The sequence below is a fragment of the Amblyomma americanum genome, chromosome 6 (assembly GCF_052857255.1).
Source record: "Amblyomma americanum isolate KBUSLIRL-KWMA chromosome 6, ASM5285725v1, whole genome shotgun sequence".
NCBI lineage: Eukaryota > Metazoa > Arthropoda > Arachnida > Ixodida > Ixodidae > Amblyomma > Amblyomma americanum.
Genome location: NC_135502.1, coordinates 23086332 through 23158420, shown reverse-complemented (window position 1 = coordinate 23158420; position 72089 = coordinate 23086332). Strand labels below are relative to the sequence as shown.

The window sequence follows — 72089 nt, the reverse complement described above, 5'->3', positions numbered from 1 at the left end:
TTATTTAGAGGCCGTAAGTGTGAATCCGATTTCATAAACTTGACAATAATTTTGTAGTCTTACTGGGGCAAACACGGCGAGATCAGGACGCGAGGAAAATGAACTGTATAATATACCTACGAACATTGCGCCGGCTGCCAAAAATCTTTTCATGTCCGCACTAGAGAGTGCCAGGGCAGGCTATTTATGTTCCAACACACTAAGTCCGAGAAATGTTATAACGACGCGGACCTGTCAACGCCTCGATACGTTTAAAATGGTTTCTTTAGCTAGCTCTGCACAAGGCCTTGCCCAAGCGTACAGAAAAGATCACGCACATTAACAGAGTCATTTAAGCCTAAGGAAGTCCCTAATTTTAACTGTTATTGTAAATTAAGGGTTCTACGCATACATGTTTCGCTTTGTTTCTCCTAAACCTACTGAGCGGCGTCATTTATCCACGGTTATGCCAACTTACTCTGAGCGAATTTCGTCTATTGAATGCTGAGAAGAAATTTTTGTGTTTCATACCGAATAGGCTGCGATCTTAAGACGCATGCTGACCCAACGGAAGAAATCGGATCAGCTCGTTATCTAATGCGCCATGTTATATAGGGCACCGCAGTAGGTGAATTTAGTAGGCGGATCATATGGCGCGTGAATTGACCAATAGAGGCTTCAGCTTTGAAATGCCGTTGTTTGATTGGTGCGAGAGGGTATACACTCGATCGCGGTGGTTCAGATTTTGTGTAGAAAGAAGCTTTAAATAACTTTTTTTTTCATTTAGCAACTCTAGCAAGCCGGCACTGTTTTTTCAGAAACACTCTGAAGATAATAGCGGAAACATAGCATGACATTGTTGGCTTCTAGAAGGAGCGTCTTCCCCACGGTGTTATCAAACCTAGCATCAAGTCAGGAGGCGTGTATCGTCCTGGGGACATGTTATTCATTAGAAGACAAGAGCCATTAGTGGAGTATGACTTGAACTTCCCTTGAAAATTCTTTATTCGGGGCTACGGATAGGCTGCTTATTATTTTATGGATTTTCTCCTGTAGTCTCTTGCTCCCTGTCCAGTAGGCTATAAGTTACCATCAAGGTTTTGTGATATCATAGGCCACTGGTTTGGGTCGCAAACAAGAAGTCGGCATTGAAAGTTTTAGCACCTGTATTTTCCATAATCTGTCATAGCCTTATCGACAATTATTTTTTTTAATTGGGAAAAATATAAACATATGTCGGATGTGGCATTTCTTTACCTTGTTCCCAGGTGCCAAAAGTAAACATATAAAATTTTTTTCGCAAAACCAAGTTCTACTTTTTTGCACTTGAAGTTGAACAATAAATTTAATAACTGCTCATAAGGAACAATTCTCATTAACGAGTGCAATATGACATATCAGCAATCTGTAAATAAATCCCCTGCATAACACATGTTTTTTTTCTCTTTTCAATACGGCGACAAATTGAAAGGCTTCCCCTGGTATTTGCAGCATAGTCTTCTATTTACTTCTGGGTGATTGTTCGTTGTCCAAAGGTCAGTATTCTGATGTTTCGGCTGTATTGTGCAGGATGATTTCAGTGATTCTGTCTTGGATTAATATACATAGCGGTCTAACAACAATGAAAAAAAAATCATGAAGACCTTCGTGAGGAACATTTGTAGGCACACAGTTTGAAACACTCGTCAAAATTTTTGTTTCAAATAGCACCGAATCGGGTAGATCTTTTAGATCGCACAAATTTTTTGTTTGTTCGCCAGACGAGATCAGTGATAGTAGCCGTTAATGTGATTCCTTTCCCTTCTCAGTGAATGAACGTAGCCGGCTTTTCAGGAAAGCGCACTAAACAGGCACCAGCGGGCAACGCAGCACACGATCGAATGCCGACCTCATTGAACGTACGTCACGTTCACGTGAGATGTTGCCGTCTCACAAAGAGGGCACCTGCGTTTAACCTGCAGGCTGAGAAAACATTTAGGAGCTATTTGTCATCTTGGGATGACTTAGTGTCTCATTCCGCTTCCACAAAATAGGGCCACGAAAGTGACAATTAAAAAACAACGCAGAGGAGTCGATTCGTAATCGGCAGTTTTCTGTCTACAGCGCGACAGCGCGTGCATCAGGAGAAGAAATATAGGTAGCTCTGAGAACATTGCAGAGGTTTAAGAAAAAAATAATTAGTCCTTCCAAACTTTTTAAACACGTTTCTGCGATAAGATTGTGTGCTATTCACATTTATTTCGTCGTATCTTTAAAGGTTATTAGAGCTTTCTTGGCAGTGATATAAGCACACTCGCCACTCAACCAATATTATTTGTGACCCCACTTACCGACCTTTAAGAAAACTTTGTTTTATATAATAATGCGCAGAAACCATTCAGTCTTATTAATGCGAAAGCCTTGAATGGCTCATACTCGCGGTGTCCGTCCTTCCGTCGGTGACACTCCTCAACTCGATAAGAAAGAAAAATCTTTGTGTACGATGGGATCCGAACCACCATCCTTCCGTTCCGCAGCTGAGCGTGCTAACGACTACGCAACTTCCCGCCAACGGGTATGTAGTTCTCCTTGTCTAGGACGCTGGAGAGTGTTTGCAGAAAGGCGTCGAATCAGATGGATGCCTCTCAAATGCCCTCCAGTGTCTCCAGCATTTAAGATTCACAAACAATTGTGTATTTAATTAACATCTGAACCACACACCAGTGACACAAACAGCAACACTGCGGTAAAGGCTTCCGGCTCACCGCACTTTAGGTAAACAGAGTGCCCCCCGAATTTTTTTTGTGTGTGTGTGTGTGGGGGGGGGGGGAGGCATAAGAGTTTAATGTCGTAAAAAGATATTAACAAAAATATTAATTTGTATTGAGCAGGTCAGGAATTGCTTGCGTGTGTTTTGTTTGTTTAAACTTAGAATAAAAGGGGAATTGTGTTCAGATCTTTTCATCAATGCCAAGTTCATAAGTGCGGCTGTTCTGTAAGAACACACACTATAAAATGCTATATGTGGTTTGGAGTGTACTTAAGAGAGAGAAAAAAGAGGGAGAGAAAGAAAGAGCTTATTATTCACTGGGACACTATTGAATTACATTTGCCCTACTCTAGGGAGCGGCAGGGCACAGAAAAAAGCAGCAAGGGCAGCAAGCGCACATTACAAGTTTCTTTACTGCAGCGTCTGCCTATGTAAGCGCCTCGTGTTATTGAAATATTGTTTATAAATAACGTGCCACCACTCCTTGCTTGTTTTTCATGTGCCACCATTATTTATGGCTCGTTATTTGTTTTCTCTGGTGCCTAATTTTCGCCTAAAAGGTTACCGCGGCAAGGTCGCAGCGACGGCGTAGAGGTAGAACATCCGCCTCGCGTGCAAGAGGACCGGGGTTCAAATCCTGGTGCCGCGCAATTCTCCACCGGGTTTAAAATAAAATAAAAAAATCCGCGTGTCGATGGAACTGCATAACCAGGCCTGGAGTGCGGCCTGATCTCGGTAACCAGAACCGACAACGCACTCTCTCACCAGAGCAGGATTTGGCCACCCTGGTGTAGTACTTGGCCACAACCTTCTATGATCAAACCAAATAGGGTTAATTGGAGAGACATGGGAGAGGCCTTTGCCCTGCAGTGGGTGTAGTAAGGCTGATGATGATGATGGTTACAGTGTATTACCTGCTTATGGACCACTTACAGCATGACCAATAAGAGAAAGTCAGATATACCTGGAGCTACCGCGCCTTGTCTTCTCTTAGCGGCTCGATTAATTTACATTCAAAAAACACTTGAAAGCCGCGCCGCAAGCGTATATCTCAACGATGCTCCTGTGTAGCGGCTTAAGAGCGAACAAAACTTGCGTTTTCTATTTGTTATGGCTCGGAAAGGAAAAGGTGCCCCAATAACAACCACAGCAACCACGTAATTGAAAATAATTCCGTTCGCAAATGCCATTTTCTTTTGTTTTAAAAATTAAGAAACACAAGAAGCCCCTTGTGAGCAGTAAACCTTGATTTCATGTTATAGCAGTGCAACCAATTGCAGTCCTCTTACCACCTCCTTTTCCTTTTTTTTCCTAGTTCCTAGAGGGACATCCGCAGTTCTACCGTCCTACATGGTTCCCGTAGGCGGACGACTGCACCCTCCCCTATGACTCTCTGACACTCACTCACGCGCCTTCATCCTCGCCTAAATTGGCGGCCAGGCATGCTAATTGAAGACCACGGTTCGAGGTTCCTATTAGGATCACGAACATGAGTGACCACAGACATGCATGCCTAGGAGAAGAGAGCGACAAGATAACGTTAGCACAAAAATACAAACAAGAGGTCATTATTAGCGACCAGAAAGTATTGCTCGCTATTTAAATGTCGGGACTGCAAAATAAACTAACGAACACACACTCACACACACAGGCAGAAATTCACTCGCATGCACACAAACTACTTTCCCTATGGCTGCCCCTCGCAGGAAATAGTTGAATGAGCAGAGTGTCTGTTGGGGACCTTAGTCGCTCGCCCAGAAGGTAAAGTTCGGTCGTTCTTTCTTCGCGTACACGTTTACGAACGTTATAGGGGGTATTCACGTGACGTCAGAGGCGACAATTTGGAATCCATCGCGTCCTTCTGAGGTGCAGGTCGGAGGAGGGGAAAATAAACCGATTAGACACGCGCCGTAGCCTTTCGCTCTGCCGCATGGGCGCCAGAATAGCGGCCACTGTCGCTTGAGTGAATACCCCTCATATTACGACGATTTCCCGGCGATATCAACAGCTGAACCAGATCAAACGGGACGCGTGTACTGCACTTGGTTGTCGGTGATTACATGAAGGCGACTATGAGAAACTAGTAGACAAGAGTTGCTACTATAGGCCTTAGCATTCTGTGCATCAGATATAGTAGATAAACCATGTGCTCTTTGGATTTTTTTCACACAGGGCAGATCACTGCTAGGAACACTTTCTCCGTTCAAGTCGCAAGCGCACATAACAATAACAGTCCCAGAAATAATTAGACATTCAAGGAGCCTTTATTGCAAAGGTCTGCGAAAGCAAACATCTGTAGCTCTGATAGTGAATGCGTCTTCAGGTTGCCCAACGTGTATTTTGCTATGAAGATAATTGTAGATAAGAGTGGGTGGAAATAATATCAATACCAGTTTCTATAAAGGCAGACTCTCTTTAAAGCTATACGAGAACTAGAGGCATGAAATTCAGGCGCTAACGACCATTTGAGGTTTCAGAAGAGAACGGCTCTAACGCACTTGGTTCTGGCGAAAGCAACGGCGAAATCGGGTTCAAATGCACTAATATTTTCAACGCATTCCTCAAAAAGTCGTGTGAACCATCAATCTATGGTAAAGCAGTCGCAGTCAAGGTTAAAATTCGAGGCAGTCAGATAAAAAAAAAAGTGATGAAAGTGAGATGTCACGAGCGAGTATACATTTAGCGGGTTGCGTCTAGTCAACAGCGCAAAATTTCGCACAGTAGCCTAACGCAAAATAAACTCCTAGGTCAAAGCGTTTCCTCCGCCACGGCCGCTCAATGGGCGCATTGGGCATGGCTCCACCATCACTTTAGGGCAGTAAAAAGGCCTGTCTTTTCATCAGGACTGCATGAAAGCCGGCGACTAAGCTACAGGAACATGTGTGCAGTTTCAGTCAGCAGAAAAACCGAACGCTTCGAAGCTGTTCCTTTTTATTTAAGTCGTTTCGTCTTGAGGGCTACAAAAGCATGCGTACAGTCCTCGGTTTTGTTGATCAGTGGCTTTTTCTTTTGCATATATTGCTTTCATCTTGCGGCAGTGCCACCCCAGGCGAGTTTTTGGAGCCACGCATTTCATTTACTTCCTTTCCTAGAGTGGCAGGTCTGAGAGGGAAACGCGGAGATATGCTTGTAGCCTGACAGTGTCGGATTGTACCTAAACCCTCAATGCCGTAGCTCTCAATTCCGCGCTTTTGCGCTGGCACCGGTAAATTGCCGCCTTGTTTATCGTGGCCCAATCGTAGTCCCACAAAGGGACGCGAGCACAAGCGACAGCAGGCTTTTTGACCTAAGCAATGGCGGTGACGAGATGCCCAGAAGCTTGCACAACAGGCTTTAACGACTTTGCTTCCTTTCGTCATCACTCGGACAGTGATCAGTATATTGCCACGATCACCGGGCGATACCCATAGCCGTTACGGGATGAGTACCAGGTGTCTTTTGAATTAGTGCTTCACACAGTCGCCCTCAAACATGCAACAGCTATGGTTATCGTGGACAGTAGCCTCTGTGATTATACATTTCGTTTACTAGACTTCTATTCAAGGTGAAGACTGTGCTAGATACCCATAGCTGCTGGAAATTGGCTTTGTACGACATTCTCTCTTCGAACCTGCTGTCGCTAGGCACCTGGCTGGAGTAAAGAAAATTAAAGACAAACGTTGCTTTCATAGACCTTTGCATGTGTATAGAGAAGTTTTAACTACACACTGTTTACAACGTTTTACTGGCTGGAGATAAGAGCAAATCACACCCGCTAGCACTTATTCCGTGCTTGCCGCACGTACACACAACAGCCAAGCAAGCTACATGGCGACGGCCAGAAAGCCCTTCTTGGAAACGCTTACAGAAGGGTAGATTTTTCACTTTAATGTGCTTTTTGCTACCATTTCTCTCCCCTGTCTCTCTCAATAGATTTGTATTCAGAAATATTTATCCTTGACCTTGGCCAAATATTATCAACTCATATTTTCTGATTTGTTTCGACGCAGTTTATTTTAAAACGCATCATACATTGAAACATTTAATCCCGGCAGTGATGATTGTCGAAGATATGAGAAGAGGACATTTCTAACCCACTTGATGCCGGCGAGGTCAACGGCGATGTCGGGTTCAAATGCACGGATCCTCTCAACACATTTCTCAAAAAAATTAAAGTTGACTATCCGTTCCAGGCGACTGGAATATTCCTTTAAATCAAGAATAAGGCATCTAATTATGTCACTTATACCTTTGTCTTTGTTTTCGTTATTAGCGCATTAACGGTTTATTCAGTCACAAGCATCTAATCAAGAAACGGTTCTTCAATCACGTCCTTCTTTTTTGAAATGTGCTTCTGGCTGTTTGTGAACGTATGCATCCTTATGGTTTCTGTCAATTTCAAGCGAAACAAGCTAGCTCCGCTCAATGCTGCTGTCAAATCTGTAGCGCATACACTACCATAGGAGCACTCGCACGCAGCGTGAAATCCGTTTCCCTCGCGTTCTGGCAGGCCGGCTGGACGACTTGCGGATCACGTGGCAGGCAAGCGCGCCACCAAGCAGACACATTAATGACAGCATTGATCATCACACTTCGCGGCCTTGGGAAGGAAGAAGCCGCCTACAGATATCGTAGGCACTGGCCCCCCAAAACGCTTTAAAGCTGAGGGAGAACTACTGCAACAGGGAACTCTTAGAATTCTAAAAACACCAGGAGGTGAGCGCATGATATGGTGGTGCGGCTCGCGTTCGCATGTTCCCTGTAACACTTGTTCCGATTGTATACCGATGTTCCGGGGCGTGGAAAAAACACAGAAAGATTAGCGGATATAATACCAACATCTACGTTCTGCCCGAATGTACTACCTGTTGGAATCGTACCCACGACCAGCCTTATCTGCGTCCTTCCATTGAGCGAACGACTGAAACAAGAAAAACAAGATGCTGATGGCACTGCAGCGGTAATTTCGTTATTTTCTGTCGAAAAGTGAAGTACATATCCTCACGCACAGGAAATTCATGAAAAAAAATGCGAAAAAATTGTAGTCTCACTCGTCTTAAAAAGTAGGAGTAATCATGAAATAGCCTGCAGGAAAGGTGCAGCATGTTCTAGGACGGCTTATAGAAGGTGCTATCCGCACTGGGGTATTGCCTAAATTTTTGGCCTGCTGAACGTGCCCGCGCCTTTGCCCGCTTCTGTCGCCAAGCAAGGTAGGGGGCATAGCCTCTTATGGTGCTTTTGCTGCTTCCGGAGCCGCAACCATCATCCGCTTCTTTTCTAGCTAAATGCACGCTCGCTACCCCGCGTCATAGTAAATTGCAGAAAAGAAAGTAACGCACAATGAACACGTAGCTACCATAGCTGAAGAAACTCGCATCTCTTTCATCACAGCTTCATGTACTCCGTAAGCAAAAGCCTGGGTAGGCCTACTTCGCCGCACAGAATCCGACCATAAACCGAAGTAGGGACGTGCCATATTCGCGTTTTCAGGCGATGGCAAATTTCAAGAACCATCTGGAAGTCTTGCGTCGCTAATGTTATTGATAGAGGAACTGCCGCCGCCACAGCAAGCGTACAGCTACGTCCCCCTACTGGTGTTCTTCCGTATTCAAGAGAACAGAATCTCGTTGATAGCAGAGGAGGCCCGACCAAGGGCCTCTGCAGCAGCAAGCACGCGTTACGCTTCGAGAGTATTGAAAATTAACTACTCATTCTCTTCCCCTGGCGGGTTAACCGATAACGCTCCACGTTGACTTGAGCGCCCTAAAGGCTCACTCACATTTGCGAGTCGCGAATGGCATGCGACCGGCTGGCGCCTGTGACCAGGGAACGCCTGGACAGTACCTACGTTGAAAACTGCGAGGGCGAAGCACGGCTTGCCTTTCGGTAAAGTCTCGTCCGGAACGCGAGTTTTCCGTTTTAACTGTTACCAGCAAAGAGAAGATGGATGTAGAATATGGTTCCGCTAGCTTCCAATGTTAATTTGCGACTCGGAGTCCGAAAGCTTGAAAATCAAGCCCCGTGCGACAGGCCTGCGACTTTCGGTTTTCGACCAAAACAGTCACACATTTTGACTCACAAGTGAAAATTAGCACACAAAAATGCCTATTAAAAATTTGCCGTCGCCCTGCCTACCCCTCTCTTCGCAAAGAGCAAAAACACTAAGGGCTGCCCAAGGCTCACAGAAGAAATGGTAAACAATTCTCCAGGGCTGAGTTCTGTGACACACCCAGCGAAGGTAAGATGAGAACTCAACGAGAACTGACCTTAGTTTGGTCTACTGAACAATGACCACCCATCTTGTACCACCGAGGAACCAAAACTGGCTGCGCAATAATTTAAGAGCGGCACCTCAGGTCTAAGCCTTTTGGTCAGGGGACGCAGACATGACAGTGACATGTGTGGTTAGCGTTTCTATATATCTATAAACATTAGAGCTCTCACTGGAGTCTTCAAAAATCTGCCGTAAAACACAAGGGCGCCTGTGTGCAAAAACGATTCCTCGTTTCTTTCGGCATGCTTGACTTAACATTTTTCGCTACAAGATTTTTCAGGCTTCAGAACATTTTTTGCTTCCACATTTGCAGGTATGGCGCCTTATATACAGGGTCTGATAGAGTTAAAGTCGCATCCACAAATGTTTACGCCGCGTCTGTATTATGGCACAATGATTAGTAGGAAGTAACGCGTTTTGGTGCGTTCTACAAAGCAGAAAAGCTCCGTGAGCTATTGAGCCCTGGAGCCGCCAGTGCAGCTAGCCTTGCTCCCTATCGCAGAATAGGTATGAAGTACCGCAATTTCTGCTATACAGGCCGCAGGCTATATATCTTTAAAATTTAAAGTATCGCGATTTGCGCAACATAGAGAAGTGCGAACTAAACACTGTCTTTGTTTTAGTAATTTCCATTAATTACATGTCATGTACAACATGATTCTAGCTATCATAAAGAAAATTTTTAACGGCTCAACTTGCGTTGCACTTCCGTTGCCATGGCGTCGATGATTGCACTTACGGTTGCTTAGTGGCAGCTTGATTTAGATTAATATTATTCATTTTACTTAGCAAAACGGTCGAGGTGCCTTCGAGAACAAGTCACGCGCAGAAAACACAGAAAGATTTCCAGCCGCCATCATTCTTCATGCAGAGGAAAATGGGAGGTTCAGGCTTTGAATTGATGCATGGAATATAGAAGACGGAGCTAATAAAGGCTATTTGAAATCTTTGTAGTTTTCGAGACGTTACAACTTCAGATTAACGAAAGCATACGTACATTTCTTCCCCATACAGTGTAGCACTTGTAGTAGCACATCCTAAAAACAGTACACAGTTTTGAGCAGGCTTGCGTGAGGAGCGTTAGCAAAGAGATATTTTCTTTTTTTCTGTCGGGCGTACAAAGGCGTTTATGAAGTTTTGGGCACGCTTTGCGAAGCACGGTCACGTGAAGAACAAAATTCGCGCAGTAATTTCGAACTGCCAACAATGACGACAGTCGTCGTTGGAACTGACAGATGCCGTAAAAGCCTTGGCTGAAGAACTCCAGCATGTCTCCAGAACTTGCACTCATTATGTGCTGCAGGTGCCGTCTAAGTGCTCTTGCTTTCTCTCGTCGGCAAACATCGGATGCATCACTGAGCGTAGCCATCGTTGCTTCTATGGTACCATGAGGCATCTGAGGTCCTTCCGGAAACACATCACAGTTGCTCAAAAATGTTAGGTGTTCTTTCCTAGTATCTCCTTTCTTTATAAGAAACGCAGCGGTTCTACACATTTATTTTTCACTAAAGGCGAAGTTCTTTTTGCAAGAATATGATTACTTTGAGAGTACCTTGCTTACTGTACCTTAAATTTTGTGTGCGAAGATTTGCCACAATATTAAGTAACAGCAGTTCACTCTATCCTTTGTTAGTTTTGTCTGCAACCCCAATTTAGGACTTTGAGCATGAACACTTATATTTGCGGTAGTGGAAACTTACCAACTGCATCATTCTAGTCGTGAACGGGTATTTTGAAGCAATTTTCAGAAAGCATTTGTCTACAATTTTGGCTGCCACCCTCGCAGCTTTTGCCTTCTGTACGATACGTAAGGGCAAAAAATAATGTTTAGTTCAAATTAATGTAGAAGCCTTCTAGGTAGCCACAGCACACAAAACTTGTAGAATTTTATATGCCGCTTAGTTACATGACCCTCTTCTTAACGTGGGTGCAGCGCATCGTACTCATGAGCTTGCCGATGCAAAGTCATAATAGCTCTTACGTACCTCATTTACAAAAGAAAGCGAACAGGTTTTCGGATTTTTCTCTTGATGCTTCTAAATGCTACGGCATTTGAACACCCAGAAAATGGGCAAAGCTTTAAAGCCCAGCGCACTTTTGAAAAGTTACTTAAATTGATTTCTGGCGCAGTTATCATGCACGAATGACTTCATCAAAGGTTAGGTGCATCGGTTTCGATTATCATAACATAAATAACGTCGGGCGCAGGCGCAGAATAGCCTACTCCCCTATGCAGTGCTTAACAAAATCCTTAATACGCGACTTCTGTGGCAGAATACAACCAAAAGAAGCTCAAAAGGTGAGTTTCTGTTTGTTAGTGCGTTATTTGACTGTCTGGTGGCATTTTTTGGTAGTTATAAGTGATCTTCTCTCCTGCAGTGGTAGTACTGCCATTCCGGGAGTCGCTGATATACCACTATATGCTTCAATGCTCAAATCAGTGCTAAGTGCACAATAAATTAACAGATTAGGACTTCGAAATTTTTTTCTCGAGAGATACTATTCTGAATAGAGCCACGCGACGCATTTCAGCTACCTAAGCATTTATGCGCTTTCTTTGTGATGCTAGTGTACATGATCGGTACCTGCAACGACGTTTAGAAAAGAACTGAGCGGCAAGCGGAAATCAAATTAGGCACCATAGGATGTTCATAACATATGCCGAGATGGCTTAGTTGCCTCGACATCTAATCCAATCACGGCCGCTGCACTTGGAAAGAGGTCACCTGCAAGAAAACGAAAAAAGAACTGTGCGTGTGTACTTGGCTTGCAGCCGGCGAACATGAAAAGGCACAAAAGGTTACAAGCGACACCGAGCCCGCTAGCATGGGACGGGAAAAATCGGCGCTGTTCAAAACGTACCTGTCTTGTGATTAAGTTCACAAATAAAGTTCAGAAGCTTAACATACCAGCTTTTTCCTCACATACATCGAGAGAGCTTCAAGTCTCGCACAGGCCCCAAGTATTGTCAAAAAGACGAGGATTACAAACACAACGAACCCCGACACTGCGATTCTCATGGTTGTGCGGAGCTCTTCGCTTAAACCAGTAGTCACAGAGGCGTCAGTACGCGAATGACCCCTCTGTTATGAGATGTACAGGCTACTTTTAATCGTTTGAGCACCTGCCTCGATGCCTCCCAGGTTTGTGCATCGCATATTGAAGTGACAAGTCTGCTGTTAATTGATGAGTTCACGACGTCGCCAATTATACGAATGCCCTTGAGCGTCGTGACTCGCTTGCGCCGCTATTGACATTGGGCCGCTGCCTTCATTTTAGCGTACGTCCTGGGTGCACAAGCAGAAACGTGTGTAGCGCTGTAACAGCACACCTATACCCGCAACGCGACTTTCCAGCTTTTTAGGGGGTATTAAATCTGTTGCTAGGATGTAGCAAATTGTGTATAGCGAGCGCTGATGCGCGGCGAGTGGATGACAAAAACGCAAAGCAAAGAAACTCGATATTTTCGCGCGAATTGCAGTACAGCCTTTAGTAAATGTTATATTACTCTTATTTGTTTTCAGGACAAGGCGAAAGTTTCGCGAAGTGCACACTGTGTTTAGTAACGCGGTCAGTAGGTACAAACCGCTCATCCGGTCACTGAGTCCATATAAATTTGTCGAAAAAATACTCGTTTGCCACGACACAAGTGATATGAAGAAAGATGGAGAACCAATCATTTCACATCTACCAGTAATCACTTTGCCAACGCAGAGTTTCAGAATAGGGAAATGCGACAAACTGTCGCTGAATTAAAATCGTGAGTGAGGAGCTATCGTTGGTTAGTGACCCTTTGTATCCTATGTTCAAGATGTTTCCTCACAGTGTTCGAGAATGAAATCCTTTGTCTTCATTTCTTGTTAATATTACTGAAAATGAAGTGTTTTTGTATTGACATTGTGACTGCCCTTGTAATATTACAATTTTTTTTGCTTTGTATAACCTCCCCCACTGTAATTCCAGTGTGGCGCTGTGGCTAAATAAATAAATAAATAAAGTCTGGGCGCCCAGAAGAACCTTAACTATATGGGATCAGCGACGCGGTAAAGAAAAGAAATTGAGACATGATTACGATAGCCGGTAGTGGAGGGGGGGGGGGGTGCGAAATTTGAGCGCAGCTCTTCACGGCTGGTGGGCGGCGTGTGTCGCTGCAATAGTAGGATCCAACTTAAAAAAAAACAGCAGTTGCTAACACTGGGCCACGATCTGCGGCGTACTGTATTACTCCGCTGGCCGATCAAAATAGTAAATAATAATAATAATAATAATAATAATAATAATAATAATAATAATAATAATAATAATAATAATAATAATTGGTTCTTGGGGAAAGGAAATGGCGCAGTATCTGTCTCATATATCTTTGGACACCTGAACCGCGCCGTAAGGGAAGGGATAAAGGAGGGAGTGAAAGAAGAAAGGAAGAATAGGTGCCGTAGTGGAGGGCTCCAGAATAATTTCGACCACCTGGGGATCTTTAACGTGCACTGACGTTAAAGATCCCCAGGTGGTCGAAATTATTCCGGAGCCCTCCACTATAGTAAACAAAATCAAATTTTAATGTTTTACTATATTGAAGAAGCCTGGTATCAAAATTCTAGCACCTATAATTTTTCTCTTGTGATTAGTTTTTTATTTAGGTAACAAGAAAAGTTTTAACAAGTGTCTACTTTTTTAGCGTGGAGGAAATCTGTACGGCGGTTATGAAGGTAGACGAAACTTCACTGCAGACTTAAGTTGTATCCTACTATAGCCGCCTCCGGAATCTTTCCGTGTCAGCCGCCTCCCAGGTGACATTTCGCTCTGCTGCTTGGACAACTGGTTACGCCGACTACGTGGGGTATGAGGACTCCCAGGGAGCTACAGATGTCAAGTAGAGAATTTATAATAAAGCTAATTTCAAACCCAACGTTTCGAAGCCGGCTCGGCTGCTTGATCAGGGGTGATGGTCGGGGGCCAGTAGCTAGCGTCTTGAATATTACCTTCTGTATGTGTGGGAATTAATCCATTACGCTATGGCGTCAGACCCTTAAGGCGGAGTTTAAGTGCCCCCTCTATTTTTTATTTACCACAAGACATACAAGGCCTACATTTAACAAAGTCGAAATAATGTTCATCCACGGCCTATAGGGCTAGCGTGTATTACTCGCATTCTAAAGATCAAAGGTTCGATACTAGTCTAAATACTCCAATTTTCTGTCAAACGAAATTAATTCACTCATCATAATTAAATGTCGCAATGACATTTCAGTCACGTTGCGACCTTATAACCAGTTTATCGTATGCTTCCATCTTTTCCATCCCGCAGCTCCACGTGTCACGTCATGACCCTCTCTACCAATCCGGATTTTCTCGACACGCCAACACAGTATACGATGCCGGGTTCTCCGCTGAATGGGACCCATAACGCCATCGCGTTAAAAAAAAAACGCTCGTTGGATATGTCCAGCTACGTGGGATACAAACCTTTCGAGAGCCATTACACGTTCTTACGATTCACTCCGCACAGCATCTTTAATGATCTGCCAGTGGTGTAGTTGGTGGCCAGTGTGCAATCTAGAAGGCTTTTTGACGCGACAAGCTGTTGTGGAGACTGCTAGAGCCATTCTCTCTGTTACGATTTGATGCTGAACATTCGCCTTTTCAAGCGGGCATGAAAGCTTGAGCCATGTTTCTGTGGTCATACCATATCTCACTACTTTCCTTGTTAACTTTGCTATTATCCTTTGCCCATTTATTGTTAGCCTCCTTAGAAGAAGAAATACAGCCCCATCGTAACTCAAACTAAACTCCCTGCCCACTAACGCGGCAGGGCAGAAGGCTGTGGTTTCTATCTCGTACTCGCGTGTTTCGGCCTTGCTTCCATAAAGGATTCTTAATCACGTGTCGAGCAGTTCGCATAAAGTACCTCGTTCTCTTGCCCCAACCGCACACACGCGTCACGGTGTGCCTGCTGGGTTAGATCTCGACACCGTTGTGAGGTCGCTGCCGCTTACGAGGTGGGTGCACCGGTGCGCCCGGGATATTACACAGAAAAGCAGAAGCAACACCGGAGGCTCAGAAATCGCAGGTTTCCCCAGGTGCCTCTGAGTCTAGACCGAATTACTATTTCCATATCACCTGTGAGGCACCAGTGACGACGCTGAACATATCAGTTTATACGCGAGCATGTTACCTATGTGAGCATGTTTACATAAAATCCGCGCATCCATGATGACCTTTCAATGGGAGACAACATGGTCACAGTGCCGCAGAAGTTATTCATGAGCTTCGAAAGCGCAACACGAAATAAGTTTAATGAACCAGTCTCGATACATTGACGAGCATAATTTAATATTTGCGTTTAAATTCTATTACGGTGGTTTCTTGCGTATGGATTATTTTTGCTCTGTAATACAGAGTTCAAGGCAAAGCTCCACAGACACCCATATCCTCGCGTTGCCGGCCTCTATTACAGGCTTTATCTAACTAGACGACGTTCGGAATCAAACACACGAATTAACCCAGTCAGTGAATAAAATTGGTAGTCTATATCGCGCACAGCCACGATACGGCATACGGTGAGAACAGCCAACATTTGGCCGTGCGCCAAGCGTTGTGTTTGGCGCATAGTGTAGGTGTGCTGTGGTCGCTAAGGTCCCCGCTGGCACGTGTCAAAGGAATTGGGTGAGGTGAAGTTGTGCTTCAAGAAGTCGGCCAACCAGCGCAGGCTTCTCAAGCGAGCGTAGCTTCCTTGGCCACACTCGTTGGCCGTGTCATCGACGTCGATGCCGATGGCGAGCAAGCCATAGCGCACGCTTGTCAGGTTCCTCTTGAGCGTGCAAAACTGCGGCCAAGAAAAAGGAAAGTGAAAAAAGAAGGAAAGGCAGGGAGGTCAACCAGGAACAGTGCCTATATGGTTACTTTGAAATTTGAGGGGAGGAGGAAAGACAGCATAAGAAGAGTGCGAGAACACCTTCGGTTATATCCACAGGAGGACAATTAACGAACAAAAAGACACGAGCCGACCGCAGGCGGCCACTCAAGCATATAGCTTTGGAATCAATAAATAATGCTTTTGTGGCCTTCAAGGCCTGATTATGAGTAAAGCCACCCTTTAAGGCCCCACGTAACTATAGCGTACAGGTGTCACTATTGCAGATGAAGCCAGCCCTTTAGAAGCAACGATTTGGAGTCTACTTTTTCATCGAAATATTTATCACCTCCCCCGCACTCCGCGTTCACTCTCTTTCGTCCTCCACTGTGCTGCTCGTTCGCTCTGCCGGTTACGCTGACGGCGGCGGTGAGGTACGCCGCCCAACTCACGAACGGGAGCTTAAAAAGGCCACGGAAAAGGATGTTCGGGCTTGGCTTCAAAATGCTTGCACTATTAAAGGCCACCCAGCGTTCATGCCGCGTACGGCCTCAAAAGCGAAAGGGAAATCAGCAATACATTTATAAAAATTTACGCTTTCTCACCTCGCGGCAAAGCGCGGTGCCGGATTTCGCGCGAAACCTGGCATACGACGTCGCGTGATACGAGTGACGTCAGCATCCGAGGATTATGATTGGTTTACTGCGCCAAATTCTTGCACACGTCACGCAGCTACCACGGCCGCAGCCACTCCGTGCGCGTCGACAGCCGGCGGAGATTGACGAGAGGAGAAGGAAAGGCGCGAAAACACCTTCAAAAATTCGACTGCATATTGTTTTTCACAAAATGCAATAAAACAATTCTTGCTGGAGGATATTTGTGAAGCAGAGTCTCTTAACATCCCAGACATACTGCAACTGTATTGAGAACCCCTATCTGCTGCCCTTTGAGAGCAGTGCTCTAAAATGACAATGATTAAGAATAAAATGACTACAAACAGCAGGCCCACGTGCAAAAAAGAACTATAAGCACAAAAATGAGCCAAGTGGAACCGATTCATCCTCGCATTTCTAAGGAAGAGCAACTTGGTCTCATAAGCCCCGTGGATGGTTGTATGAAACACCGTTCTGCCGTTGTATTGGCGCATCGCTTAACCGCTGCGCCACAATGCCGGTAGTGTTATAAGGACTCGACGCGATCTATCAATGGGTCACAGTTTGCGTAGGTGAGTAATCAGAATTAGAACATAACAAGGATTCGAAATTATAGGGCTGTGAATGGCAATAGATTCAGATCTGTAATAGAATACTGTAATAGATTCGGGAGGGAAATAAAAATGCCAACGCATTTCTCGTGCCTCAATCAAATTGATCGCCATTATTTTTTTTTTAATATGGTGTGCTTGTCTGAACCCTCATTGTGAACAAATATCACTCCCAGTATACACAGAAGACCTTGCATCTTTAGGAGGGTGATAGCAACATCACAGAAGAGTGTCACTTGGAAAAAAAATTGAAAAAAAGGCTCAGGGAATATTCCGCATGTCTCAATTCTGGTGCATAGTTTCTGCTCTGACATTTAGGCGCATGCAGATTTTGGCATCGTCCGGTTTTTCTCGCCAAAGAAATTAACTGCAGCTTACAAAGTGCCCGTCAGCCACCACCTGTCCCTCGTTCTCGAGTACAAGCTTATGGCGCAAGGTTTTGAAAGGAACTTAGGTTCAGTGAACCGTTTTGAAGAAAACAACCAGACCAAGGGCTCTGCAAAGATATTTGTATTTGCAAAGATATTTGTAAGATATTTGCAAAGATATTTGAGAATGCTATCCGGAATTCCTTTGACCGCTGCAGCAGTTCTCGCTTGTTTTTTTTTTTATAGCTGACAATTCATATTCAGCAAAACAGCATGTTCGTGCCAACGAAACACTGTTCATCCACACCAGACGGAATGTATACGGCGGCTAGTATATTACAGCGACCCGCGCGGCTGGCAGTGCGCGTGATGCCGCGAAGGCCGAAGCGTCCCCAGCACGCGCTGAGGAGAACGCCCGGAACCTTGGCAAGGGTCGCACGCTGCCGCCGCCGCTCCGCTGCTGTCTCCTCTTCGGCAGCCCTCAATAAATGTGGCCGCGGTCGTCTCCCTGGGCTACCTCCAAATTGTGGTCATCCGTCGAGTCGCATCTTCCCAGCCTTCGACCCGCCGTTTCCGGCGTTCCGGCCTCAAGGCGTCGGCGGGCGGTTCGCTCAGTTCCAGGCTGCGGTGTATCTGAACGCCATCACCATTCAGCCGTTAAACACGCAGTCCTCTGCGATATCCTCCCGCCCGACCTGCTGCGCCGACTCGCCTCTCCCGCCTTGGGCAGCCGGCCGTACGACGAGCTGCGCGCTGCCATTCTGGCGGACTTCGGCATCTCCTACTGCCCTCTGCCACTCTACGACGCTGCAGACCAGCTTTCGCCGCCGCCAGCAGCTGGCCCAGCACCAGCCTCGGTCTCGCCCGCGCAGCCTTCGTCGGAACCTTGTCCACCTCGGAAACCCCTGGGCGCCTCCTCGCCACTCCTGCCCAGCATCTCCGGCCCGGCCGAACCTCTCCACGACACACCAGGTAGGCACAACACGTGCTTGGCCGCACGTCCACCTCCAACGAGTTCCCTCTGCTCTTCTTTGACCTGCCTCCTAGCGTTTCTTCGTGTGAGCCCGCGACCACGTCTGCCCAGTCCCAACCACATTGCCTTACACTGACGTTGTCGCCCCTGCCTCCTGACGACTCGGCACGCTCTGCTGCGCCACGCATGTCGTGGTTGTCAGCATCCCCGTCTGCTTCGTCACTGCAGCCAACAGCTCAACAGGCCTCTGCAGCGACGTTGATGCCGCGGCCAGCTGATGCTAAAAAGCTCTCGGCCAAACCCAAGCGTGCTATCCATACCTCCAGTCCCTGCAAAGGTCCGCTACGCACCAAAAGTCACACGATGCAAGTTAAGCAGACCAACCCGGTGACAGCAGTAGCAAGCATGGCAATTGTCATCCGCTCTACTTTGCCTGACAAGGAACCGGAACCAGTGCCAGCGCCTGTCCTCAAGCCAAACCAGGCCACTGATGTGTGCCCTCCTTGCTCCCCACCGGTGTTCGAAGGCGAAGCTTCCAAGAAACCTGCTTCCCGTGGCTCCGCCGCCGCCAAACACCGGTTCAATGGGAGTCTACCGCACACAACCTCTCCCCCACAACAGAATCAGGTTCCAACCACGCTGCAGCTTCATCAACAACCGTCTAGCAAGGTAACTAGGATGGCCCGGCCCGCGGACGTGCCCAAGGTTGCTGCCGCGGTGCCGTGGCCGCCTCAGATTGCCGCTACCTTGCCGGCGTCCTCCTTCATGAACGGCTCGGCGCTAGTGGCAAGGGCGCCCCTCGCGCAGCCGCACGTCACGTTCAAGCCTGTCAGTCTACGGCTGGCTGTGCGCGTCTCCCAGCAGCCACATGCAGTCCACCACAGCCATTCCTCCGCCTGGCACCTCGCTGCGCCTCCCGTAGCCACCCGTCTGGATACCGGGCAGCTTGGACTGGCCACCGTTGCGCGACTCTCGCGACCCGAAATGCACTTGGTTACCTCTGCTGCGCCGTCCATCCAGCGCCAGCCGATAATTGCTGCACCACAAACGCCGGCACTGGGTCCACATCGCAGGCCTACCCACATCTCTCAACTGCCACTACGCGTCCCTCAGTTAAATATCAAATCGCAATAAAAATCTTGCCCCATGGTGTAAAGTAAACATTACCAGGAGTACTACATGGCAGTACTACAGTGATAAAAAGGAAACGGAACGAAGTATCACTTAAAGCCGCCCAGGAATTTGCTATTACGCGTCTACGTTACTTTTTCACCAGTTGATTCAACCAACGACAAGCAGCGAGAGCTGAATCAGAAACTAACCTTGTATCGATACGACTGTTCATTGTCATATGTTAACACCTTCTTGCATTGATTGCATCCCGATACCACGCCCGTATGGTTAGACGCCAAGTATGTTGTGTTGTACTCCGGCTTCTTGCAAACCTGCGAGGGAGGAAGCGTGTTACAAAAGGTGCGCCACTCTGGCGTATTCATGTTTTTGAAGGAGACTCAAGGCTAAAAAAAACTGAAGTACCGCGTTTGGAGCGAAGGGAATGGCAAAAAATGAACTACAACGCTTTTGTTCGCTCAGACCACGAAGTCGTAGTCGCCGCGTCGCGAATAGAACAAAAGAACAATAACGGTAGCATATAAAACGCGTAAGTTCCAAAACAAAGTGAAGCATTAGCAGAGCTTAGCTCGAAGAACGCACTGATAGACATATGCGGCCAAACGTTGGTTGGTTTCCTAGTCGGTTCAGTTTCGAAGACAAACCCGCAACAAAAAGATGAAAATACAATCTACAGAATCTCTGGCGCTACAGTTGAACCGAGATTTTTAGGGATAGGCCACTGAGAAAACCCCGCCGCCTGAGACTACATGACGCTTTATAACAAACTAGCCCGCCAAAACGTACTCGACATGAGATTCAGTTTTTCTGTATTCGACATTCGCATCGACTAGACTTCGTGCGTTCGACCAGATCAAATTGTTCTGAGCTTTCGAAGTAGTCGAATCTTTTGGTTAGAACTTGGGATCACGCGGATCGAAAAAACACGTCTTTCCAGTGACCAGCCTATGCGGCTAACGACCCAATGTTTCGGTGCTCGTCAAATAGAAGATTTCGGCAGATCAAGGTAGATTATATTACCTATTTCAACCCTCCGTCATACCATTACCAGGAATTGGGTACAAGCGCATGTAGTTGCTCTGGCTCCCACCCCTCGGCTCGTGGCATTGAACATTGAAAAATAGCGTGCTCACATCATCCGTGACGAAAGTAAGAAAGAATGGCCGATTGGCTACAGAACAGAACGTGATAGGCACTAGGCATACAGGCACTGGCCAGGCGCTGTCCCGAATCCCTGGTAATGGCAAGCTCTCGTTTCATGAAGTGAACCCCGCCGTCTGAGACTTCATGACGCTTCAAAACAAACTTGCCCGCCAAAACGTCTTATGCCCTTGTTCTTGCTGTACATGTACAATGAGAAACAGAGCACCCAGTAAGTTTTGATATACAGTGGGAAAATTGGCGGAGAAGCTTTTACGTTTCCTTTTTCTACTTGGTGCCACGCTTTATTGAATGACGTTCACATGCCATGTCTGCGGGCCGAAGCCCTGAATCAACCACCGCTACCGTTAAATGAGGAACGTGATGACGATTACATGAACTGAAACGTCCACATTGCTCCAATTGCGGAGAAAATGGTGTGGCTCGCATTGAAAGTATAAAGGTGGCGTTAATCACTCATAATGTTCATCGCTGTCGACGTTATAATCATGGCAACTACTGCACTGATTGGATCCAGAAAGTGCAAAACAAGTCCCACGCTTTTCTAGTGGTTCCTCTTTCGCACTAAACAGAAGTGATATGATTCAAAATCAGATGACATGATGATGAAGGCAGTTTTTCGTGCCACCCGACTGCTTTTCCCGAGATGAAATGGAGCGCACATCAGGAGGCTGGGCATCAAGTTACTGTTAACAGGTTGCCGACTACCCTAGTTGTCCACTACTGACTCAGTCAGAAAACTCACCGGGCTGGTGGAAGGATGGTGGTAGCTTCTTTTATACCACTCAGGTTGCTCAAAAGTATATATTGGTTTCTGCAACTTGAGCAAGAAGCTAAACATTGTTTACAACAGTAGGGAATGTAGTGACCTACATCTTGCAGAACACGTTGAGCGACTTGTCTTTCCTTGCGAAAACTAATAACATTTTGAAAAGCCTATCTTTTCACAAGTGTCTAGTCGTAATAAAAACTAAACATTCCGGAGCATGTTTCATTCTATCCTTTACTATGAAATAACGACTCTCATATAAAAACGAGCACTAATCGGATTCGTAGGTGATTTTTAAATGTGTCAATATGAAAGTGGTAGGTAATGCAAATAATGCAAAAATCAACAATGGTATTGCCATAGTAGCCATGTCTATTGGATTTGTTAGGGCCTGCAGCGCCACTATTTTTTGGTTAGATTATATGCCTCCCGGAAAACTGAAAAATAAATCCAATTGTTTGATTCGAAATTATACAATGAATATCTCTATTTGCTTGCAATTCGATTCGACCCCGCAATGAATGCTTACACATTTTAGTGAACAGACCTTGCTTGTCCACATGCAGCGCATGTCCACATGTTTCCACGTGTTGTCCACATGTTTCGCAGCGAAGTAGGCGCCAGGCACACAAGCATAAAAAAAACGAAAAGTGGGCGATGCACACTAGGAAATAATTATTCATTGGAAGAAAGCGAGATATAAAATATGGTGCTTACACATCCAACCCCAACTCCAAACCTACGTTCACCTACCCCTAATCCTACCTGGGCAACAACGACTGAGTTGTGCATTGTTGCAAACAGCCAGAATGGTGCAGGGCTTAGTCGAAGCCCTCGCGTAGTGACACGAATCATGGCACTTATCGCAAAAGCGCAGCACTGATATATTGCACTTAGGGTGTCGTTGGCGAAGCATAATTTAGGCATGTGAACAGGTTTGCCAAGTTTTAGAACCGGATGTTTTGTAAAAAAAAAAAAATTCTAGCGCACCTCGTCGTCAAAATAAGGTGTAAGTATAAGGTGTAAGATACTACAGTATCTGTAAAATACTTTGGCTTCTAAATATGCCGCCAGCATTACCAGCTTCTCTTCGAGCTGGGAAGAGCACGCGACCTTCATGGCTGGATTTCTTGAGGGAATGGGGTGAGGCGGCTCCGGCGCCATCAAAAGCTTCCCTTGCAGCCAAAGAGCGCGCTTAACGTCCGTAGCCGCCGCTTATGTGATTTACGTGAAGCCGCTTTCATACAGCTCTCTTTCTTGCACTTTGAAGCGCACTCAGCGCCCCTAACCGCCTGACAAAACATGCCACCCCCTGCCCCTCATCTTCTTCGGCCTCAGCGACGCGTTGGGCTGCCTGGCCTTCGTGTGGTGTTACATGTAGGTGATGTTGCAGACACAGTAGCCCGTTTTTCTTTCTGGACTCGTTTAACGCAGAATTTTTCTCTTTATATATTGACTCAGCTTCACTGCCGCCGAAAATATGAAACCTCAGAACAAATGGATGCGAGGTGACGACAGCAACAATACAGTCGCTAGGAAGTGTTCAAGGCCGGAGACTGTTTGTAAGGCAAAACAGATTAGGTATGAGAAGAATGATAATTTAAGCATTTGCTATGTGTAAATTAAATATAGTAGCGATGACCGAGTGGTCTGAGGAATTGAGAAACGTATCTGGTGGATGATATTTTAAACCCTTCTCGGGGATAAGGTATGGGAAGCTTTTCTGCTGGATAGAATTCGAACTGAAAGTTTATAAATGTGGAAATCTTTGGTTTGATGTTCCGCCTCAGCTTCGCCAAGGTTTCGGGACGATGCTCGCCTGACTTTCCGAGCATTGAAGCCAGACGAGCTTCACTGGAACAACCTTCGGCTAAGATTCGACTAACTATTGCGTCGCAGCATAAGGCTATTCTCAATGGCGGGGACAAAACCACGAAGCGCCTGACCTCCACAATGCTTCCGTAAAAGGAGGGCGGATCGTCCACGCCGCACACTGTCCCGAAGCCGTATTCTTCTTCGTCGAACGTGTACCACTTGCCGAACAGCGGGACTGTCACGAACAACCCCTCTGCTCGTCGTTCACGCCTGGCGAGTTGCTCGAGCGCGGCGTGCTCGTCGGACTGCGAAGAAACGATTGTGATGAAGCAAGTCTTCAACGCCACGAAAATTACGTGGCTTTCGTTGCAGCATGTATACATACGATATACAGCGCACTATTATGAGGACTGCCATCATTGATCACGTGATCATGCCGCCATTACACGCCTGCTGACTGCTCGGCGCATGCCTCGTCGCACGGCTGCTGCGTCTGCAGGCTCAGTTCCGACAGCCAGTGTTTCGGCTGATACAGTTGTAATGAAATGGGAAGACGACAACAGAGTTTGGCCAAAGCTTCAAATAACATTTATAATAATAATTTGAGAATCCTAATTTGGTGACTTGAGGCGTGAAAACATGGTCAGGCTTCATGTCGCGGAGAGACTTCTCGCTCTTTGCCTCTTCGAACCAATGAATGGATTTGCAGGTGGGCTTAGCGCGAGACAAACGAGGGCAAGAGAGGGACACAGGATTAGCGCTCGTCCCATGTCCCTCTCTTGTCCTCGCTTTTCTTGCGATTATCCCACTTGGAAATCATGAATTACCAGCTGGCCCAAAACTTCACTTTGCCAGTGAATGGATAACCTGAAGACTCTGCTGAATGTTTCTTTATTGTTATTACCTAAAACAACACGTTTTAATGCCCCTGCGGCAGCCCATGTCGTTGTCCTTTTGTGTACATGCCTGTGGACTCCGATCTAAAACGCTCATATGCACATCGCACGCATTTATTTACAACATGTGAGCGCTGCTTATGAAACCCAAAATATTTTCTTCTCGTTTTTTAAACACAGAAACGCGACAAAAATAAATATATACACGAATTTTAACTACCATGATAACTGTACCATGCATCAAGCAGCCTTCACGAGCTGGCGTGCAGGATTCCGTGATATATTTGTTATAACTGATGCATGGCAAGGCGTTTATGCTACACGAAGTTCATAATTATGTTAGCCTTAGCCTCACACATAAAATTGAGGTAGTCTCCACTCTCAATACGCGGACATGAAAGTGCCCGAGGTCTCGCCAGTGGTAAGTAACCAGCTTCACTCTGAGCGTTGGCCAGCGAGGTCAATTTTACTGACTGTCTCGCATGGACCGCGAGGAAAGCATAACCACCCAGCACAGCAGCCGTAACGCAAATGCTTTATGCCGAACGCGGTCCACAAAAACAGCGCTTCTCGGAGCGAAATTCAACAGAAGCACCAAGACGTCATTCACGGACTAACAGTAAGCGTTGTCCGCTCGCACTGCTGTGTACTGCATAATCTATATTCGCGGCATGCAGGGGCGTAAGTCGTCCTTCTTATCCGTTCCTATTTCGACATCGGGCGCTCCTGCTACTAATGACCGCACACCTGAACTTATGAGCAATTGGGTCTTGCTACACACGCAGACGCAACTGACAGCAACTGAAAGTACGCCGTCATGGTTTCGGCGGCGGAGCAGTTTGGTCATGCGGCTATCTTGTACGCTTACCCTCGCAGTTTACAAACTCGAAACATTTCTTTCTAGATTGGCTGTCTAGCGCTGGCGGTCATGTTTGTTGCGTTCGCTTGTTCGGAAAGGATGCATGCGAACGGACGCGAACAGGGGCAGTACGTCCTTGTGCAGTTCGGTTCCATGAATATGGCAAACGGTCTCACCCCGCACATTTAACTCTCTGTCGCGATTTTTGCAGTAAACAACACAGCTTGTACATCCTCTGCCTTTCCACATCTTCGTAGAAACGAGACACTCAGCAGTCACCCGTGTTATTTCCACTGATGCGCCGCTGCGTACACGCCGGCGACTTCCGAGACCCGTAATGGCGCCGTGTTCCGAGTGCGCCTGTGGCGCCATCTGGTGTCAAAAGGAGAACTACGCGCTGGAAATTGCATACAGTCCGTGGTACTCGACGCCACGCTTTTGTCGCGACGAGGACTCCTACAGCCTAAGTCACCGGGAACAGCGACCACTGTCAGGGCACAAAGTGCTATAATAACCAAAATAATTCTTGCATAATGCGGTCCCGTGGGAACCTGCACTTCTTACAGATCACAGATAATATCAGAAGCTTACGCCGTGCCACTGGGATTAATCAAGGTGATGCTTTGTGGGGGCGCCTCGACGCACAACAGTCTGTACTCACCATGCTGTAAGTGTAAGGGCTCGTATTCGAGAATTCGGCTGGTATTTGTGGGCGGTGCAGGAACATGGGTGGCATGATGCGACAAGCGTATCCAGAAAAAAAGTCCTTTTCAGCAAGGTGGACGACCGCGATCAGACCATGCGGTGTGTGCCTGGTCCTGCAAATAGCCGACCCGGAGTGTTATTTCTGAGTACGGATTACTAGAAAAAAATGCTCATGTCGTTCTCTCGGCGGAAACGCAAGGCTCATAGGCTCTCCCTTCTCTGCTGCTGAGGGTTGCTATTTAAACGAAGTCGCTAAGTTTATTTTGAAGCAGGTATTGTTAAGAGAGCGCACGCAAAGCGGGGGCCTTATTTTTGAAGTTTCTTTTTGAGTTCATGGTTTTCGGTCGTCACGTTAATCCTGACGAAAGCAGCAGCAGGTGGGAAGCGAAAAAGGAAATGTCCAGTCTGTTAGTGCCACCTTCGGTATAGCCACACTACTGCAAGCCGCATGTAGTACGGCCGACTCACAGGGGCCATTCATCCTCAGTTTCTCGCATAACTACCGCACAGTTTCTTCCGCAATACGGGGGAGCTCATGTAGGACTCTGCAGACATGTCAGACGCTTAGCCGTGCTCCGTCATTCGTCGGTATTGCCACTGATCTACCACTGCGGTATAGGCGTGGAGCGCGTTTGTGGAAGTAACTGGCGTCTTGGGTGTGTTCTTGCTACGACCAGCGTGACGTCATCCCACACGTTCTGCGTAATCGGGAGCAGCGACCAAAGGCAGAGGAACAAATTGAACAATAAGGGAATGAAACTTTTCAAACTGCGGCCTCTGTACCATATTTGAATAGATATTGCTGAACCCCTGCCTTTATTAAAATCTTTACTTTTTGGAGCAGAAATAGTATCACTGCGTCAGCTTTGGATGATTCAAAGTACTCGTTTTAAATGCCGACATAAACCAATAATCGTGGCGTTCGACTACCAAGCTTATTTCTTAAAATCCTTACTCTGTTAAGAGTGCCTGAGAGCTCGGTTGTATATTTACAAAGAAAATTTATTACTTTCTGTATCGTGGCAAATATTTCTATTTAAAAGTAGACAGCAGCGCGTACACATGCTTTTTAAAGTGGACTTGTGACTTGGAGAATACGCCGTTAAGACGAAACATACAAGGCTTCCGCAGGTACTATATTGATCTTATTTTCTGCGCTTGAATTTCGGTTTCTAGCTCTAAGTTTACCTTTTCTAAAGCATTCCTGCAAGAAGCAAGTCACACCATTCAAGTATGTCTTTAGCTAAGTCCTTTTGACTGTGTAAGGCTAGCCATGTGCTGACCTTCGAAAGACGTCGTGGAGGTCTCGCAGCCATTTGGCTTCTTCCGGATGGTACATGGGAATGGTCAGTAGCGTGTAGGACGGCCGCTGGGCACTCCACTTCTCTTTCAGCATGTCGAACACCTGCTGAAGAAAGCAAACCACCTCACTGCTTGAAGTGGGGTAGCTCGAGCTTTCTGACTTCAGCTCTACTAGAGTTAAAGCATTCATATTGATGTCATTGTAATCAGCTCTAAATGTACTCCCTACTGAACTAGAAATATTGTTTAATAAATATTGCTTCTTTATGCATTTTTTACTGAAACTGCCAAGCTTTCAAGTCGAAATAGAAAATGAACACCCTGTTAAACAAAATTCCTTTCGTTCTTTCCATGTTCTAGTTAGTAGACTCTTGGTGAAAGGTTTTTAGCACTTGCGGTTCCTGAGACAAAGGTGCAAATGTTGAATAATAATTGGATTTTGGGTAAAGGAAATACCGCAGTATCTCTCATATATCGTTGGACACCTGAACCGCGCCGTAAGGGAAGGGATAAAGGAGGGAGTAAAAGAAGAAAGGAAGAAAGAGGAGCAGTAGTGGAGGGCTAAATTTTATTTTTTGAGACAGTTGTCTTTAATACGGATGAGAGCTCCATTAAAAAATTGTACTCAATAAATGCGTGTTGATTATGACTTCAATAGCCACCAGCTATGCAGTCATTCCCCCAGTAATTATACGTATCCTTTATTTTTGCCTTGCTTTCCGGGCAGCATTTATTGTAAGGTTTATAACACTTTCTGCAAAGTAAAGTCATCGGCTGTCCGCCTGAAAAATCGTCAAAGCACCGTGAATTATCCTGGTGAAACCCCAAATGACACCAAAATGTCTGTTCGAGTAAAGCTGCCGTCATAAAAAGTAATCATCATCAGACGATCTTTAAGAAGGTCCTTCAGAGATCGTTTCTCCTGAAAATTGTTGAAGATCGATGTACATTTTGTGTCTTCAAGTGGAAGCTTTTATTTTACCTTTTGAAAAAGTGTAAAGCCACTGTCAGTATGTCACCTTTAACTCGTCTGTGTGGATTCCCGACAGTGAGAGCTTTGGTGAACAATAAGTCGTGTAGGCGCTAGCGACCATTCAGACGCTGCTCCAGCGTCGGACAGCGTTGCACAGACTTGATAGCGTGATGGGAAACATAGACTGACTGATAGCGTGATGGGAAACATAGACTGACTGATGCAGAATCAATGCTTTTACAATCACTTCCTCCGCGTTAGAAATTCCATTAAGTGTTAAACTCAAGCACGATAGTCAGAAAGAAACCAGTATTTCAGGAGAGCAAGCTGCCGAGCTAGTTGGTGATGCATGTTGTAAACTAGGAAGCGCAAAATACCGGGCGATGAACTAAGGGACACAAAAACAGGTTCAGGAGTATTGCTCGCGAGATCTCGCCTAAGCAGTGCGAGAGTAACCAATTGACTATGGCTAAATCCAAAATGCTTGCAAACATTTACTTGTATCTTGATGAGCATGTATAAAATTAGTGTAGCTGCTTTGTTTTTTTTTTTCAAGACAACAGAAATACGCACCACACATAAATTTTAAAACCGGTCATTTTCGCAAAGAAAAACATTTTTTTTTGCGCGATAATGAGTGATTGAACACTTTCCAGAAAGCGGCAATTTCATATCGCGAAAAATTTGTTTTCATTTTTGAGTTATATCCTACCGTGCTTTCTAAAACACTTCAAAGTGCTGTTTTACCTTCAGGACTTTCACCACTCGTTCCATGCGGTCCACGTGGACGTAGACGTGACCGATGTCGACGCATCCGAAGTGCGAGATTTTGTGCTTCCAGAGATTTATCAAATCAGCCTGCACCTTGGAAGGATTTTCCTTAAGCGCAATTGCAATAGGATCTGTTATCCTGAAAACCAAGCCGGAAGCCAAATTAGCACCTGCGTACTGTGCTTTCTTATGGTCAAGATTTATGAGCCCTTAAATGATCATTTGGCCTAACTAGGTAGCGTGTTCACAAGAGCGAGAGTAAGATCATAGAACTGCGTATACCGACACAGCCTCCAGAATGCATTTCTGAGAAGCAAAGAGACAGAGATAAGTGCGTGCGAGTACTCGAAATTTTCGAACAGTAACACAAATATCGTTCTGGTCCATTCGTCGAGCGGTGTCACATAGTGCATGTTGAAAATTGTTCGAAGCGAAGTGAATATATTCTAAACTTTTCGAATACTTTTAGAGTAATGGGCTTGTAGTTTGAATAGACACGGCGTAATTTCATGCCCAATGTCAGTCCAGGCGACAGCTTACCAGGCGAGCTGTAACTAAACGACGCATTTCTACAAATCCAATACAATGCTGTGTTTTATTGGATTCATAAAAAAACATTAAAATCTTAATATTAAAAATACAGAACTCGGACCCGTAGCAAGTCTAGATTCCTGTTATATTTCGGGTGTTCGAGAGGATCTTCGGCCGTTCCTGGGCCAAGGTTGTTGTGAGACGGAGCAACGAACTACTTAATTAGCGTTTCTTCATCTGCGTGGGACGCTCTCCGAAGGCCCTTGTTCTTTTCTTGGCGTTTATACGTCCACTAATAACCTCAAAAATGTATCGTCCTTGCCCTGCTGTTGTCTTCAGCGATGGCCATGATGGCCTATTTAACAGCCTGATTTTCAAGCACAACTTTCCAGTTTTAAGGAAATTGATCTAGTTCGTTAGGAACGACTGTGTTATTGCGACGCTGACTACCTTTATTTTCCCGGTTGAAGCAGAACATAGCAAACACTCCGCCATCTTGCATGATGATCCGCGTTTTTGAACTAGTACGGTAAAACATCTCGAAGCTTCCGATCCTCGAAGAAGCAGCAAGGATGCAGCAACGAAGCGACCGTAACGCAAGACCGTAGAATGGACTCAACTGCACTTGTTGCTGTGTGCGCATGCCTGAAAGTGGTAGCAGCGCAGAAGGGCCGGTGAAGACTGGGTGGATGGCGCATGCTATAGCTGACCGGCCGAGGAACAAGTCATAACACGTGACTGGTATTCGAACTCCTCCAGTCGCTGCCATTGGTTCACCACCGACCATGCGAAGTAGCTTGCATTTCGACGTGGCTAGGGCCTCGTACCAACCAACCTTCTCGTATAGACGCTTTGCCCAGCCTGTACGCAGGCACGCACCGACTGCCATTCCAATCACCTCTTTTAGGAAACAGGAGGAAAAGGCACAGTGGAGATGGAAAGGGGGATTAGAGGCGACGAGGGCCTAGTGTCTTAAGCGCCCGCATCAGCTGTGGGAGGTGGTTGGTTCGAAACCGATTGCCAGCCAAGAATAGGTACAAATGTGCTCCGGCCCTGCGGCCGGCTTTCTTATGGGTGTGCGCTTGGAAGAGAGTCCGTAAACCCTGCTGAGTCCTTTCTGGGACAAACCCAGTTTCGAACACCTCAGATTGCGAAAGTGCTTTGTGTTTTGTTAACCCAGGCTTTCAAGTAAAAAGTACGTGCGCTCTAACCAGCGTGTCTGTAAACTAAGGCACAGGTCAGCTGTCAGTGCTGTAAGCGGCACTTAGAGATTCACTTCAGAGTATTAGTGCAGTCCTGGGAAATTCCGGACTCACTTCTATCTGTCTCACTTTGCAAGAAAAAAACATTGTTTCTGAAAAAAAACTATTTGCTTTCATACCGCAGCTAATGCTCAAACATTTGCGTTACACATTAGTAATCCTTCGGTGATTTTTTTCCTAGTGCGGTCAGTTAAGTCGTAACATTTAGTGACGGTAGCAAGTCTGTTCAGTTCGCGTTGCTTCGAGATCGTGGATGAAATGTGTCTTACTCTTTGTAAGCGTAGGCAAATGCCGCCCCATACTCCGTCTTCACGTGCTGAGCTGCGAATTCGAGGAAGTGCTGGAAGCTGTCATCGTATGGGGGGCCAAGGTTATAGGTTCCGTTCTTGAAGAATGAATCGTAGAGTGTAATGTCGCACAGCCCATCGTCCGGAGGAACCATACTGGGTTTCACGAAGTGGTTGACTGTACAAAGGAGGGACTGCTTAAGCTGGGGTTCACCTGAGTGACAAAGAGCATGGGACATTGCTTTTTGTTGAATGCGGTACAAAATATAAGGCACACGAAGTGCTATGTCTACAGCGTCTTGATAGAAATGAGACACAGCCGTTGTTACAACGCTTGAGTTGAATGCGCTGTTCAGGGCGGAATGCAAGGTTTCTTCCAAGAACGCTAGTCCAGCCACAGTGCTGGAATAGTAAAAGTTAGGCGTTGTAGTTTCAGTCGTGGCACGACAGTTTATCGATCAGCCTTTGAGATTTTTGAACAATCGGCTGCAAAAGCATGATGTGCGACAAGCATCTATAGTTTGGGGTTGCTTGTGACTTTGGTGCCCCACTGTCATTTTCCTGCAGTGACTTAGACGGTGAAGGAATGAAAACTGATGTGTGAGGATGGTCTTAGATTTCTCTGTAAGGTACACTCTACCCCAAACTTTATTTCAGCTGGAATACCAAAACGTGTTCACTTTCCAAATGACACCACTTTTATTTATCCGTCAGAAGGTCCGTGATAATTATGCGCGGCTAGAGGCTCCCCACTGTAACAACTCAAAGCGAAGGGATGCCGCAGTTATTTTTATGTCAATTTTTTACGTCCTACCGAGATAATAAATATCACTGACGTTGAGAACCAGGACCAATTGCCTTTTTTGCCACGTATTTGTAGTTAGACCTTGGCTGCTCCTATCGCGCAAGTAAAACGACCCCGAACGTGGTCGCAAACAACATTTCCTGTACTGTTTTGGTAGCAGTGCCAACACTGACGCACACCACGGGTAACATTCTAGAAGTAATATCTCTTAAAAGAGAGTGAAGTAATGCAGTAAACGTTTACATTCTATTTCTTTCCTGTCTTCCATAGTAGCTAGTATACTTCGGCGATAGCTGCTGTGAGCTAGCTTCAGAAGCATTGCAAAAACCAGTTTGATCAAAACTGCAATGGAATTTCCAGCAGGCCTGCTTATATAAAGTATCCATAACACGAAAACGTTTTTTGAGACTTTTGACCATTCAAGAAAACAAATGAGAAAATTCTTACTCTCAGTCGTAGTAGTCTTCGTGGAAGTCTTTGCGGGGAGTCTCGTGGAAGTCTTTGTGGACGTCTTCAGGGAAGTCGTTGCTGAAATTTTTGTGGCAGTATTATCGGACGTCTTCTTGGCAGTAAATGTGGAGTTCGTAGTGGGAGTCTTCGAAGAGGACTTCGTGGCAACCTTCGTGGATGTCTGTGTGAAGGTGTTTGAGGTGGCATCACTAACAGACTTTGTGGAAGGCTTCGTGGTGGCCACCACGGACGTGCTTGCAGATGTCTTCGTTGTAGGTTTAGTGACAATTATCGTGAACTTCGTGGAATTCTTTCCGAAAGTCTTTGTGGAAGCCTTCTGGGTGATTTTCGTGGTAATGTTCAATAAAACATGCACAGAAGTCTTCGTAGAAGTGTTCATAGAAGTTTTTGTGGTAGTTTTTGCCGAAGTTGGGGATGAAGTTTTTATGGAAGCCTGCGTGAAAGTTGAAACCTTCGTAGAAGTCTTCGTGGCAGTTTTCGTGGAGTTTTTCGTTGAAGCCTTTGCGCTAGTAACCGTGGGGGTATTCGTGAAGACTTTTGTGGAAGTCAAGGTGGTTTTAGTGATAGCCTTCTTTGATGTCTTCGTGAAGGGACTGGCGGTGGTTTCTGTAGAAGTGTTCGTACCAAGGTTTGTGGAGGTCTTCGTGGAAGTCCTAGTTGTGGTTTTCGTGGAAGTCTTTGTCTTGGAAATCTTCGTGGAAGTTAATGTGGCATTATTATTAGTAGTTGTTTTGGCAGTGTTTGCTGATGTCTTCATCGCAGTGTATGACGTTGCATTCGAAGTTTTCGTGGCAGTATTCATAGAAGGCTGTGTGACAAGCTTCGTGATGGTTTTCATGGAGAATTGCTCGAAAGTGTTTGTCGCGGAATTTGTTGTGATGCTTGTGTCAGCTCTAGTGGCAGTATTCGTGGAAGTCTTCGAGGCGAGCGTAGTGATCACTGGAGCCGTGGGCTTTGGAAGTGCTTTATCAGAATAGGAAATGTTGGCTGCTAGTGACTCGCTGACTGTATTCAACGAGTGTGTTGTTGACGATGCATTAGCATTCTGTGATATGCGGGTTACTGTGGGCGATGTGAACGCAGGCGTCCGCGCGACACTTAGCGTGGTGGGCCTCTGCTCTTCGCTTTTTGACCCCTCCTTCGTCACATTCGCTTCAGTGCTGTCGGTGCCGTTTGTGGGCTGGTTCCTGCCTGCAGGGTTAGAGTCGGGTAAAAGAGATTGCGAGGGTGTTAGATTACGAGCCCGCATAACTATGCCGAATGAAATGTTAATCACTATGAAGGAAAGAAGGCTAGGAGAAGCGCGCTTAGAAACAATTATTCGGGACAGTTTTCCCGCAACTACGCCTCAGAGAAGAGTTGGCTTTTGATTATTCTCTGCAATATAAGGGCAAGGCTGTCAGATGGAGAGAAGTCCATGTTTTCAACAATGATTAAGTTGTGTTAACCGGGAAAACCCCGACACCATATTGTTTGTTTTCAGTCCAGTTAATTCACGCGTATACTATTCTATATAAAAGAGAGCAGCCAGGTGCAGTTTGTAAAGTAGAGATACAGTGCTTCTAGTTAATGCCTCGGGAATCAAGTCATCAAAATATTTGATTTTTTTTTTGCGAGCTGCCCTTAAACAGCCAGCGGCCTCTTTCAAATTCTAGAACATTCTTGCAGGCTATTCATTTATATAAAGGGCAGGTCTGTGCGAATCAGACAGCAAAGGAGACCGAAACGAAAACATCAAAGGCGTCCATGGCGTCGTTTCCGTTTCAATTTCTCCTGTTCATTTTGATTCGCGCTGTACAACCTTTTAAGATACAATTCAGGCTCGAAAATAAAAAGCATAAGCAACGTTACTAGCTCCTGCCAAAGGGACGTGCTAATTTTGCTGATACATCATTACATAGTTATTGAACCTACAACGCTGATGAGGTCAGTCCTTGTGTAGAGTAAGAGCACCAGTGTGCACTCATACAGAAACTTGCTGCTGGGCTTGCTTAAAACAGCGTACACACACAAAGCGATAATGCACGCTTGCGAAGGGTGAAGACAACTGGCGGTAATTAAAAATACCTAAGCTACATTGTAAACTGTTTTACTTTATAGCGTATTTTATTTGAATGACGCAGAAAAACTTGTTTACAGTTTGTTACTTACGCTCGGATGCGTAAATGTGTGATGCAGAAAACACGTTCAACACCCAAAGATGCCTTAGATTTAGGTCGTCTGGAGCCAAACGTAGCGACTGTTGGGTGCTTTTAAGGACGCATTAATAAAGACGACGAATATCTAACTGATATTTTCCACATTACGTCGCAGTTACAAGTTAGTGTGTTAGTGCACCTTCCGAGGTCAACGAGTTATAACGCTTGCATTAACTACCTGCGGCAAGCGCTTTGTATGATGTTATCAGAGCAGTGTGTTCCTCCTCGGGTCTCTGTCACTCGGGAGGTCCCAGCGCAAGTTGCAGAAAAGGTGGCCTCCCACTATATAACTTTTATGCTATCTATAAAATTGCAACAATAAAATGAACCTTAATACTATTTCCATCTTTCTTCACGTTCTCGTTCACCGCGCAATCCTAGGTATAATGTCGGTGCTCGTGGCATGATGGCTCAGTAAAATTCCTCCTGCGCTCAACAAAATTTAAGTCGAACACTAATGTCTCTCCTGCCCGTGTTGTAGTTTAACAACTCAACATTCCTATTCAGCACATTATGTGCTGTTGCTTCCATGGACAAAAAGTATTATAAAAAAATAACTCACTTTTGGTGGTCGGCTCTGTAATTTCCGGGGTAATGATTGTTGCTGTCTTCGCGACTGTCTTCATGGAGGTTAACGTAGAAGCTTTCGTAGCATTTTTCTTGTCAGGTCTCGTGAGATTCATCTGAGGTGTCACTGCGATTGTATTTGTGTAAGTCGTCGTCTGACTCTTCGCAGCAGTCTTTGTAGCAGTATTCTTGGAAATATTCATGGCAGTACATGGGGTTTTCATGACAGTCTCCAGGGTTGTTTTTGTATCAGTCTTCATGGGTGTCTTCGTAGCTCCATTTGTCGTAGTATCCGCGAATATCTTTGAGGGATGAACGGTCAGTGCTGACGTGGGCTTCGGCGTTAGCGCATCAGCTTTAGACCAGGTGACTGTTTGGGGCTCGCTTGTTGTTGCTAATACAACGGTACTTGACGACGTGTCGGCATTTCGCGATGCATTGGTTGTGAGCGCCGATGTTGGTTTTGGCTTTAGAGTGACCTCCTTTGGGGTAGTACGCTGTTGCGTGTTGCTCTTCAGTGGCCGGTCTGGCACGTCGTCGTCGGGGTAGTCGGTGTTGTTTTGTTGCTCAAGCCAGGACTGGCCTGCAGGAGAAAGTTGGGAAGAACAGTTTTAACTTCGCTTCCAACTTCTAAAGTTTTTCAAATCGCTCGTATATAATGCAGTAAAATAAAGAGAAATAGAATGATACAGGCACAGGTTGGGCACCTGTCTGCCACTAGGTAGCCGGCCTAGCAATATCAAAACCACCTAGAAATATTTTGGATTTTCTTGATTATTCGTACCGGGTAAGAAAATGTGAATATTGAATACTACGCAATAATTATTAAACGCAAAAAATGAAGAGAAATTAATCGCGGAAAGAGGCGTGTTTTTCATGCACACAGGTTCTTGATTGAAATTTGGATCATAATTTTTGGAGCAAAATTCAAATATATTGTTATGAAGACGAAGAAGAGTGCAGTGGCGCGGGACGGAGTGCTCGCGCTAGACCCTTGAGCCATTAAATCATATCTTCATTCTGTCATCATGTCGTGCCTTCCTTGGCTTGCCACCACGTAACATTTGGTGTGAGGTGCTGGGTACTCATCGTCATCCTAGTCCCCGGAGCATCGCCGCCTTCTGCTCGCCTTCGTCGTCGGCCTAGAGAACCTGGGCTCCGCCGCCCGGCTCAACCCCAGCTCGAACTGACCAGAACCGACCAGCCGCTTTCCCCCGCCCCGTCCCCAGCCCCGAACACAAGACACGACGACCAGGACCTGCCGTACGATGACCCGACTACGACCCGAACCAAGACGGCACCCCCGCCCAGGCTGTGCTGCGATTCCTTAACCCTTGACCTTCGGCTGTGGGTGACCGACCGCTGGACCTGAAGCTCCGGGGGCAACCGCCCACCAGATCATCTCCATCTTCGTGGCAAGCCTTTCATCTTCTTCTATCCTTCCTGATCATCCTCATCGTCACCTCACCATTCGAAATTCAAGCAATCGATCGGGACGATCGCTCTGAGGACCGGGGTCAAGTTATGAAGACGAAGAGGGCAGTGTTGCGGGACGGAGTGCTCGCGCTAGGCCCTTGAGCCATTAAATCATATCTTCATTCTGTCATCATGTCGTGCTTCCCTTGGCTTGCCACCTCGTAACAATGTTCTAGTTTCTGGTGCCCTATTTTTGTTGTTTTTTGCATTACCGTGACCACGAATTTGCCACCCTGCAACTCGGCAGTTTTCACGGACATTCTGTATAATGCCATAAAATATAACCTCCTAAAATACCATTACACATCCAAAAGCGATAAAATATTCTGCCGACTCTGCACTCATTTGAAAGCTGAGATATGCGACTAAGGCGACGGATGTAGTACATGGTCACAAGGTTTTCGACTTGTTAATTATGGTCAAGAATCTGGCCTTGTCCGCGCAGCGTGTAAAATATCACCTCCGGAACTGAAAAAAAATTGACAGAGTTTTAAAGCCGTTAAACCGAATATGACGTGCAGAATCATTGTTTCGAAATAGCCTTACTATTGCCCAAACAATGTCTAGAATTGTCCTTCGGATTCGCTTTACTCTTGCATAGACATTGCCTTACAGTGTGCTCTAAGTTATATTCTGTTAAACTTTCGTATTACGCGACCGTTCCCTAGCCACACCGTATCCAAATAATTTCATCTCAAAGGTTAAAGGTCTAAGGTCAAATGTAGAGGTTCCAGTCACATCATATTTTTCAGAATTCGTTGTGAAGTATTGGTTTTGCACTAAAACATTTTGTCAAGCTAGTTTTTATAACGATATCAATCAGGAATTCTACCTAGATTGTCAACGAAAAGATAAAAAGAATTTGCGTGAGTGAGGACTTTGGAAAACATGACAGAAAACTGCACCCTGTATTAGGACGTCTTTTGATATGATTATTATTTCCTTAATCTCTAACGTACTAATTAATATTTAGAACGTTTTTTACCGCTTATTTCATATGCTGCATTATTGCACGTCAGGTAAAGAGCACGTGACCTGCTGACCGAAATGGCGAGTGAAAAAGTATGAGCATCCATTATATGGGAGATGCAGGAAAAGGTTTTTCAAAACACAAAGTAGAACGTCGGAAAGGTAGAGTAGTATCACATAGTGAGTCAATTTTTCGCAGTGAGAACGTATATATGTCTTCCTGCCGTAACGTTGATGAGCGCTGAAAGCCGGATCACACGTGCTGTGAAGTGGAAGCTAGAGCTATTTGTTCGCTTGATATGGATAAGTGTATGATACTGAAGGACTGCAAAAACATGTGTCGTAGCACAGCTTATAGTACAAGCAGACAATAATGACATGCTACGATCTGTACACGTTTGCCCTATCCTGACATACACTAGTCATAGTTGCCCCGCATGCTGACTACGATCGATCACATTCGTAAGCCTTTATTTGCTGATTATGACAGACTGTAGTTGACATGCGGGGACTGCTAAAACCAGAGCACATGAGTGCCCTTGCTTTCGCGTATATTGCTTTTCAATACTCACTTTTCATGAGACCAGTGGCGGACAATTGAAACAAAACAAGTTGTGGTCGAGAAGGACTTGACGCAGTATTTAATTAAGTGGCATAATGAACAACCTCGAAGCTACAAGCCGTGCGATACCCTTCACACTCTTCAATTAAACCACAGAGAGCTCACAACATATACTGCGGCTACTGCAGGCTCACCTATTCCGGAAACCTTGAAGAAGATAGACAGGAGGATGACCATCGCGAATAGAGTGAGTGCAATGGCCCCTTTCCACCGGTGTGAAGGTCCTGCAAATGTGACACCGTCTAAGTCCGGCCTCAAATCAAAACCTTCACATAGCAAAACAGCTCTAATTGCAATTGAGCAACGCCACAAGTGCTGCTAAAAAGCAAGAGCGTTTCGTTCCCCACTCGCTCTGTTCAGCCGATTTATGTTCTTGCTTTGCTTGTTGGTGCCAGAAAATAACTGGTAATGACCACCGTTTACTGTATTGCAGAGAGGCAATGTAATTACGGAAAACTCAGGAATATATCGAAAAATGCTAGCACACACATAGTGTCATATCAGCAGCATTTCTTAAATAAAAAATGAGTAAAACATTCGCGACGCCAATGTCAATATATTTCGCGCTTTAGCGAGTTCAGGAAATGCCATCTGATGATCTTGAATCCTAAAAAAAATAATAGCAGACTAATAACTTCAGACGAAGGCAGCGTACTTTCTGTATGATTTTAGAAACCAATGCTACATGTGCACGTTGGAACTGGACGTGCACTTTTGATTACATCGCAGAAATGTCCGCGCTTTGATTTAGACTACTGCTAAAAGGGTTACTGCACGATAAGAAATCCCCGTGAAGCTCACTGAATGTGGCTGAGCGTTAACGCGACAAACCTTCTTTCCGGCTCAAGATGACGAAGAATGCGAGTAGTAGTCCGAACAGCATGATGATGATTGCTGGAGGCAGTAACGTCCTCCACACATTCTGAGACGATCTGCGCAGATAAGTTCAATAATTCTCTGCTAAGTGTCACACGCCTCCAAAAAGTCGCAAACTTAGAGAAAGAACTCTCAAGCAACCTGAAAGTACTTCCTACTTTACAGTGATTGTGTTAGTTTATCGGAGCACTCAATGAATAATGGAAGCTGTCTGGCGACAACATGATAAAAATAAGGCAGTTTGATTTTTTTTTTTTTTTGCGCCGATGTGCTGGTAGAAGCAGTGTGAAAGGGAACAGGAGAGGGCGTCGCAGCCGACGAGAATCGGCGGCAAAGGCGCATGCGCTGTAAGCACGATCAGCTGCTCTTCCGGTGCATGCTCCTGGTGCTGCCCATTTTTGCTGGCTGTCGGCGGCGGCACTTGCGTCTACCGTTTTTGCGTTGATTGCTGATAGTTGAAAGTACAGCCAAACTTTTCCAGCTTGCGCTGACCGAAGATTAGATGGGATTATCGATGTTTGCCTTAAATGTTGCGTCATGGATACTGCAACGCACAGTAGAATTACCGAGAAGCTCTCTGAGAGGTGGGGTGGGGATATACGGGGCCTCGCATATGAAGACTCAGTTTATTAGTGACTTCACTTCCAGAGCTTCTATCGCTTTTAGGCCAGCACAAGAAGCAAGCTGGAAATCACAATGACCCAATCTATGCGGCGATAAGGAAATAGGTCGCGTTTCGTAATTATAGTGGCGCAGCTTACGCCAAAAACAACCCGTGCGCTTCCCCCGAGACGTTAGCGTGTCAATGAACGCCCTAAACGATTCGCATGATGTTATCACTACCGTTACTGACATGTAAATACGTACAGTTCCAAGCTGTGCTGGGAACCAATAAACATACAGCTAGTGCAAATGAATATAAATAGCGGAGCGTTGTGACAGTGCCAGAAGTGCCTGCCGACATGAACAGTCAGCGGGTCTCAGAAATAAGTTTTCGCTCTTAACATCTACTACTTCACTCCCCTGCTGCTTTTAGTGTACTTACTCCGATTTCAGGGATCCCATGACAGCTGTGGAAAGCAAAACAGCCATGCTCATTACGTTTATTAGCTTCTTCAGAAAGTGCGAAAACTTAATACAGTCCTAAAGATGCCTACCTTTCATAGCTCTCGAAAAGCTCTCCGCCGTCATCCCAGCAAGAATCTCTGAAACAAGAGCACGAAGGCGTTGTCTTTCTGCACCACCGCCAAATATCCAAAAGGCGATAGAGTTCGGTTACTATATACACTAAGACTAATGCGACGATGACGGCAATTATTACTAAGAAGATCCGAACGTATCAACCGTTCTAAAGGAAGAAGACCTACACAAAAAATAGAGTAGGTATTTACTGGCGCTCGGCTACTGATCCGGAGTTCCTGGGTTCGAACCCGACCGCGGCGGCGGCGTTTTTATGGAGGGAGGCAAAACGCTAAGGCGCCCGTGTGCTCTGCGATGTCAGGGCAGGTTAAAGATCCCCGGGTGGTCGAAATTATTCCGGAGCCCTCCACTACGGCACCTCTTTCTTCCTTTCTTCTTTCACTCCCTCCTTTATCCCTTCCCTTACGGCGCAGTTCAGGTGTCCGCGGATATATGAGACAGATACTGCGCCATCTCCGCTCCCCAAAAACCAATTATTATTTAGTGGCCTTTAATGAACGCAAGAGTAATATTGAATTGCGAAAATGGTTAGCGTAGAGGTTGGGAGGACTACGGGGCTGCGTTCCATACAACCTTTGCCGTCCTAGACTTGTGAAAGGCGTCATAAAATGCAGCATGACTGACTCACCCTCCGCCTTCAGTCTTTGATGGAAATGTCGAAATGGCAGGGACTGATCTGTTGTTGTTAACCTATCAAAAGATGGCACATACCCACACTGGGGGATCGGCCAAGGACTGATCTGCAGCTGCAGCTAAGAAACATCCGCGCAGGAGCAGTCGGAACTTCTTCTCTAGCACGAGCAGGAAGAACGAGACAGTGTTTTGTTCTTCTTTTTCTTCTTCTTCCTCTTAAAACGTAGCACGTACCCACATGGGGGATTGGCCAAGGTGTAGTGGCATAGTCAAGAAAATTTCCATAGCAGATATTCTTATTGTTCTTGCTTCTAATGATGATAATTAAAACATTTTGTAATTGAGCCTGAAATTGGTTGCCGGTGCCACTATTCATGCACTGCGTTGGATCTTGCGGCCTCTGTAGCACTTTTGTTAAATTCCTGATGAAATTTGCGCTTAAGCTGAACAGCATTAGGTCTCGCCGCTCAATCGTCGGTTCTTCTATCTTTACAATTTTATTGTTCACGACATTGTTCTCGGGATTATGCTTCCGTTTCGTGAGCAATAGTGCCATTATAATTTCGAGTCAGTTTGGTATTCATTTCCCATTCCATGTGAATGATGCGATCACTTGTTCTTTTCAGCTTTTTCACCTCCTGCTCTCCCTCGCTCAGCGGGTAATTATTTAATAACCGATAAAGGAAGAACTCTTAGAAGTTTACGGCTTTCCGGAAGCAAAGATGTAGCAGATTTAGCCTTTTTAATTTGCTCTCTACCGCCGCCCTACCTTCTCTATGAGAGACAGAACCTACATACAAACTTAGGCTATGCATGGTCACACAGGGATACGTTGAAGTGTACCAAATAACAAAGAAGAAAAATCCTGAATGAACACGAAAAATAAACGACGATAATGCTTCCACTCTACCACGCGCGAAATGCGCACAAGCGCGGATTTTCAACAATATTTCATACAGGAATACAAGGCGTACTAAAGTTTTCTCAAGAGTACATTGATATAATAAACCGCGTTATACCATATGGATAATTGCCATGTGCTATGCCGTATTTGCTAGGATGGTCGGTACGGCACCGAGAACGCCTAACAAAGTTGAAAGCCTCCGCTTCTGCGCATTGTATGCGCTTTGTTCAACCTCCGCTTATCATGAGGGACAAACCTAGCTCGACAAATTTTTTGATGGTGACCAAGGAGGAAGAAAAGCTCCATGATGGTGACGGTCCCGAGGGATTTCGCGCTAGCCATGCAGGAAGGAAAGAATTCTAAAGAGGCTGTTACGTCACGCTTTTTAACGCCGGACGTGAGAGCTACATCGCCCTCAGCCCCCTAGTTGGCCGCCGTCTCAGAGCACTTGCGCATGCAGAGCAGAAAATGCGGCAGACGACGCAGCTGCATCCAACGTTACTATTGGCTGCGCTTCGGCTAAACTCTTCCTACGTGACTTCCGGTGCACTTTTTGGCATGCAGCTCGGATATTGAGGGCCTTTCCTCAACTTCCCGTCCTCCATGGCGCTAACGGACCCAATGCATCAAAGGAAGGAGGAAGGGCCTCAGGATTTTAGCGCCAGAAACTGCCCTCGTTTGGCGGTGGCCGTCCGTATTATTCATACATACCCAAGCATCTCAGGCTCAACACAGCAATGGGCGGCCGTCACAGTGGCTTTACTAACAGTCAAACGTATCGGGGCCAATTAGTGCAATTGCGTTTTTAGTGCGAAAGCTCTGAATTACGTGTCGGTGCTTGGATTTGTTGTTTCGAGCAGTTTTAGAAATTTTGGGGGGTTGGCTCGGGCCTAGCCTAGAAACGCTGACTCGGAAAAACTCGAAAAATTGATGGCCCGCCCAAAATTTTTATATTCCGCATTTATTTTAAATCTGCTCATTTCCAATTAGTGGTCCTAATTGTTAGTCTTTGTCTACAGTTACTGCTAATGGTGATAACTAGTATACTTAGTATCTTAAGTTGGTGAAGGTTGTCCTCGGTGACCTTGGCATTTTTATAACGCAGCTTTTTTGGCGACAAAGTGTTTCTCCCGAAGAAGACGTGTAATACTTTCACATTAATAGAAATGTAACGTGTATAGAATGACAATCGTTGCTTACTGGTTAGGGAGATGTATGACTAATGTTGGCAGCACTGTCGGCTTACAGCGCCTCTCCGATGTCACGCTCATGAGTATGAGGCAGGCGCTGCGCGCTAGCGTGAGCTAGAATTAGTGTCTGCGATTAGTGTAATTTGAGATTATGCAACACCTCATCAGAATGATGGAAGGGCAGTTAGCTGCTCAATTCAGCTTTAAATATACTGCGGCATTATCTGCTCATCGATTTCGGCAAAAGAAGCCTCACTATTAGATCGACACAGTTAATTTTATTTCCCACCGGAACCGAGCAGAAAATAACACCCCCTTGGCATTGATTAGTGGCAGTAAGCATTAATAAAAATATGTAGCGCAGCTGCACATACATGGGCAAAATAGCGACAAAACAAAGCAGACAGGAGACAGTGGAGTTGTCAGACGCATGTCGTGTAAGATAAATGCGCTATTGCTCTATCAAAAAGGATACCAGCGCAAGTAAGTTGCGCAAGTCACAACTTTCCGTTTTCATTGACAATTTCCGCAATTCCCTCGATTCGTGTGCACTATTTTTAGCGCAGAATACATCGGGAAGTATACAATGCTTCTTTTTCTTTGCTGGCATTGTCACTCTTCCCGTGGCTTTCTAATCCATTAAAGCTAAAATTCCTCATGCAATATCGCGCCTAATATTAACGAAGATATTAATTGTAATCTATTATGTAAACGTAGGAATCGTCGTCATTCTAGAGAGAAAAAGAATAAACGAACGAGGGGATCACATAAGACAGGAGTAAAAAAAAAAGCGCGTTGATACCCTGCACTCAACGTTCGCAGAAATGTCCTCGCCGCGCTTTTCTGCGCGGCATTTCAGTGGGGTCCTCTGATACACTCTTGGAACTGGCCGCTTGTAGTGAAGTTCTGCTTGAAGAAGTTGACCAACCAGCGAAGGCTTCGCAGCCTGGCGTAGCTGCCCCGGCCGCACGTGTTGGTCGAGTCGTCCGTGTCGATACCCAAGGCAAGGAAGCCGTACCACAAATGGGTCGCTGTTTTCTTCAGCGTGCAGAGCTGTCATCCGGAAGGGCCGAAAAGGCATCAGTGAAAGGAGGATCTGCAAGCGTCTTAGCTAAAACATCGGACTAAAAAAAACTAAAAGTGCGCTGAGGGTCCGTGCCATAAGCCTAATTTTGTGCCATCACAACAGGACTTATCTTCTGACATCGCCTAAATTAGCAACTGAAAATTACAGGAGAAGTAAAGGTTTATGGCAAGAGTTAAAAAGGTGAATTTGAGAAGATATTAGGCAAGATAAATTTGTCGGCACTCAACCATCTGGGATGAAAATAAACTTTCTACTGGTGTGTAAAGTCAATAAATAAGAACATTCCACACCGACTGATGCGCTCACGCTAAGTAATTGAATAATGCTTCAGCATTTTACAATCATTTGGGAAGTAATTACTTTTATCCCACTGCGCAGGCTTGGACCGACCCGAAAGCTCGGGCCCGGCGCAGCCAGCGGACTTGCTTTGGCCGGGCGTGAAAATCCTTTGTTTAAGCCGTCTGGGCCGGGTTCGGGCTTGAAGATGCGTGCCGGGGTTGGGCTCGGGCCCATAAATACAGGGCCTATAACAGGCTGTTGATTCGTTGCCATTTTTAACATACCGCAGAACTGTTAGCGCAGGTGTGTACCGCTTTACCAGAAACCGGCGGCGCACCCGAAGCGGCCCGGCCTTGTCGTACCGATGTCACAGCACATGCGCTGGGGGCGTCTGGTAAACCTGTATACGTCTAGGCTAATTTTCTTTGGTATGCTAGAAACGCCTGTTACTGCAGGTTGAAGTACACTTGAGGTGTTCTGGCCGCGACACGGATGAAACAGGGGCATGGTGTGAGAAGAGTAAACAAGGAGAACTCGCCGCTTATTTATTGACATTTTGGTGTCTGCTATATAAAGTTTCATTTTTCTGGCGCGAAGAAAACTCACAAATCTATACTCTTGTTTTATTACTTTTTGAATTGCTGCCAAACACGCCTCGGAAATGAAAGAATCCCGGCGCTAGAAAATATTATCTGCCACATTATTTATAGAGTTTATTCAACTTCACTCGCAGTGAAACGTGCGCGTAAATTTGGACGCGCACGCCCAGCCACCTTAAACCCTTCAAGAGAAGTTAAATGAAACTTTTCACTGATTGAAGAGTAGCAGCGGACTACCGCTCTCGCAGCCTTCTAGAGCGAAAAATCCAGCAGCGGGCTGCACTATAGTACGGCGTGCTTAGTACAGCGCTGTAACGCCTGACGTGCGGCTCATTTGAGCGAGTGCTCTCGCTAAACTGAAGTAAAGCCGTTAGGACGTACGTCTAGAGCCAGCCACCTCATGCTCTATCTCTGCATCTCAGCATGCCCACATCCCATCTGTGTGCCGCCCATTCACACACCCACCCCAACCTCCTGGGAGACTCTTCTTCTGGGCACACGAGCTGGTGAACAGCGTCAGGTGGTTGAACTCTCTAGGCTGGAAGGGAAGGTCAGAGGGCTCTTTGACTGAGGAGAACTCGCGTGAAGGTTTATTAAAAATAAAGTTTATCCTACTCCTCTGTCCAGAGTGCTTGAACGCCACCCTGTCATTCAAAGGAAGGGAAATTTTTAAGCAGGTATACGTTTCTAAAGACAATGCTTGCGCTGTAGAGATGCAGCGCAGACACACAATTTGCCCTTGCAATTTCACTGTGTCAGCAATAGCTCAGCCGAGAGAATATTTCAGTTTGTTTAGCGCTCAGCACACCGTTCCAGCAATACAGACAAGCCTGCTGACGACTGTACAAAGCACCACTGGCTTGATCTGCTTCAGTTATCAACGAGCACATACCGGTGGTTTCATCAAAAGGCACTCCTCATCTGCCCGGTTTTGTGTTGATGCTAAATGAGGACTGAGCATTTGAAGCTCCATGATACCCCTGAGAGGAACCTTTATTCGACGACTGTGCTCGAAGAGTAGCCGTTTTTCCTAAGATCGTCTTTTGTCTGTCTTAACCCCCTAAGGCGCATCTATATGATTTGGAACACGCATTTGGGAAAAGCATATTTGTTTAGGAGACTTTGAACAATTTAGCACATACCGCAGAATTATCAGGAGCTGTTGCTTTTCGTCTCCTTTGGAATGCGGTCTGTGAGTCATGACTTTAACCTGTGAAATTGTGTTCTTAAAGAAAAGTTTGAGTGCAACGGCTGCGAGGACATTTTATTAATTTGGCACGGCAGGCCGCGAAAAATGACTATAGAAAAATGTATAGCTAACGCAAAGTAATTATTTGCAGGTGCATTCTACCCTTTCCATTTCTATTTCAGAACTCCGGATCTAGTCACAGACGAGAACACTGTTGAAAATTCCGACATGGCACAGCCGCCTTCTCTTCACATCTTTCTTTATTTACCAAACCAATTTTGTAGCGAAAGCTACACTACGCTAGCCTGCGCGATTTCGCCCGTCTTGGCTTCTGCTCCTACTGCGCAAGCGCGAGTTTCGCCGCAGGTGCGCCGCGCGTGACGTCACAGCTGCGCCGCCGCAAACTCCACCGCCTCGCCCAATCCGCCGCTGCGCGTTGATGCCATGACTAGTTATGCGCCTTACTGCGCATGCGCGTGGAATCGAATGAATGTGGGAGGCGATGCGTTCGGCCGTCAGTTGCAAGCCATGAAAGAAGAGACGCGTTACTCGTTGCGGCAGCAACGTAGGCTTCGGGAAGTGAACTCGACGGACCCCGAAGTTGTTGCCCGGTCTTTTCGGCACGCCTGACAGACTGACAGGCTGACATCAGTTCGACTCCATCAGTCAATGGCTCCTTTCGCTATGTATACTAGGCATAGCACACCTAAGCCACCGATAATTTTTTCCAAGCCTAATGTGACATGAGCACATTTGCCGCCGGCCACTTCATTGCTTCTGTAGCAGGAATCTACCGGCACACAGTGAACAGTCCTCTTGAGCTTCTGCGGAAACGGGCCCTTGCTGTGCCCAGGCTTTGAATCCAGAGTCAGGTCTCGCAGGGAGGCCCATGCTGTGGTTTAATTGCTATAGCAGTCGGCAAAAGTCCTTGTTATAACAAACTTTAGCGATTTAAGTCGAGGTATTCAGAGATAGATTTCTATACCTTTCAGATAGCCGCGTTTCTTTGATAAAAGCAATCTGTATGACGGCGTGTAATTAAGTGTTTTAGCTTGACGCCGTTGAAGTCAAGAGTTTATGAATGGACAAATGATTGAGAGTGTCATAACATTATGGCTTAAATTAAAGGCTGTGCTTTGTGTTGCGAGTATCCCGCTCAATACTGTCGCTGAGCGAATAATTTTTAACTTTAGTTTTAATTACTGAAAAGATAAGAGGCAACGGGAAGCGCTGAAACTGGTACCCTTCGAGCACGTGATCTCATATCGGTGTAAGTAATCTAGCTTTTCATAAGTACGCCAAGTTTTACAGCCATATCTATTAAAAGCCCGTTGCCGGGTTTTGCGGTGTCGTCAGTGCTAGCATCAGCTTCGTAACAACATGCAGCGCTGATTGACAAGTATGCAGTGACGTCACGCATGACGTGCAGTACCTGAAACACAGCTTAGGAACGCGCTACGCGTCACGCCGAGTAGTCAGTATGCAATGACGCAATGTTGGCGACACTTGGATGCGCTATAAGAACGCCCCACGCAGAGAGGTCTGCACAAAGCGACGTTACGAGATACAGTAAAATGACGTCACGTGTACAGTACCAAAGAAGCCAAATAAGAATGAATGAACAAAATACCCTGTCCACTACCGCTGACAGCTGTCGCTGAATGTCGCGCTACACAGTGACAACCATCGTGCGAGCTATCGCTATCTTTTAAAACTTCTTTGTTAAGATTTATTAGCGCTTGCGATTTTCTCATTGCGCCCTCTGAGGTAAAGTAAGTGCGTTCAAATTAGTGGTTTTTCAGTAGTGCAATGTGGCACAGAAGCAGCTCCTATAATATGTGTGTGCACATTACCCAGATTTCATGCGCATACTTTGAATATGAGTACATTTAAAGGGAAGAATAAATGGTATGTACAGTTAAAGAGATGTAATGAGCCAGTATGAGGGCATACGCTAAGATAAGAACGTCAGGATAAGCTGGCAAACAGCTCCATTTAGATCTCATAGTTTTATTCTCCCTTTCGCGAAGAGAAGGTCACAATGCATGCACAAAAGTGCCATGTGGGAAAGTTTGTACGCCCCTTCCTTTGTACCAGATAACACAAACAAAACAATGCACTCGATGGCGTAGCTGGACTCAAACTCAAACTGACCTTGTAGCGGTAAGACTCCTCGTTTTCATATGTGAGAACTGTTTGACAGTCACGGCACACAGATATCACGCCCGTGTTACGGCCCGCCACGTATGTTGTGTTGTATTGCGACTTGTTGCACACCTGAGTGGAAACAAGTGAATTACCACCTAAATAAACGCTAAGGGCACACTGTCATTAAGACTTTTTGAAACTCACTGAAAGCAAAACTTCCCATGAATACGTATCCACTGAATAACTTAAACGCGATATGCGCGACTACGCAAATTAAGTATATGACCCTTTAATGATGTACTGCGGCGGGAGATGTGTACTAGCCAGAGAAGGCACATTAAAGAGGGACTATACGGCTTCGGGTAATGAGAGGTCAATGCGCTGCTTTGAAATAAGGCAACCACCACAGAGCGGCCTAATGGTTTGAGCATCCGCCTCCCATGCGGGAGGTGCACGGTTCGATTCCCAGGGCAGCCGGATTCCCACCAGTGATACAATGGGCACAAGCTTTCCCATTGCCTGGTGCTTAGCTTCTTTAGGAAGGAATTCTCCGCAAATGAATTTATCACACCACCTTGACTAAGCGTAAACACCTCGTGCCACGGCGCTTATTGACCACAGATGCACCTGGGACACAAAATTTCATCATCGTCATCATGAAATGAGTCGACCATAATCTTCTCTTTGAAAAAAACAGATTGCGGAGCTAGTTGATTAACCATGTCTGCAAATAGAACAAATTGAGCGCTTAACAGGGATAGGCGCCGTACGTGCAGCTTGTGGCGTACTCCAATTTTTTTTCGGGATGGAAACTGGAGAACTTGAAAAGTTTTTTGACGATAGATCACTGGTTGGGCAGAGATAACGTGAGGCGCCAGCCGCCAGTCGATATCTGCAGCTAGTAGGAATAGCTAGGTACAAGAAGACAGATTGCTGTGCGTAGTTGACAAGCAAGGATTTGGTATTCTTGATTTCAGTATGAGCGCGAAGACGTCTCTGCTTACCTCAACCACACTGCCGATTAAGGAGGGGGGATAGTCGACACCGCACTCGCTTTCGAAGCCGTACTCGTCCTTTTCGAACGTGTACCACTTTGCGTACACAGGGACGGTCACGAACAACGCTGACTTCGGTCGCTTCAGACTCGCAAACTTCTTTAGATTGGAGAGCACCGTGGCCTGGGGAACGGAAAACGTGGCAAATAATGGAATTTCAACGAATCGACGGCAATACTTGCAGCGCGGAGGGTATGCGGTGGGAAACAAGTCCACGCAGTCCTACACCTCCAGCGCACCTTCTCCCATCCCGATTTCTGAACGTTTTGTTCTGAAGTGTACTTTTCATCATTGCTTATTAGCTGTTTGCTCTCCTCGTACCTTCAATATTCTTGTTGAAGGGATGGAATGGACTCGTCTACATTAGGAAAACGGGTGCCGCAACAGTTGATTACTTAAACTTGTCTCTGAGCCTGTAGCTGATGTAACCGGAGATACTTTGCCATGTACCCTTGGGGACAAAAGTCTCCAGGATGTCTGAGCGGAAGTCGATGCGAATAGTCCCGTTATCATACAATGATGCGAGGCCATAGTTGCGGGGGTTTACACAGGACTCCTATTCTCTACTGTCTGGTAGTGAAATAATATGGTCGTTGACAGGCCTTTGGTGGTTCGTTTCAATCGGCTTGGCTCTGTTGGCATGGCTAATGGCATGAACCACCCGTCGAACATTTGCAGCCTGATCCCAAACCACTATATTAAAATGCAGTGTCGGGGTTGCCCTCACAGCAGCCGTCACTCGGAAGTGGCCTCAGTACCGAGATTTGTTTCCTCGGTCAGGGTGTCCGATATGTAAACACGAGGACATTGAAGCCGACATACATCACTTAATGTGGGACTGCCCAGCTCTCAAGCCTACAAGGATCCGGCACCTGATGGTAGCAGGTCTTTCACCAAGCAACCCTGCTTCATACATTGCCTGGACGCAGGGACCTCACCACCGTTCTGTACTTGACTTCATCAAATCAACTAACCTTTTTCCATTAATTTAATCTCTACTACATCATTCATCACACCTTCACCCATCCTTGATGCCCTGGGGCAATTAATTTCGCTTAAAAAAATGCACTGCGCCATTTCATCATTTGACAATCTGACACCATCGCGGGAGGCTATACTGCAAGTTATTTCTATTTCTGTTTTATCGTTAAGTGAAGGCTAAGAGCCATAGCCGATTTGTCTCAAAGTGTCTTAATTGTCTTCACTTACACAGACCGATAACCTATATTTACTTCCTCGTATTCCTAACAAAATGGCTGGGAAGGGTGCACCAATTTCGAGAACAGGCTAGAATCATAGCTACAATCATCGCCGTAATGCAATTACCGTAATCATGGCCGTATTACAATAATCGCCGAAAGCATAGCTACAATAATGGCGCTAAGAGTGACAAGCTGGGTAAGTTTGTTCTCATTAAACTCCATAGCGCTAGTGAAGGCGACTACAGAGAAGAAAAAGGACATTGTGTGCAGTCTTCATTTCTCGTTCTCTGTGAGTGTCCCACTGCGCTAATGACATGTCTCTGAACATCTGTTGCCAACACAAGCAGACGTTTGTATTACCTGTGTCCGCTAAACATGTACAGCTTTTTTCAAAAGTAGAGAGGCCAAGAGGTTTGCTTTTAGACAATGTTCTATGCAGGGCAGGTTGTGATGACGCCGCAAGGTGACGTGACCTATGCGGCTAACCTGCCACGAAGTTTGCTTCTTTAGGAATCTAGGGATTTCCCGTTGACTTTCGGCTCACAGTGAAAGCCGCCGTTGACGCAGACGGTGGCGCCAGATTTTCTGCGACACCAGCTCCTTAACGCTATCGCTCTAATACACCCAATTTTCACTCTTAGCAACGCAGGCATACTGCCGCTTCAAAGCGTAGTAACTTGATGCAGTTATCAATGGAAGTAAGTTTTTAAAAGTGACACCGGAGGTTTGAAAGTTAGCAAGTAGAGGAGATTAGAACCTCGTTTAAATTCTTCATAACTGCTCGAGTTTTGCATGGTTTGAAGACAGAATTGGTTTCCTTTGCCAGCCGTAAGTGTTCGGTATCCTTAGTGATTTAAATTTTCTCTAGGGCTTGCGCAGCATACCTCAAACAGGAGTGGGCTAGAGGACAGCTTTTTGCCTCTTTACTCGCGTTTGTAAACTAACTCGTGTTTATAGTGCAGTACACGGCTTAGAAGCGAACCCACTGGGACTTATTTTGTCAGACGATCTACCGCCTTGCAGTAACCAGGCAAGAGAGTTTCCCTCTCAGGCCTATAGAGATGTCCTTATGGCACCCATAGTGCGCAAAGATCTCGAAAAGTGAGGGCAAGGGCTCCTTCTTACCTTACATAAATTTAGAGCTTAAGGGGCGCCATAAGTTTCCCGCTACGCGGCTAAGAAACAAGTCCTATTGCTCGGTTACTTTTCGGAGATACGGTACGTTAGTGAATATGTGCAGACATGCCAAAGGTCACTAACCATGCTGTACGTGTAGGAGCTGGTACTCAGGACGTCCTCAGGAAGGACTGGTTTGTCCAGGAACATGGGAGGCATGATGCGGCACGAGTACCCAGAGTTGAAGTCGTTCTCCGCAAGGTGTGATACGGCTATCAGTGCGTCAGGCGTGTGCTTGGTCCTAGAGAAGCGCACAAAATAGCAACCACGGCTCAAAATTGCAAAATGGAACTGCGGTGCTACAGCTGCTCAGGAAATGAATTTCAGAGGTTCCTGTGCAAGGCATTCTTTTCTAATCCAACAAAGGCTGGAAAATTTTGTGTGCATTTTTCCAGAACCAGAAACCGCACTATGGAGCTCGTGAAGAATATGAAGTCGTGGGATCTAGTGGCCTTATGGCTCTGTTGCATTCTTGGAAACGATTACTAAATAAACATTGCAGTTTATCTTGAGCGGAATTTCCTAGCAGGTACCAGTTGAGAGGGGTATCAGCGATTTAAGTTGTGAAATACAGCGGTCATCTTTGTTCTAAATTATGACCAAAGCACTCATATCCAAACAAACTTTCTTTCCTGGAAATCATTCTTTTCATTAAGACAGTTATTCAGTAAAATTTTCTATCAGTTGCAAATTGATGAGAAGGGTGCTAGCAATTTAGGCTGCTGAATACAGCGATCATAATTGCTTCGACATAAGGTCCAAAGCACTCATGTCACAACGTGCACTGTCCTTGTTAGGAATATTTCATTCAATCACGAGCAGGCATTATGTAAAGCAAAGCCTTTATAATGTTCAACTTAAGCAGAAGACCTTGCCCAACCTCGTTACGACCTTTTGGGGCACTATACGGTTGATGCTCATCTCGAGTCTTGTGGGGCAAAGCGAGATGCAACGACAAGAAAAAACTTGAGACGACATAGAGCGCTCTGTATCATCGCATGATCTTTCTTCTTCGCGTGTAATTTTGCGCTGTAAGCTTCAGGACGCTTTCAGAGCCTGACAACGCCATTCATGGCCTCTTGTAAACCACGAAATTTAAATACGTACAACCGCATGGAGTGCGTCAGGGACTCCTTCCAGTTCTCGGCATCAAGCATCGGGACCGTCAGAAGCGTGTATGTTGGGCGCCGCATTGTTTCCGTACCATGGAGCATCTCGATGACACGCTGCAGAAGCCAACAAGAATGCACGTTTCACTGATGCACGGCTGGCGTAGGATTTTCTTTACCGCTTCACTAACGTCACAGGATAGACCTAAGGACAGGCGCTGTCAAGCGTCCAGCACAGTAAGAAATTTGAGCATTATTGCATCTTATAGCGCGTGATTTCAAAATGCTCTGGACGAATCTACCCCGCACATCGCTTCATGGGGGATTTATAAGCCTCTGGCCATTGCTAAACGCAGAGCAGAGTATTTTTGTTAGGAGACAGGCTATTAGTGGTTTTGACATACCTTTCGTCCCATCAGGTATCAAGCTTATCCGCTGGTTGCTTCTCTTACACGGTATTTACCATTCAATCCTGGGTGACATAGGGCATGTGTGCAACTGTACAGGTAGAAGCATTATGAGAGGGACATACCCAACGAAAGTATATTTAAACAGGAAACAGTTTACGAAAGTAATTGTTTTATATATTGTAAGATTGCACTATAACAGTTAATATACCGGCAGATCTCCCTTTGCAGGCTTGCATTTTTTTTGCTATTAACGTCTTTTCTATCGTCAAAAGCATTCCCCATTGGTTTTTCATGACAGCCTTAACTGTTCGACGGGTGCGGTGGAAATAATTTAAAAGAAATATTTTGATACACATCGGAAGAATGGACTATTGCTATCAATATTTCTATAACAGTGCCTTACACTTTTCCAATATTCGAAAATTTTCTCGCTTCCGCCGACAGCCTACGGTGGACAATGGGCGGTACCAGAGGCATGCGTTGAAAGAGCAACCGGCCATGATTACTGCGCATGCGTCTTTGCTGCCGATAGTAGGCGGCAGCGGACCGCGAAGTGCGGCGGCCACGCGCTCCCGCGTTCCGTCTCATATTGCTTCTAGCTGTACAATAGAAATAGTCTAAACAACCACGAAGTAGAAGGAATGCCGGATCGCGACCATATCCTGGAGCGGGATCGTACGCACGGTTGTCGTTTTCAAAAATGTGGACTCTTGGTTTTTTAATTCATTCCGCCTGGGAGCAATTTTTAGACCACTTATGCGAATCACTGCGAGGCTCTTAAGCAGCTCCACTCCTGATCGAACGGCGCTCTTAAATGTTAAGCAAAACCTTGCTTGAACGAACTTCACCTAAATCGAAGCCCATGATGAAAACAGCTGAAAATTAATATTTCGTCAATGAATTTCACTCTAAAGAAAGTCAGCATGATGCAAATTGGAGCCCCGCAAATATCTCGCAACATGGTGTTAGGTCTATGCCGCCATATATGAATGTGCGCGCATATCTGTACGCCTTTTATCGACCCTTTATCCCCAGCTGTGTTAATTTCATAGTAGTAAATATGAATCTTAGCCGTCGTCAAGGCGCCGTGGACCGAACAATGTTGCGTCCCGAAGTGAAAATATAGTCGGAATGCTTTCAGCCTTGTCTTCAAAAGACGAAAAAAAAAACGCATTACAGGTCAAAAGTCAGATCCGATATTCCATTTCATAACTTATAGGCATTTGTCAACTGTATATTTGATGGGATGATTCATTAATTAAGACATTCAACGCCCTCTACACGGCTAAGGTTAGCGCTGTGCATCTTGAAGTTAGTTTCTTTTATGCCCTGTGAATTTGCAGTTACCCAGCCGTTAAGGAATGTGCGCCGTCCGCATATAGTCTTCTCTATCTCGGGAAGAAGTTAACGTGCTGAAACCTCCGACTGAAAATGGAAGGGGTGATCAAAAAAAGACTCGATGGAAAGCATAATGTGGCATGCGGCCATCTGTCATGGCCACTCTGCGCTTTGTCTTTAAATTTTGGCGCTTTTTTTTGGTTTATGATAAGCATGAAGTGTATAATTAAGCTGCATAATCGGCTTTTTGAATACAAGATAATTTCACATCAGAAAGGTTAAGAACAGAAGAACTACATCATTTACGATTAGACGTGCATAACTGAAGGGCTACCTTCAGAACACTGAGTACACGGACCAAAGAATTGGTGCCGAAGTAGACATGGCCGACGTCCACGTAGCCGAAGTGCGAGATGTTCTGGTTCCAGAGGTTTACAATGTCGCCACGCACTCTGGAATGGTTATTGGCCAGCATTTGCTCCAGGGAACTTGTATGGCTGCAGAAATGAGACCCTTAAAATGTTACGAACTATTTGATGTCTCCGGTCTACAGCAGCAAAGCAAAAAATTCACTAGGATGTTTTTTTCCGGAAAAACATAATTAGCCACTTTAAAGTGAAATAGTGGGGACCAAGCGAAATGTCTATTGCGTGCAGAGCTTTCACCAAAAAACGTGTTCTTTGCGGCACCTATATTTCAACAACGCAGATTTATTGGACATATGATGAAAGTGCTCTACTACGCCATCGAAGTCTGAAAACCATTGCCCGACACCATGACGGTACGTTGCGGCGGTGCATGACTAATGACCAGGCTTCGAAATGAAGAAGGTGGGCTGTGTGGAAACTAGCGTTTGTGCTGCATGGAACCTCCAAGTAAAGCAGTCGTTCAAGGAAAGAAGCAACCGATTTCATTTAAAATTGCTTTATCTGAAATATAACCAATTGGAGCGGTCAATTACAGCCTCCAAAGAATAACTGAACAATTAGGAAGGAGTACAAACTATTACCTTATTGTCCTTCCTTCTTTTGTCAGTATAAGACAAATATATAAGGACTAGAATGATTCGATGCAGTTAGCTTTCTCTGTTGTCTCTGCATTTCATAAGCTGTTAGTTTTCGCAAGAAGTTTTCGTGGAATTTTTCCCACGTTTCCTAGCATAAACATCAGAAGGGACACTGAACCGTCTCTCGTTGTGTACACACCTGAGAAAGGCGCGGAGTTCTAAGGTGGGAAGACTTTGCGCGCCAGACCTTAGTTATGCAAAGCGTCGCGCTTAATTGTTTCCTGATCCGAGTGGACGAAGATTAAGCTTACAAAACATGACTTTCCGCTGTGCCATCATAAAGAAATGCGAACCACGGAACAATGGGCTAGTCAAATGCAGACCGCTCTGGCTCCCATGTCAGGATGCCCTTGCGCGCAGTGCTTTTCCGCAGCTCGACCCATTGACGAAAGGAATATTTCCACGCTAGCACTCGTGTTGGCCACCGAGTTCTGGTCCTCGAAATTAAAACGCTGATTATAGGTTGCTTTTCGAATATAAAGAAACTTAGTAGCAATAGATTACTGAAAAAAAAAAACCGACTGGAATGCCGAGAACGTTAAACATTGCAGAAAGTAATGAGTGCGTAACAATATACGTAGAAAATGCAGTTTCTTACAAGTAATAAATTACTTGTGACACGTTACGTACAATTCTGAAGTATACAGTGGTTATTAGGACAAGGTTATCCCAATTGAGCCAGACGACTGGAAGGGTGGAATCGCACCGCATGCTACTGCGGCTCGCGAGCACGCTGATGGCGACAGTGGCAGTACGTTCCCAAGTTTATAGCAAACGGAGGTCAGCAAAAAAAAAAAAAAAACTTTTGTCGAGCACGCCGCTTCCCAGGCGTCGTAGTGCCACTGTGCTGCCTCATGCGGTGGCCGGGCATGCGTGGCTATTCACATCGCCTTTCTTTTCAGTGCTGTCGTCTTGGGCAGCGATACCTACATCTTTCAATGCGCAAACATTATATGGTTCATCGTCAACGCAATCCGGCGTCGGCGTCGAGCAGCAGCAGTGGTCCCAAAAATACCATATGACGTCCCCATGGCACGAAAGAAAAATAAAATGTCTTCCGAAGGTGCGGCGAATAATTGAAGCTAGGGCATTGAGAATGTGGGACGAGCACGCAACACATAGGCCCGAACCTCGCGTTGCTTTTAAACAAACAAACGCGAACCTGGTATATGCGTTGCCTTACGACTGCTATGCGAATGAGTGGGTGTTCTATAAGAAAGAAAGAGAAAAACAAAACAAAAACAAAACGGAAATAAAAAACAATTCTTTCGAATTCAAAGTACGTAAGTCGTCTTAAGTGCCCTTCGTAATTTTGTTATAATTCTGTTACTCCTGCATCTTAAGCAATACTTCCATTAAATGGAACAAAATTTTTCGGAGGCGATAACTGTCTCTTAAAATGCCCTAACACTGAACGGTAGGGACCGCCTGGCACGCTATCTATCGGTGTGTTCTTCAATCGCGGCGCCGAGGAGTACCCTTTCGCCGCTCCTGTTCTTTACTTGCGCTAGTCACTTGCGAAGTCGAAACCAACACTGCTCCCACTTCTAGTTATGGACCAATTCACTCTCGCCCAACCATTAGCTTGCAGGTCGAGTCAGCTCAGCTAATAGAGTGACTGCTCCCGTGAAGCTGTGGTCCCAGATCTGAACTGTGGATCAGGACGCATTTTTCTTTAACAGCGATGTTTATGAGAAAGATGTATAGCTTTTCTTTGCAGCCGTATGACTTAGCTTGGGTGGATGCCAATGAGTAATTACTCCCTTAATACGAATCTGCGCCACCTTGGGGTATCGGCACTAGTGTGCAGCCAAGTCGCTTTTGGAATGTCTCAGTGCGTGTGGCACCCGTGGCTAAGTCCGAACGGTGCGTGCTTGCCTGCGTTTAGCATCCAGTATGCATCCATCACCGAACTATGTGAGAAAGTCGATAGCTACAAATATTAAAGAGAAATTGGTCAAAGGTAAACATTTGTCCAATTTACTTTTGACCAATTAAATTTGTCCAAAGAAAATTGGACAAATGCTTACCTTTGACCGATTTCTCCTTAATATTTGTAACTAACGACTTTCTCACATAGTTCGGTGATGGATGCATACTGGATGCTGGACGCAGGCAGGCACGCACTGTTCGAACTTAGCCACGGGTGCCGCACGCACTGAGAGATTCCAAAAGCAACTTAGCTGCACAGTAGTGACAAGGTGAACGTGTTGAGATAATACTCAAATGTAGCATTCTGACACATTCGTCCATCAGTAAACTTTAAAGTAAGAGAGTAAAAAAAACAGTTTTGCAATCTTACTCCTTGTACTCATGGTAGCCGAACCCCACACCGTACTGGGTCTTCACATGATTCCTGGAAAACTGGAGGAAATTATGGAAGCCGTCTTCATAAGGAACGCCAATATTGTATTTATCATCCTTGAAGAACGAGTCGAAGATCATGAAATCACACAGTCCGTCGTCTGGGGCCACCACTGTCGGGTTCATAAAGTGGTTGACCGTGCAGAGCAGATTCTGCTGGAGCCACGGGCCTCCTGAGAACGCGCAAAAATGATTATAGTTATTATTAGTGGCTCTTGATTAATAAAACAACAAAGGAAGGAAAAGATGTTGTTAGCCACGGCTTCTGCCATCGAAACCTGAACCACCTGAGCTGCGGCTAGCGTGAGAAAACGGACAGGGGAGATAAAGAAAGGACAGGGGTGAGGCGGAAATGTACACTCTATATTAATAAAAATATACTAAAGTGTAGAAAGAAAGATCTTGTTTATCGGACTGGAAAATAATACAGTCAACACTGGCTAAGAGCGATATCAATGCACGTTAAAGAACAGCACGTAGTCGATGTTTAAAAAAATGGTTTTGAGGAAAGGAAGTGACGCAGCAGCTTCCTCACATATCACGGTAGACACCCGAAACACGGCGTAAGGGAATGGATAAAGGAGAGACTGAAAGAAGAAAGGAAGAAAGAGGTACTGTAGTGGTTAACCCGCCGCGGTGGCTCAGTGGTTAGGGCGCTCGACTACTGATCCGGAGTTCCCGGGTTCAAACCCGACCGCGGCGGCTGCGTTTTTATGGAGGAAAAACGCCAAGGCGCCCGTGTGCTGTGCGATGTCAGTGCACGTTAAAGATCCCCAGGTGGTCGAAATTATACCGGAGCCCTCCACTACGGCACCTCTTCCTTCCTTTCTTCTTTCACTCCCTCCTTTATCCCTTCTCTTACGGCGCGGTTCAGGTGTCCAACGATATATGAGACAGATACTGCGCCATTTCCTTTCCCCAAAAACCAATTATTATTATTATTATTATTATTATTATTATTATTATTATTATTATTATTATTATTATTATTATTATTATTATTATTATTATTATTATTATTATTATTATTATTATTATTATTATTATTATTATATGTCTGTTGCCTGTTCTAGCTGTTTTCATTTACCGCTGTTCTCGCTGTTTCCTTGTTTTCGCTTTTTTGCTTCATGCTTGCTGTCACGCCTAGTTTTTGTGTCTTTTTTTTCTATCGCCTTTACTGCTGCATTACCTCCCATGAGTGTCTTCCTTTGTAGTGAAATAAATGTACATTTTGTGCGTGTGAATGGTGTACCAGCACCAAGACCTTTGGGTTGTTCCTGGGCACCGAAAAAAATAAATATTGATTGATTGATTGATTGATTGATTATTATTATTATTATTATTATTATTATTATTATTATTATTATTATTATTATTATTATTATTATTATTATTATTATTATTATTATTATTATTATTATTATTATTATTATTATTATTGTACTGTAGTGGAGGTCTCCTGAATAATTTCGACCACCCGAGTATCTTTAACGTGCACTGACATCGCACAGCACACGGCGGCTTTTGCGTTTCGCCTCCTTCGAAACGCGGCCGCCACATCGGACTCGAACCCGGGCACTCCGGCTCAGTAGACGGGCGCCTTAATTACTCAGCCACAGCGGCGGGCCGGAGGCGCGTTCTCGTTTTATTTTTCAGTGCGCAACTCGCGTCAAGATCGAACGCTCACATTGACACATTAATACTTTCGCCTAAAGTACGCTCGTCCCGTGTGCTTTTTCTCTCTTGCCCAGTCTTTTTTGCGCAGTTATTTATTCCTATTAAGTACCCTTTGAAATTTTTCATTAGTCAGTAAGGTTGTCTTAGTGCGTGGAAATTGTTTTTAAAACGCTGTTCTTGATGCAATGGATTACTGAAAGAAGGATACTTTAGAGTTGTTTTTCTCCGTTGCAATGACAATAGAGGCCACTCAAAAGTGAAATATCCAACCAAAAGGCCCACGTACGCAGTGAGCAACGCAGACTCAGACAAGCACCCACTGGGCTCCACTCCCTCAGAACCATGGGCTACAACCGGCCAAATATCCCCACCCACAAGCTAACAACCCTCACCCCTCACCTGCAAAGAAACCTAGAGCTTAAATCACTGCCCTGAAACATGATCCCAGACATCCACAACAGTCGCAGGAAAGCACTTTCGACCACCACGACCACCTCACAAAACTATACAGCTCAAGACAAGACATCAAAAAATATACCGACGCAACACCGCACCGCTCATTCGCAAGAGCCCACACAGCCACTATACCAGGAGCGCAACCCTCAGAACCACAAAAATCACCGAGGCAGAATGGCTGGTCATACCGATATCTGCAGCACATATCTGCGCCGTGCTACGAAACCGCACAACAATCTGTACAGACTTCAAAGCAGCATACTATTCCGTAAAGGCACCGCACCGTCATTTGATCTTCAGCACACATACTATCTATGCTACCAGCACCGCAGCAATAAATCACAGTTATACGCGGCTCTGACCGTGAAGTTATCCCAGGAATTGAGTGTGTTCATGCGGTTGCCCGCGAACTTAACATCCAGGTGCCGATGGATGGCCTCCCCAAGTCACAATCATATGCTTACACCCGAACGGGCCTCTTGACTTCCGGACCGCCATACAGCACTGCAGTCAAAGCCCCATCATTAACCCGCTTCCTCACTGCATAAAGCTCACACTGGCGACAACTTCAAACCAACTCATTCACATGCCACTAGTTTTCACGGTTGTTCCAACCCACCATCTTCCCTCCGTACAGAACCACTTGCGTAGTCAGTCTCCCCCACTCTGTCACTACACCCGGCAATGCCCACATCCACTCTGTGCCCCGCAAATTCACTCACCCCGCTCAACCTCAAGGAGTTCACCCATCTGGCCACACGAACCCGCGAACAGCTCAAGCTGATCGAACGGGCCAGGCTGTAGGGGAAGGCCAGAGGGCACTTAGACTGAGGAGGCCTACAGGGAAGGCTTTTAAGTTTTCTGGTAAATAAATTTCATTATCTTCCCTCTCCTTCCAACAAAGAGGACTGGATATGCAAGCAGAAAAATTTTATCCTTCATGGTTTTTGCTGTCGAAATCCTGTATGCATTAGATATATAGGCGCAGTACACCGTTTACATGACACGTTAGGGTAGCATGAATAAGGTCTAATTTGGTTTAATTTCATACGAACAGCCTGAAGGGATTTGTTTCGGTTACGTCACCAAAGGCGCAGAAGTAAGGTTGCAACGGTATTCAACTTATACAAGCTATACTTCAAACGGCTCGTGTTTGCCCCATTAGCTAACTTTGGTGCGAATTAGACACGATTATCTGGCTCACAGCGAACGAAATAACTTCATCTGTCGGCAGAGGAAGCATCCAGCTTGCCGAAATATACCTGTGCTATTGTTCCAACCATCCAAGGGCTTTCGCTCATTGGGCGTGCTGTATGGGCTCCACTGTGACTTAGAAGGAAACCCCGTTGCCTCGTTAATATTGGAAAATACTGTACTCGGTCTTGGCAACGCAATTACCAATGATGACTACTACGCTTTGCCACCTTGACTAACAACATCCTGGAATTACAACTGCTAAAACTCGCGAGGCATATTTTGTGGAAGGTGAAGCACAACACAAAAAGCTCATGCCGAACCTGTACGCCAGAAATCCACCGCAATGAAGGTGACACATTTGGGAGGTGTTTGCCTTGTCGACCGTCGCCTAACAAAGGTCAAGAGTTTCACGGGATAGAGAGAGGGAGCAGAAAAAGGGGATTGTTGACAACACAAAATAAGTGAACAAGGGATGAGGTAGAAGCTTCAATATGTTTAGCCACCGTTTTGACAAGAGGATGAATAAAAGAGAAGTGTGACATAGGACAACAGTGCACAGTTAATAAGCCTGATAGTGTATAATTTCCGCACGACGCGGTCCGGTAGTGAACTAATTTTTGTTAAAAATAGGTGTTAATTACTAATTCTGCTTACTCGACGGAATATCGGTTGTCTTAGTCGACGTTGTTGTGGGCAGCGTAGTTGACGCTTTCGTAGTCGTAGACTGGGTGGTTGCGGTTTTGGTCGATGTCTTTGTGGGCGGCGTAGTTGCCGCTTTCGTGGTCGTCTTGGTGGTTGTGGTTTTGGTCGATGTCTTTGTGGGCAGCGTAGTTGTCGCTTTCGAGGGCGTAGACTGGGTGGCTGTGGTTTTGGTGGACGGTGTTGTGGGCAGTGTAGTTGTCGCTTTCGTAGTAGTAGACTGGGTGGTTGTGGTTATGGTCGACGTCTTTGTGGCCAGCGTAGTTGCCGCTTTCGTAGTCATAGAGTGGGTGGTTGTGGTTTTGGTGGACGTCGTTGGAGGCAGTGCAGTTGCCGTTTTCATCCCCGTCGACTTGGTGGTTCTTAGGGTGGTTTTGGTCGACGACGTTGTGGCCCGAGTAGTTGACGCTTGCGTAGTCGACAGTGCGGTTGTGGCAGTAGTAGTCTTCATGGGTGTAGCCTTAGGTTGCGTAGTTGTCTCTGCAGTAGTTGTTGATGGTGTGGTTGTGATGGACGATTTAAAATTCGTCGACAGGCTCCATGTCGTTGACGGCCTGGCTGCACGCGATGTTTTCTTTTTTCCCGTACCGGCTGTTCGCCGCATGGGCTGCCGAGTTGTTAAAATTAGTGATGGCGTTGTTCTCAGCTTGTCTACTTCAGCAGAATGATCTTTGGGCCCAGGATTGTCTGTGTTAATTTCGTCTTCGTGTTGAATCTCCTCTTGTGCCTCGTCGCCACGGTCTGCAAAGAATTTAAGGAGACAATTGGCATTTTGTTTCAGACTTGTGGATAATCGGAGAATCAATACCGGATGTTTCACCTAACATGTTCTGGAATTTTTAAAATACACGTTTTGACTTAGGACAGCTCTTTTTTGGATATAGTATTGCCAGTGGTGTAGAGGATCAGAATACAGCTAATACATGCTAACTAGAAGCATGTTTAATCAATATTGAATAGGTAGCTTTATAATTATTACTGTTAGTCGCCTTATATATTCTAAAGCGCGTAGCCCACCACAGATAATATCGAGATTAGTTTTTGAAATTTCTAAAACGCCATTACCCTCGGCGCTGTGGGCCAACAAATTTTGATTATTTCGACTAGTTACAAGCACTGGAGGGGCTGCTTTGCCTGCAAGCTTTTCAAAAGCGCCTGCATATTTGCGCGATGTAGGCAAAACTTTTTGACACACAGCTCCGAGGGTAAAAGGGTGTTCGAAGTTATAAAAACTGACATGAATGTTACGGTGCGCTACACGCCTCTCAATAATTAGAGTAATAGTTGACTAATAGTGAATATTGAAGTTTTTAAGAAGACTTCTTGTTAGTAGGTCTTAGCTGTATACTGATGGGCTACACCATTATGGTATGCTGAAAAAATCGCATCCTTCACGATCACAGGTCGGGGGTGAATTGAGGAAGCTGAAATAAGACTAATGATGTTATTACTGTTTCCACCAAAACAAATATCTGCAGAGTGTCCCACTCTCTAAGGGAGAGAGGTGAGTGACAACGCTACAACATTCGCCTCTCCTCAGCGCAAAATCGCCCATTTCCACGACTACGAGGATCATTTGCGCCACAGTCTCTTCTGTGCTCCATTGGACATTTCGCAAGACACGGGTTCCGTAACCCTTATTTTGCAAGGGTTCCAATAAATTTTTGTTTATATTCTTCCTACGCCTTTGCGTTCTGGCTTTCGGTGACGTAGGCCGAGGATGACGATGTCATGCTGTTTTTGAAAAATACGCCGATGATGCCACTGACATGATTAAACGCGTGTCACGACGATACCGCATCTGCGGGTCGGCGTCGACCGCCAGCAACGAATGACGGAGCCGACTGCGCGCTTGCCATGGTCCCTACGGCGTGGCCGGACTATGTATAGGCGGCGTTAATTGAATTCGGCTGAGGTATAGTGGTTAGCGGCGGCGCTGCGCCCGTACAGGCTGGCCCTGTTAATAGGCATTTGCTTCCCCACCCAATGTTGCTTTCACCCCGATGGACGTCCTGAAAAAAATGAGAAACAAAATGAAACTTCGCAAAATATGCTCCCTTGATAACACTCGGCATCATTCTCGAAAACACTTGCATCCGGTATTCATTGGATAGCGTCTAGAAGGCAGGGCACACGTCGAGTCATGGCCACGGTGGTGATGCCAACGCAATAACTCCCGGACTAAGTTTCTTTACTGTTATTTACATGGAATCGGACTCTGTACTAGCTATTGTGCGACATAGCTAAAGTACGGTGTGATGTATTTTACGCGTGTGGGTGTGGCTCCATGGAGCGCAATTTTGTTGTTTGAAAGGACCATACAGATACGGTTGGTGGGCAAGCAGTTAGGAAATACATTTCAGCATGGCCGGGCACCTACCCGTTCTGAAAGAGAAATTGAAGAAAAACAGCAGGAGCAGGAGCATCGCCACCAGAGTAACCGCAACGCCCCCCTTCCAGCGCTGTGACTGCCCTGCAAAAGTGAAGCGTTACAGCTCAAGCTTGGCCGCTGATTATATCGCAAAGTGAGGCCTTATATTCGTAGAGATTAAATACTGCGTTTCATTGCGGGCGGGCGCACGGTCTTCAGCACTGCGAGTTGTCTTCGAAGACCGTAAGCTTTCAAACAAACGCACGCAGTTTTAAGGCGAAAGCTTTTAATGGCTCATACTCGCGGTGTCCGTCCATCCGTCCGTCCATCCGTCCGTTATGCTCTCCAGCTCGATAACCAAAAAAATATTTTTTGCGCACGATAGGATTCGAACCACCAACCTGCCATTCCGCATCTGCGCGTGCTAACGACTACGATACTTCCCGCCAACGCATACGTAGTTTTACTTGTCTGTGACGCTGGAGAGCGTTTGCAGAAAGGCGTCCAATCAGATGGATGCCTCCTAAATGCCTCCAGTGTCTCCAGCAATTGAGATTCACAAACAATTGTACTTAACGTCTTAACCACACATCAGTGACACAAGAAGCAACACCGCGCTAAAGGATTTCGCCTCACCGCACTTTAGGTCAACAAAGTGCCCCCTGCATTTTAGAAAAAAGAATGATCGATCTATCCAGCGGTGAGGATAAGTTTCTAAAATTATTCGTGCCATAGGTACCAAATACGAAATGCGATCAAATAAAGCAGCATGCTGTGTTTCACACCGCGACAACGTGGTTAAAAGGCACTTCAATACGCGACTGTGGGCGGTGACAAGTTTTAATATCATGAATTGCCGGATATTGAAATTTACAATGTGCTACTTAACGTACATAAACTCAGTTTGTGTTTCCTATGCTATAGGGTACCTTTTTAAAATTACCTGACTACAGGAATACAAGCAGTAATCTGTCTGGCGTCACTGTATGCTTTTATCAGCGGCAAGTTAATATTTGCGATCGTGGACGACTCTACAGATTCCACCATGCGGGGTCATCCGCTCTTAGGATGAACACGCGAGAGAGTGGCCACGCTCTTCGAAGCACCAGTGCGTCTGCAATGCATTGAAGACATGGACCTCGAGCTCACGTGTTCACCCTAAGAATGGAGGACCCTGTACATGAGACATGAGAGCGGGACTGGAGTTTAGTATAAACTATTCTTGCTCTTCTATGCGGCGCAGTTCAGGGCAGTATTCGAAGGCCGAAAGAAGGCCTTTGTAGGCTGCGTACCACTCATGTGATAAGTCGAGTAGCCAATTATTTTGCCGCTATGTTTTGAAACACAATACATGAGCATTATATATTTATAATAAATGTCAGTTACACTTAATACAAGCGCACATCTGTGGCTCGAATGGCTTTTGACAGCGAAGTAATGGAGACTTTTTACAGCTGGTATATTAGAGCGGATGCTGTATCGCTCGGCCACCTGTGCGGTGTTCTAGATGTTTGGCTTTGTGGTAATGTGGGAGATCCGGGGAGGTGCGAGAGGTGCAGTGTTTGAGGCGCTGGGTTCGTTGGTAGGGGTGCATTTTTACCGCTGGGTGCCTGGCTTGCGGACGCCGACGCCAACGGCGCTAAACAAGAAAGTTCTAATAAAAGCTAACGCATGTGAACCCAAATGCAGGGTGTTTGGGCAGGATGCTGAAAACAGCGGACCTTCTTTCTGGCTCAAGATGACGAAGAATGTGAGTAGTAGCCCGAACAGCATGATGAGAAGTGCTGGAGGCAGTACCAGCTTCCATACGCCGCGAGATGATCTGCGACAACAAAGAAAAATATTCCACGAGGCAGTCGTGTGGTATTTAAATGGCATAAGAAAAAGAATGCATTTAAGTTAACCTCCCTGCTAACCTTATCCTATCCTGTCTGTCATTGGTAACAATCTCTTGTCTCTAAATGCGAGAGCACTGCATTAATACTTCCACCGTGTTTATGAAAAACCATGGCCGGCGCTTATTTCACCCGTATTTAAAGTCCATCTCTGATGGAGTGCACAAAGGGTTTCCCTTTTTTTTTGCATTTAATACCCTTGAAAACTACATGTAGTGACCGTTCCGCACACGAGAGTCGACAAATGGTAGACATTCTGTAGGTAATTGTGCACACAGGTTTTTTTTAGTCCCATTTGCCCCACAAGAAATGGAGAGGAACTGCGATCATTTAAAGATGCGATTTTCCAATCTACGTCATTGTTCTCATACTCACGCTTCCTTTGAATCTTCCTTCAGAGCTTTGGGAAGAAGAAGCATGATGGTAGGCATTTACAGTTTAATACCGAATACACAGAAGCCGGTGACCAATTCAAAGACGTGCTTACCTTCCAGGAAGCGTGCAAGCGTTCCTGCAGTCATGCTTGCGTTATTCCCTGAAAGGTATAAAAAGAGGCCTTTATGATAACTGTTCTTCGAAGCCTCAAGAATCACTAGCAGTAAACACCTGCTCTGCGAAGCAGACGTCACTTAATTTTGGACACTCGAGACAAAGGGTTATTCACGTCAATCGTTTATGAAGGATTTTGGCCGTTTCCACCAACGCGTCAATTCATACCAATAGCGTTTAATGCAACAGGGTCCCAAAATGCCATGAAAACTGCATACTACAAATTGCTAAGAAACGCTTTCAGCCTTCGTCCTGCATCGATGAGGTAGTGAATACATCTTAATAAGCTTGTACTGGCCGTGAAACCTTCCATAGCAGAAACGAAAGACGCGCAGAAAAAAGAATGTCGGTTTTCAGTGTGGAGGCCTTGAACTACGTTTCCTGGCGGCATCGTAGTTTTTTGATCCTCCAAAACAGGCAGTGACGTCAACGACGTAATCAAATCAAGAATGTACCATGTACGGCTTTCTTGAAATCAGTGACATCTGTACGCATCCTGAAATTTTCCACTATCGACTCCTTTTGTTTGCCGTAGCCGTAATTAGCTGCTTTAGATCTGGGTAATTTCATTAAGTACCGCTATGTTAAGTTGTGTATGGGACTTCGCAATACAGAAGCTGTGTCTAGGATAATTAATAGAGACGGCGCAGCAAACGATCGTTAAAGTCGAAATAGGATCGGTGACCACAGGCCCACGACAGCTTTCATTCCGTCCCGGCAACGAACGGCTCGCATAGAGCGTCAAGGCGAATGCTGGAAGGAATACTTAAGCGTCCGTGGCTGCTGGCTGTGTGCTACGATGGCGGAATCGAAACGCACAGTGCTCGAGAACATTCTGCCTATTGGACTGGCTCTACGACAGAGTATAGCGCAAGCCAGCTCACCTGCGGTTCGCAGCTCTTGAGTGAAGCTCAAGAACAGAAGGCGACGGCGAGGAGACAAACATACGTCCTGGTTCAGTGGGAGCTTCTTCTTCTCTGGCACGAGCAAGCGTCCAACGTGCGCTTCTATTTCTTCTTCGGAGAAGAAGTGTAATGTTTCACATAGCTACCTTTTGCAGTATCCAATTTTTCAAATCAGAAGCTGACCACAAAAAGAAAACTTAACTAAACACAACTGATGGAATTAAGGTGAGAGAAAAAGCAGAAAATATTCTTGAACAAATACAATCTTTATCATCATCATCATCAGCAGCAGCAGCAGCAGCAGCAGCAGCAGCAGCAGCAGCAGCAGCAGCAGCAGCAGCAGCAGTAGCAGCCTGGCTACGCCCACTGCAGGAGAAAGGCCTCTCCCATGTCTATGCAATCAACCCTGTCCTTTGCCAGCTGCGGCCACGGCATTTTCGCAAACTACTTGATCTCATCCGCCCATATAACTTTCTGTCGCCGCTTCTACACTTCCCTTCCCTGTAATCTCGTCTGTTACCCTTAATGACCATCGGTTGTTTAGCCTTCGCATTACATACCCTTCTCAAGTCCATTTCTTGCTCTTGATTTGAACTAGAATGTCATTAATCGGTGTTTGATTCGTGACCCACTCTGCACTCTTCCTGTCACTTAACGTTACACCTACAATTTTTCTTTTCGTAGCTCGCTGCGCTGTCTTTAATTTCAGTTGAATGCTTTTCCCTAGCCGCCAGGTTTCTGCCCCATAGGTGAGTACTGGTAAGATACAATCTTAGGAGGAGACAAACTGAATGTGGACAGTGCTTTAAAGAAACGCTATTGGAGACGGTGTTCAGGTGAGTTCGGTTTCGGGAGGGGGGTTTCGGGGGGAGATGGGGAAAATTGAGGCACACAAACAATAAAGTCTCTGAACTAGCAAAAAAAAAAAAACCTACCTAGGCACCTGTCTGGTGTAAACATACTGGCCAGCAAACACATTACAAAGGTGAGTTGAGGGGCTTCAGCGAACCAGATTATATTGATATGTTTTTACCAAAATGGCTGTGGTTTGCATAAGTTGCAGTTCGTTAAAGTGCAACTATCCTTGCTGCTGTGTCTGACCCTCCTTGTGTTGCTAGCACCGTCGGTGACCGAAGCTAGGGAAACAAATTAAGTGACGCAGTTCTCACACTCATTCTTCGGCTTTTGTGTTGCTGTACACTGATTCAGGTGATTACATCTGTTATGTAATTTTATGTCAACTGTCACGTATATAAACCGTCAATAAAAATATGTCTACCTTGATTTCAAAGCAAGAAAGTTCGCCCAGAAGTTACGTTTAGTTGGCGGATGTAGGAAATTAGCACTAGAATTTATCTTAGAATATAGAAAGGCGAATTACTGCTTGCCAATGAAAATTTGTATTTGTATTTCCTGCTGAAAAATTTCTCCAGTTAACTTTTCTTCCGCATATTTGAGTGAGAGAATTTCATGTTGGCAAGAATAAGTATACATCTGCCGGTTTATGCTATGTGCGCCAAACAATTAGAACTCATCGGGCTGCAGCGAAATGGAAGAGTGTAGGGTGGATCCCTAATGCAATGAGATGAACAGTCAACTCCATGTGCCTTAATGCAGCTGCTTGAATTATAATCTTGTTCGAATGTGCTACTGCTGAAACAAAGCGAAACGAAATAAAGTTCGAAATACGGTACTAAACTCCCGGCTGATCCCTTGGGCGGTGAGAGCAAGCGGCGCCTCCCGGGAGGTAGTGAAAAGGAGAACGCCTTGCGCTTATTTTGTGCGCCCGAAGATGTCGCCACTATAGTTGCTAGGACTAAAATATCTTCATGCTGGGTTGGGAACTGAAACATTGATGGCTTCCCCTAGCATTCTTACCGGAAGAGGTTTTTATCAATTCATCCGAACCCACTGCTCGCTGCTCATGCGCAGCGTTGCTGTAGCGATTGAGAGGCGCGTCGTCTGCTTCCTACGGCGCCTTGTCCACAAAACCGTTAGCGTTGCTAGCGTGCGCTCCAAAATTGAAGTCACTTGCTTGAGCATTATATTTGAGCAGCGTCGGAGGAGAAGGCTGACAGAGTGGAATCGTCTACTCCCTTGTCGGCGTTCAATGACAGTGCGCCTAGGTGCTGAACGCAGGCGAATCGCTTGGATTATTTGCAAACACAACAGCAGAGAAAAGGGCCTACGCAGAGCCGTGCCCGCTTCTTGGCACGCGCTTTGTTTGGTTTCATACTAGAAATTCGTTGTTTTCGTCTGTATTTCCTTGCGCAGGATAAGCCGTCCGCTGCTCCTATCTCGCTCCACGAGCTAGTAGTAGTGGTTTTTAGAAAGAGAAATACAGCAAGGAAGGGGAGGATGCTGTCCGCTATCTTGAGCACCCGAGCTCCAACCGGCGGAAATGAAAGGGACAGGGAGAGCATAGCGAGGAGAAGTACAGTGAGCAGTGGTAGCGAGAAAAGATGGAGGAGAGCTACGTGCAGTAGATATACAAAATACAAAAGACAAACAAGAGAGTCCAGGCGCTCTCCGAAGTATCCGAAAATGAGTGCGCACCAACAAAGGAGATGCGCACTCCTTGGGAGAGGCATGGGTTCGAATGTACTGGACGGAGGTGATTGTGGATCGCCGCGCGTACGTCGTTATGAGCCAGCGGAAGGTCGCTAGGAGGAAGTTGGTGTGCAACAGTGGCGAGATCGTCGGCCACCTCGTTGCCTCCGATGCCGCAGTGATCGGGCACACACTGTGCACGGATACTACATCCGTGCTTTGCGAGGCGCGCAATCTCATTATCTTGGACTAGCGCTTCATGGCTGCACGGACTGTGCCGCAAGCCACGCGCTCCTTCCTCTACAGTCATTTGATACTTTCGAACCTGTTCGCGGTGCACGCTGTATCCATATTTTAGCGTGTAATTTAGATGCTGACTCGACGACGAAAACGCGCTGTTAAGAGTCCTGCAGCCGTGTTAATTTGCATGCACGAAACTTTCGAGTTCACGAGCGCTCAGTACGGAAAATTATACTGAGCGGGCGAGGTCCCGTCGAAGGTCCTCTAACGCCTAGCGCGATGGGTCATCGTGCCCAAATGTATCGTTGCTTCTTAAATTTCGACAAATGTCTGCGAAGAATCGGTTAAATGTTTTAGTTGAATCCCCCAAGGTTGACTAGATTTGTAATTCTTATTTGTCTTATTCGTCCAAAAAATTCCGCCAGGAGGAATTTTTCTTTAACTACAAAGTTGCTGAGGAAGCTGTATGGCCTTCCAATGTAGCCGTTTGGATGCGCTTGGGTGGATGCCAATTCCTTCATAACTATGCTTGTTAAAAAATGTCATAAGCTCGTGCTCCTCTGGGAGTTTGTCGATAACCATGCAAATATGTTCAGTAACTACTTTTTATGTGATGGTTTTGTCCCTTTCATTTCCAATAGTACAGAAATTGAGAAAGGAACTGACTTGAACTCTGTACCGCTTTAAATTGCAACCCATTCAGGGCTTCGCTCCATGCCTATAAAATAGTTCCATGCGTAGCTCTGTGCCACATGCATCAAAGAGCTTTTTCACAGCACTATGAAACCCTGCACAGCGTACAAACCACATATTCTGCCTGAGAAAAACCACTGTGCCGCCTTTTTCGGGGGCATTCAGGCATGATCCCGAAATTCAGGCACAGTTTCAATGCCAAATCATTGACACAGAAAAATATTACTTGAAATGCATTGGCTTTAATCGCGTGTATAAACGTGCCTAACAAGTTTATGCCTTGGTGTCCTCATTATTGAGGTTTTTTTCTTGCGATAAACAATATATTTAAAGCTTGGGGAAATGAGCATGTAAGTGATCCGCGCTGCAATATATACGCACTTCTGCGCATGAAAGTCATACTTTTCATTCAATCTATTTGTATGAATAGAACTCAATGGCCGTGATGAGGTTCTCAGGGCGAAAAATAGAGCAAAGTAAACAAGACTATACAGGCACCACGCACGAGCGGCCAACCACGCGCGAATTGATGCTCGCGCAAAAAGAAAGACCGCAAACTCGACAGTCGTATTTCGCTGACATAATTTGGAAGCAACAGAAGAGCGACGGAGAGGCGCTTTCCAAGCGACAAAAAAAGAATCTCGTAGCTGGACGTTGTTTATGACACTCGTGCATTGCCTTTACGACGCTGGAGGGCAGTAGGATTCCTTGACGATGTCGTCAAATACGAAATGACTACGGGACTGATAACATCGTAGGAAATGTAAACAAAGGTCACCGGCTGGGAAGACGGTACGTTCTGCGCTGGGTGTGACCGCACATACGTGAGAGTTCACGGAAAATAAAATAGGTGAATCGCCGCCAGGCTGAATGTAAACAGAATAAACAATTTCTTTTCAAAAGTTGGTGCACGCGCAGAACATTTGTGTACATATAGGCGTTGGTTTCCGCCACCGCGTTGAACACTTCCTGCTCTTGCCCGGCTAAGGATGTGCCTTTTACACTACTTACACTCTTCAACCA

General features: G+C 45.7%; 1 protein-coding gene across 1 annotated transcript; it reads right to left on the bottom strand.

Moving 5' to 3' along the window:
• Positions 1–19749: 19749 nt before the first annotated feature.
• Positions 19750–66650, bottom strand: LOC144094490 (uncharacterized). The gene is made up of 21 exons (XM_077628416.1): positions 66617–66650; positions 64244–64336; positions 61819–62604; positions 57773–58007; positions 54763–54901; positions 52655–52773; positions 51632–51788; positions 49119–49292; positions 48121–48243; positions 45243–45315; positions 39931–39955; positions 38841–38941; positions 38144–38233; positions 34938–35525; positions 32154–33368; positions 30884–31115; positions 28798–28960; positions 27059–27183; positions 25732–25888; positions 23447–23620; positions 19750–19884 (listed from the first exon to the last, which is right to left on the bottom strand). Exons 1-21 carry the CDS (start codon positions 66648–66650, stop codon positions 19750–19752), a joined length of 4938 nt encoding a protein of 1645 aa, XP_077484542.1.
• Between the last annotated feature and the right edge of the window lie 5439 nt (positions 66651–72089).

Bases quoted from the DNA above. Each gene is read 5' to 3' on its own strand.
- LOC144094490 (XM_077628416.1), bottom strand. From the start codon at position 66,650: ATGACTGCAGGAACGCTTGCACGCTTCCTGGAAG. The intron at 25,889-27,058 runs GTCAGCACATGG...GGCTATTTGCAG, and splicing joins CTCCACGACGTCTTTCGAAG to GACCAGGCACACACCGCATG. The intron at 23,621-25,731 runs GTGAGTACAGAC...GTTTCTTCGCAG, and splicing joins GCCCTTACACTTACAGCATG to TCCGACGAGCACGCCGCGCT.